The following is a 59,603-nucleotide window of genomic DNA, read 5'->3' on the forward strand; positions in this document are numbered from 1 at the left end:
TAACTCAGTTTCGCTCACATTTGAGAGAGAGGAAAGATCAAATGCTAATTCAAACTTTAGAATACTTAACAGTCAGGTCGATGAAATTTATTACGAAAAAAATGTCGGTCCTATAAGTTTTATATTAATGTACGGATTCGTTTTTTTTTCTTTTTTTTTATATAATTTATAATTAATTTTTTAATTAATTTAAATAATTGTATTATATTTATTGGATTAGCAAAAGCAGATATAAGAGTTAACGGCGTAAACGTGATTTATTTTCTATTCGTGGGCTATAATAATATCAGTTTTTAAACTTATCAAAGTTTGTTAAATATACTGTTTCAAGTGCTAAGCGCCCAAGATACGTTTAACAAAATATCCGGGGAAAGCGTAAATCCCACATGCTACTAAAAGCACGAATAGCGTAAACGTCATGCAGCACAGGATACGCCATTTATAATAACGACAAACGATGAAACAGCACGCTCTCCACGGATTGCGAAACCAAGAGAAAGAAGTGTCGGGTCGACTACAAGCACAATATAATTTATGTGTTTGACGGCAATCAGTAACTAAAGTATTAAAAAAAAAAAAAAAAAAATGGAAAAAGAAAGTAATATGATTGCTTCTATTAAAAGCAAGTTTGTTGATTTTTAAATTAAACCGAGAAATAAATCGATAAAATTAGAATAAGGAGGGATAAACCTTGGGGGTGGAAGATTCTGAGGCGGATCTCGTCCTTTACCTACTGGTTGATCGTCCGCATCTATTGCTTTTAAAATGGAAATTTCCAGTTCAATTTTACCCTGCAGTAACAGAGAATATTAGATGATAAAAAATTGTTGAATTATTTTACTCTTGTTTTCCGTAGAAAAATAATTTTTTGTTAAATCTATATTCGCTTTAGTTTATCCGACACAACTTTGTGAAAATTTTCTTTTTGCGATTTCACGCTATTTTACCGCTTGAATATATTTGTCGGCGTTAACGCTGCGTGTAAAAGGCCACCAAGCTCTAGTTCGGGTAACTTTGAATAAATTTATTGTAGGTAACTGCGGTTGGAGTAATTTCAGGGTACAGTTTTTGGAGTTCGTACTACCCCGCGGCATTTTCGACAAGTCTAGTGTCAACTCTCCTGCAACACGTTAATTAATTGGAGGATATGCTACGATACGTCATAAATTATGTTAATTAATCACGTAAACGTAGCACAACTCTTTCTTTTTTTTTCTAGACAACATGTACACTCTGTTCCGGGAAATGCAATTTTTTGCAATTAAAATTTAACTGAATAGCTAAGTAAATTTACACGAGCATAATATTCGAGTTAATTTAGAAACGATTATTAAACATATGACGTAATTTTTTAAATCATATTATGCATATAAAATTCTTTTTAATTTGATAATCAAATAATCGGATATTTAATATTTTTATAATAACCCAGGAAATCGTCGGAAGAAAAATGATCACTGTCCCAAACTTGTAAGTGTAGTTTGCAGGGGAGCCTCTCCTCGATCTCGTTTTTGGCAAATACTGACATTTTCCTACGGACTATCATGACATTCTCGCCTTTCGAATACGTGACGCGAAACACGAATCTCCAGTTGAAGTTACTCTCACCGGTCAGGGAATTGTAGTGAATGTCGGTCTTCTGGTAATTCTCGTATTGAATCCATCTACTCAATTATTTCAAGAAGAATAGTAAACTCGCAGCAGCGAATCAATTAATCGCCTTTACAAAATCAATTATTGAAACTAAAACTGATTACCTTGAAGTATTAATTAAAAATTGAAATATCGTTATATTAAATCAACAAAATTATCATTAAGAACCATAAAAAGCCATTAAAAACAGAAAAAACACGACAAAATTAAGAAAAAAAAAAAAAATTATTTACCGACCACGTGAAACAATGAGCGTCAAAAATCAATACATATAATTGACAACGTTTAAAAATTACGTTCAAATTGAAAGTATAAAATTTAAAGCGAGATATATTTGAGTTCGCAAAACGCGGTTAATGTCCCGGCGTAAATGTCGCTGAACAATAATTTACAATTTCTATTTTTCACCTTTAATTTCTGCCTCAGCCTGAATAAATCGCGGGATATCCGTGAATTTTTAAGTATCGTCGCCTCAATACGCTTATGAATCGTTAATCAAGGAAGCTCATTAATTGCGAGCACGACAAACTCTAATAATTCGACAGACTAATTGCTGCTTTTACCGCAAATATTTTTTTTATAGCTTTATTACGTGCGATTGTTAGATAAGCCCGTTGAAACATTAGTATTCATCTCACGCGTTCGCGATGGCATACCCTTTGACATAAATGTCAGAGCACTTTTCTCCAGTGAGGAATTGGCTCTCAGTCAACGGCACGTCCTCGGTATTCCAAATAATCACGCGAATTTCATATTCCTCCGGTATCGGGGAAGCAATGTTGATTGCCGGTTTCGGTGGCAAATGTTCGATTCGAAACATGTCAACCCACATTTCAAGCTTGCCCTGATAAAACAGTTGTTTACACATATTTATATATATATTTTTTTTTCTTTAAACAAAAAGATGATAATTATGCAACACGTATCCCGAATAACGACTTCAAAGAGATCTTAATATAAAAATATCGTGATTACATTAATTTTCAAGTTAAAAGTGAATCGCAGCGCTACCACTCCGAGTTCTGTATTTCATTGTGTATTTTATCGTAATCAGCTGATTAACTATTTAATCCCTTTTTGTAACAGAAACTTGATTAATTATTCCGATTAGAATAATTATTTAATGTAATATAAATGTACAGGATTCGTTCCGCAATCAACAAAATTACATAATAATTATAACGGTTATCATTATTAAATGTATTCAGCGTGATCTTATTTCGAAGGAATAAATATTGTTTAATTACGCATTGGGATCGGTGTTTCCGCAAAGTTGTCGCGTTGTCATTCGTAGATTCTGATCTGATAGACGACGGCCGGGGTGTGCACGTATGTGTGCCATTATCACTCGGCAAAACCGGGTTAATCCCTCCGAATAATTAGATCGTCGATTCCCCATTAATTACCCGTTCTCGATTAACAATTTGTAAACGCGTCGAGTCGACGAGTGCCGATCCGAAGCGCGACTCCCGCGCGATTTATCCGCGTGACGTGGAGATCGAAGAGGCGCGGGGCGTTGTAAATTATCGTCTCGCGTTACTCACGCGTGCGGTAATCGTTTCCGCAGCCCCCGTAGCACTCGAACATATCGCGTATCGGAAGTTTCGAAAGATCCCGTCGGTTTCAACGCAAATTCGCTACTATTTTCGCATTCGAGAGCGCCGAGCGGAACACGTGTCCGCGGGATTTGAATTACAGGAAGCCGTTTGTGCCCGCACGTCATTTATCAATAATACGTCCGTTTCGGAAAATTTGTACATTCGATGCCGCGCGTGTGCGATACGGAATCCCAATCAGATACGTATTTCCGAAGCGTTACATCGCGCTTTAATTAATTCTGGGACATTGTTACCGCGGGCGCGATGTCAAAATTCAGCCGATAATTTCTTTGCCCAATTTGTCGCCGGCATATGGAAAGCAGATAGATCGAATCGAGCTACGTAAACGCGATGTATTCAATTAATGTGCATAATTTGAATTAATTACATATTGTAATATTTGCCAACTGCGCGTAGCACGATTTCAGTTAACATATGTATACCGTTAATTTGATAAGGTCTTCCACTAGAAATCGGTCATATTCTGTTAATTAGTGTACTCGCTTGGTCGGACATAATTAACGTTTTCGGTGGAGTGGATTTTATACATTAATGTCACAACAAATAAGCGGGGAAAAAATAAGATACGAAAAAGAGAATCGGATTATATCAGGCAACGACCGATTAGCATATTTTCGTCTCATTAAGTTATTCAAAAATTTATCAAGTATAAAAGCGAAATTATCGCGAATTAATTTTAATTATTCGCAACTCAAGAAACTAACGGAATAAAAATTTTTATATCAAGATCTCGGGTTTAAGAAGTTTTCCAGAGTACGTGATATCATTAGAATTTCTTATTTCAACGACTGAGAAATATTGCAAAATATTTAAGCAGAGCTGTTTTATGATAATTTTTTATTTAATAAAAAAAGAAAAAGAAAAAGGAAATAGTGACCTGTTTGATAAACGCACGGTTTAATTTAATTTAAAACATAAAGCGAATTTTTCTTTCGCGGAACAACGATGTCTGTACCGCGGTCACGTTTTTTTTTAACGAACGAAGTTACTTTTCATAGTCAGACGATGAATTTCATGCAACCTGCTCGAGACCGGGCCTCTTAACGTTGAAAAGTGGCCGTCTCTCGACGTGCTCCGGTACTAGGGCACATCCACAGATAGGAAAATCTTGCCAGTGACGAAGTGCACTGAGAGCCATGCATTCTTTTTTGTCTGTCAGCGTACATTGATTATTTAACAAAAGTTTCTTTAAAAACTTTACTTCGTATTCGCGTAATTTTCATCTATTTTATTTACGCCGAAAATTAATTATTCACGTATTTATTAAATTCCGAGAAAAACAATTAAAAAATTAATTTGTATTTTAAAAGCATTTCCATGAATTGAGCCGCACATTAAGCGCCTTCTGATTATTAATTAAAAAATATACTTAATACGACTTAATACCTATTTTATAAATCTGCTTATTAAATCTTTGAATTTAGCGATAAAATAAATAATTCACGCGAAGCATGTGGCATGTTCCTATCGTCTTATCGAGATGAGCGACTAATTACGTTGCGTTAATAATTTTTGAGCGAAGTTTTTTATTAAAAAAAAAATATTTAAAAAATAGAAACTTAAGGAATATCATGCGTCACTCACTTTGTCAGTTGTCTCGCCATTACCCGATGTCTCTCCCACGCCGCTTCTTCCTCTCAGTTTCCAATGCTGGTCCTCTCGAACTCCGTCATCCTTCCTCTCAGTCTTCGTCGTCGCTCCCTCGCAGCGCAACACTCAAGAAACAGTGCCATTATGGTTACGCACATACGTAGTGCTCCGTACAAAAATTACACAACACTTTCGACGACTCTCAACACGTCGATCGTACACGAAATGCAGAGAAGACTCTGCTAGAAACGTTCGACGCATCGTCCGATCCGGCACTTCAGTCTACGCGGTCTCGATTGCGCTGGTCAGGGTCCGCTGGTCCCGATATTCACTTACACTAAGAGATGTAGCGGCTACGGCGGCTAGCGTACGTGATCTTCTTTTCTTGATTCCTTCCTTCGACCGTCGAGTACGTGAGAAGTAGTAGTGCAGCGCGTTCCCCCTCAGTCCTCCGCGACCGTAGCTCCCCCGCACATCTACGTACGCGCTTCGTGCGAGAATCATGGCCGGCGACGGATTACGTGACTCACTTCGGTCCCTCGTTCGTGGGCGAGCAATGGCGACACTTGTTAACTCTACACCGCGAACCTCCGCTGGGCGACCGACGCGAACCCGCGACGAAAAACTGTAACCGGGTGTTCTTTGATATTTCTCGCGGGCGATCTAGACGCGTCCCGCACACACACATGCCTCTGGCGTCGAATCCTTCTCTGCACTCTCTCCCGCGATTACTTCGCGACGCGGAGATGTTACTTGCCCATGAAATTAGCGATGATTCTGGTAATCGTCCATGTCGCGTAGAGACATCTTCATCATGGTGGCCGTGTCACTTTTCGATTGTTGCTCGGCTAACTTTGCCACCTCGCAAGGACGATTATTGCGTCGGAGATCTGTCCAGGTAGTAAAATACTCACTCGCGGAGGTGAATTTGCGAGCCTCAAGCTGCCGAAGTGGCCTCCGGTCGCGATTGCATAGATCGCGATCCGATATTCGTACAGTCTTTCCGCATTCGGAGCCATCATGGCGACACGATAGGCCGATGCGATGCAACGCGACGCTTCGCTCCCGCGCCGATGGGCGAGCAACGGCGGCGTCTTATTCACGGAACGTCGCATATGTCTTGAACGTCCGCGATGAAACCCGGCGCGACGCGAATCCGCAACGGAGAACCGCACGAGCCGTATGTCCATCGATGTCCTTCGATTTCACTCGCGAACGGTTCCATGCAATCTTAGTATACGGCGGTACGCCGTGAACTAAAGCACGCAAGGTTTTGGCGTCCAGTCTGACTTTCCCCCTCTCTTTCGCGCCTCCCTCGCGAATTTCACCAGAGATGTCATTACTTGTCTATAAAATTAATACAGTCCGTGTCGCGCAGAAACATCTTCGTTACAGTAGCCGAGTGACTCCGATTAGCGCTCGGTTACTTTCGCCCTTGCAACGAACAGATGAGGATGATCGTCGCGTCGGAGATCTGTCTAGGTAGTAAAATACTCACTCGCGGAGGTGAAATTGCGAGCCTCAAGCTGCCAAAGCGGCCTCCGTTCGCGATTGCATAGATCGCGATCCGATATTCGTAGTCTTTCCGCACTCGGGGCCATCACGGTCGGTGACGCGATTGACCGACGCGATCCTCCGCTCCCGCGCCGATGGACGAGCAACGGCGACGTCTTCTTCACGGAACACTGTATACGTCTTGAACGTCCGCGATGAAACCCGACGCGACGCGAATCCACAACGGAAAACCGCACGAGCCGTATGCCCATCGATGTCCTTCGATTTCACTCGCGAACGGTTCCATGTAATCTCAGTATACGGCGGTACGCCGTCAACTAAAGCACGCAAGGCCCCGGCGTCCAGTCTAACTTTCCCCCTCCCTTTCGCGCCTCCCTCGCGAATTCCACCAGAGATGTCATTACTTGTCCGTAAAATTTGCGATTTTTTAGTATAGTCCGTGTCGCGTAGAGACATCTTGGTTGCAGTAACCGATCAGCGCTCGATTAGTTTCGCTCTTGCAGCGAACGAGTAAGGACGGTCGTCGTTTCGGAGATCTGTTCAGCTAATTAATTACTCGTATAGTCGCCGTAATCGCGTCTTGCGACTCCGAAACTCCTCATCGCTCTCGCGCCGATGGACGAGCAATAACGAGACTTATTAGCGGAACATAGCGTACGCTCCGAGTGTCCGAGACGAGACGAAACGCGACGCGAACCCGCGCCATGTAAAACTACGAACCGTACGCAGTGGAAATCTGCACGAGCCGTATGGACGCCAGTGTCTTGTGACATTCTCAGAAGTAATCCTGACGCGTCTCGAACCAAAAACGCGAGTTCCGAGCGTCGAGATTATTCGCTCACACCCCCGCGGCTCTCCCGCCCCCGCAACTCCTCCGCGACACTAGAGATGTCGTTACTCGTCCGTGTAATCGGCGATTTTTTATTACGCGCAATCCTCGAGCCGCCATGGCGCTTCCGCTGCAAGTTCACACTAGACGCTAGCCTCGAAGAAGAAGCAAGCGCGCCGGGTGACGAGACGTTAGTTTTTCCTCAGTCGTTGCGAAGTGATTGTCGAAGTCGGCGGACGTCCACAATATTCGGATTCGACGTAGATGAGACGCGTACATCGAGGGCTTTGCTCCGGGCTTGGAGTTTTTCGCCGATTGAAGATATTATTCGGAACATTGAGGCCGTACGGTAATCGGGCGCGCGAGACTACAGAGAGCATCGAGTTCATCGTTTTCGCCGCGGAACTGTGTCGCCAGCCATGATGGCGTTGAGTATAGAAAGAGAAAGAGACTGTACGCCAATGTCGGACCCTAACCTGCGCAATCGAGACCGCGTAAAGACTGAAGTGCCGGATCGGACGATGCGTCGAACATTTCTAGCAGAGTCTTCTCTGCATTTCGTGTACGATCGACGTGTTTGAGAGTCGTCAAAAGTGCTGTGCAATTTTTGTACTTAGCAGGCTGTGTGCGTGTGACCGTAATGGAAGTGTTTCGCAAGTGTGAGAGAGTGCCTGTGAGAGAGCGACGACGAAGGCTGAGAGGAAGGATGACGGAGTTCGAGAGGAAGGATGACGGAGTTCGAGAGGAAGGATGACGGAGTTCGAGAGGACCAGCATTGGAAACTGAGAGGAGGAGGCGACCTGGGAGGCAACGGGCAATGGCTAAACAACTGTAAGGTAGGATTCAACTTTCTTGACAATCACAAAATGGCGCTGATTTTTTATTATTATTAATATTAAATTTTTCGTATGGAGGTACGCTTATATTTGACGCTCTTTCACCTTTCTTTGCTTGGTAATTTTATATAATTTATCAATACGAACCTTTCATTGATCTGATTACTACATTATTAATATTGAAAATGCCACGCGATTGTTGAATTTTAATTAATGGATATATGAGACTGCAATTAATTACTTTATTGCCAATAAACGTTATGTCTGTTAAATAAAGGAATAAAGAAAGGACAATTAAAAATTAGTCTCAGGGGAAAAGAAAATAATTCAACTCTATTAAAATCAGTATATTTAATAATTTAACAATTAGATCTATTATTTGTAGAATTTTATTTATTTAAAATCGATATGATTAAGAAAGAAAAAATTAAAATTTGCATTTGGCGTTATCCCAATATGAAAGGAAACCAGCTCAAAAATTTTCTACTTTTTTTTTTTCTATTTTTTTTTACGAGATGAATATTTCACTTGTCACGCTTTCGAAATGAGATTCACAAGTGGCGTTATAAACGTGAATCTGAATCTTCTGTTTGAATTGTAAATTACAAATGACTGGTGTTTGATTTGCGTCAGGATATGAGCTACCTCTTGTCGGAATATCACTTAGCAGTTACGGTAATAATCCTCCCTCTCCCTCCCCTTCCCCCCCCGAACGATGGAAAATGTTAGCGTACCGGTCTCATCTTCGCGTTCGATCGCGGCGTTAAAGGGAAATGACTGGCTGCCGATCTTGATCTCGCGTTCTCTGTATTCCGGCGACGGTAGATTGTTCCTTCTGCAGAGATGCTCCAGGATCTGCGTCGGTCTCTTGCGATCTCGCCAGGCGTTGTAACCGGTAGCGTTGTAGGCGCTCGCGATCCCACAGTGCGCTCGGTGCCGACTGTGGAATCGATTTTCGATGTCGATCCGCGTCACGCCGATCAAATCATCGGCCGTTGCGGCGTCGTAGTCCCACACCTGAATTTCCAGCATGTAATCCCGCGGCAAACTCGCTTCGATCTCGAACACGCTATCAGATACGTGGAAATAATCACTGCAATTAATACTTTTTTTTTTCAATGTTCATTTAAAATTAATTTGAACTTTACAAGAAATTAAAAAAAAAAAGAAGAAACATAAATTTGATAATTTATTTTTTTTATTAGATTTGATACATTAATAAACGTAGTTATTTTATACAATAGTAACACGACTCTTAGACATTTTTGAAAAGAAAAAAAAATTTTTTATTGATTATCTGAATAATCTTAATCCCTTTTATATCTACGTTACATTGTTACGTGAAGCAGCTGGAAAATCCGATCGTGCAATTCGCGAGCCCAACAAAGCCGGTACGCACGAATGCATAGATGGGTATCGATAAAATTTCTCTCGATAACGCCCAAAGGGCACCGGCTATACCGCGATATCGCCGCAGCGCCTCGGGAAGACGCAACGGCAGCTTTTCGTTGACCTTACCGGCCAAATGTAGGGTTCAATTGATTGGGGATATAATTCTTCCTGTCGCTGATAGATTTTTTTCCCAACTTCACGCAAAGATAGGGGTCGGACTTGCCGCTGAAGGGATCCTTAGGCTGCAAGTTAATGCCTGCGCGAAAAGCAAATTTACTGCCCGCTCGATGCCGCAAATAGGCTTTTTACTTTTTTAAAGAGACTAAAGATTATATCGAAAAATCTTGCCAGTGAAATAGATTTTTCTAATTATCATTAATTTTTTAAATATATTTTTTTAACCAGAAAAAGGGAGCTGTTTATATAAAAAAAATATCTCGCAGTATTCTATTAGACGTTTATTCCTGTATCACAACGTTGTGTTAAATTTTTTGTTTTAGTACGCGATCGATAAAATTGAATCCATGGCCATTTACTGTGATTAAAAATAAATATTATGATAGCGCGGCTTTGAATTTACTTCCTTGAAAAATCTGCTAGTTAATGTAAAAGCGGACGAGCAAAGTTGTTAGAAGAAGTCATGTTTTTTTTCTCTTTTTTTTTTTTTTTCGACGCACATGATATAACGTTGAGACTAACCCTTTATAACGTAGAGTCTAACGAGGAGCTTAACAGGCTCTTGAGGCGGATAATCGTTGCACAGGCCATTAGCCGCGTCTCTGCCGCTTCTCGTTTTGCACGGAAGATTATCAGGATGTGGCCATCGGTATATAGAAATATGCCCCTAAATCACAGTTTATGGCATTTGACACAAATTTACCACCCCGAGTCATTTAATGGACGCTATTGATTAGAATGTTACGTACGCTATCGACATTTATCGCGTTTGAGCAATTATAATTTTTATCGAATCCACCGCGGGCAACATTCTCTTTCCAGTAAAAAGCTTCTTCTTTTCGTTATTTATATACAAAATCAATCCCTACTTATACAACGATATTTTAAACAAAATCAACCTTGAACTTGCCGACGCAATTATCTCTGGCGCCCTCGGAATTTTCTCCTCTCTTTCCTCGCCACAATTCGAAAGTGCGGAGTCGGTCTTGAAACCCCTCGAATTGCGGCTGCATCTCTAGTTCCGTAGAATAGATCTAATTTCAGTGTCTGAGCATGCAAGTTCGGGCAAGTGCATTAAATAGTACCTTGAACGTTGCGACGGATTTACGGCTAGGCGTTATCGCGATCCCCAATTCTCTATTTCTTTCTTCCTGCAAGTTCAGAGTGGCCCAATAGTTTGCATTATTAGATGTTTCGACTGATTGACTCCGATCAAGATGCTTTACGTGATTTCGATCGGAATCGGTTCATTAATCACCAATGCAATTTGGTGACTGAGATATAAAGCTGATTTGAAGGAAATTTTCTGAAAACTTTCTTGAAGGTTTAAAAAGTAAGAAACAAATCTAAAAAAGAAAAAAATTTTTTAAACCGATGAAAGTGTAAATTTAATATTTATTTGTGATTAAAGTTATAATGCGATTTTAGACGGTATTAAAAAATTTTAGAAATAAAACAGCAAATGCAAATGTATTCACGTCGTTCAATTGTTTATTGCATAAACTAGTAAGCTAGTAAACGTTTTAACAGTTAAGTACCTAAGCAATTAAGCCATCAAGCTCGTGAGTCGTTAGGTACCTAAACAATTAAATTTCTGAGTATCTAAGCAGCTAAGTATTTAAGCAGTTTAGCTTCTATGCAGTTACATTGGCACGATTCAATACTAGTACAAAAAAAAACTCTCAGATTAGAAAGCAAAAGTTTTTCTTAAATATTTTTAACTTTAAATATTACCCGAGTAGAAATTTGTCTAGGTAATTTGATTTTGCGGCTAGTGACTAGATCGCGCATTTATGAAGTCATTTATGAAGCAGGAAGAAAATACTATTTTAAAAATAATCGTCCTGTATATTAATAACGATTTTACGAACCTGAAGAGAGGCAAAATATTTACTCCACCAATCGAGAGTTTCGTCGTCGCTGTCTTTGTAAATTTCCACCTTCTTTTTCTTAGTAAGAAACTTGAATTTCAATATCCTCTTCGTGATTACAAGCAGTCTCTTCAACTTGGAGTAGATGTCCGTTGCAGCCATTCTCTTATATGCAATGAGTCCTTTGCCCTTCTCTTTCGAAGGACTATAATCGATGGGCAAAGGTACTGCATTAAAAAAAAATATATATCTATATAAATGCCGTATTAAAAATCTTATCACCGCGTGCAAAATACCGTAAAGACTATTTTTAATAATCTGAGAGTTGTTAAAAGTTATAATTCCACTTTTTTATATTTTTCCAAATTTTTTTTTATTTTTTTTCAACTAGTCTCTAAAAAAGTATACGAGATCTAATACTTTAGAAAAGAAAATTAATTTCTTTCTTTTTTAATATACAAAAAATTTTGCAATACCATTAAAATAACAATATAAACGTGCACTAACACACTACGGCCGTCTGTCTTTTAGCCAGCTGGAATTTCTGTATGAATTTCGACTCGTATATCTGCGCATCGTAATCCCCCACGGTTATTAATTGCTCCAGAAACACGTGAATGTTAGGGATAATACAGATCCCGGCGTACTTGAAGCAGCCAAATCCGCGAGAATCGTAAGCCTTTATGGTGATGCTCGGATAGTAAACGTCGAGCTCCGGCATTTCCTTGATTAATGCGATGATTAATGCGTTTTATAGCGGTGCCGTTTTCTCGCCATTAATAACGTACACCGGGCGGATTTATTTTAATCGCGCTCTGATTTCTGACTAACGAGACAATCGACGTTAAATGCGGCCGTTAAACGGTTTGACGGTCCAAATTAAACGTTAATCAAATCTTTATCGGAAAGCAATTTTCGATTTCTTAAAAATGCTGTCGACGTTTCTTTAAACGAGGGCTCGTTTCTTAAATCGCCGGAGACGCGATGTTTAGACTGCGCGCATGTATTTGCGTTATGCGCGAACTTTGCCAATTAACCTTACTTCGGATGATTTCGAAATTACCAGCTCAATCATAATGTGCGGCTTCTCGAAGTTGCTGAATCTCCTGGCGTTCTTCATCACTTCCGACTTGACGTGCACTCCGGCGCACTCCACTATAATTCTCGGCCTACGTACCGGGATATATTTTATCTTTCTCATGTCGCGAACACCCCAAAAGATCATCTCCAGCCTGTAGCTCGTCATTCTCGGCCTGATATCCGGCGGGATGTCGTAAATTTTGTCCTCCACTAACAATGGAACGTCCGAAATCTCTTCGGTCTCTGTCTGCAGTAATATAATTTTTCAATTCTCGAGAAAAGTCGTAAAACTCGGTTCGATATCTAACAAGATACATACGTCGTGAGTGTTTGAAAATTTTTTGTCCGGTTTTTTTTTATTTTTTTTTTTTTTCTTTTTTTTACTGTAATTGATTGACTTGTGCAGGATACGAAATACAGGAATTTTATTTAGAAAATGTAATTGTGATAAATATTTTATTTAGTTATTTCTCGAAAAATTACAAAGTATAATGATAATATGTCTTGGGCAGTTGAAAAAGAAATTGTTAATTAGAAAAGTTTTGTTGGCTCACGGTTTATATTTATATTAAATTTTATTGAATTTTCGGAATTGCAAAAGAGATTAAATAAAATATTTGAAAAAAAAAAAAGAAAATTGCGAGGGATGACAAAGTTGAAACATTGTGTTGATATTTGTCACGAGAAAAGAAATCGATAACTCACTTCTATCAGCTCGAAAGCGGCGAGAACAGAGCCGGTGCAATCTTTTTGCGACTGAAATTTGTGCCACTCTAATTTCGGTGGAAAATCGGGCGGCGAATAAGTTTCCGTAGCGAGTTTTACTAATGGCACTACTATACACCTACCGCAAAATTCCTTTGTACCCTGCATTATTTTTCGTACGAAAGATATGTAATATTCAAGTTTAATTTTAAAAAGTGATGACAAAAAGACCTGTTTTCTTTGATCATTTTTCAGACTAAAACTTTCTTTTATGTCAAATAATACTATTAGATGAGTTTAATTCCAGTAAAATTTTAAGATCAGCACAGGCACGGTTTCAGAGATACAAGGGGATGAAAGTCATGGATTATGAGAAACCGTCACTTTCACCCCTTCATATCTCCGGGACCGTGCCTATGCTCATCTTGAAATTTTACTGGGATTAATGTTTCATCCAATCGTACTACTTGGCATGAAAAAAAGTTTGAAATTCGAAGTTCAAAAAAAATGGGCGAAATTTGTCATCGCTCTTTTTATTTAATTTTTTAATAAACTAATATTTTTACATTCGTATTTCTTTCAAGACGCACTACTTCATTTTACCCTTTCTTGTTTATTTTTCGAAAAAAAATACAGCTAGAAAACTCTCGACAATTTTACTTTTTTTTTTTTACTTACATATAAATTCTCTTGAAAAGCTTGCAAAGTCACTTCAGGTGGTCGAAATTTAATATACTCCTTAGTACCGTGCAGAATAATCGGAGGGAAAATTAACGTCTGATCCCAAAACGGGTCTAAGCTTTGTCTTATCGTCTGGAAAGATTATAAATTTATAAAGACGTATAAAAATTAAATCTAACGTGCAGCTTACATTTCTATTAAATAACATTTTGAACCATTTTAATTGATTTAATTTGGTCTATTAATCTTAACGCATAACGGGATTATAATATTAGAATGAATGATAAATGATATTACCGAGATTATTTTAAAACATATCGGTTTTAAAACATTATCTCGTTCTTACGAGATCAGTTTTAATTTCAACGGCGTTACAGCGTTATTGAGTAGCAAATATTCAGTCGTGGAAAATCATATATTTTAATAATTGTCAACCACGTGGCTCGAGCAGAACGTAATGCGCGTGCAACATTAATCACACTCGTATTACATCGGTCGTTACTCCCGCGCGTTTGAGATGATACGCCACAAGAATACACGCCGTGGAAGTTTCACGGTGTCGTGATCGTGTATGCGGCTTGATCGCGAGACGGAATGGTACCCGCGGCGAGCAACCTTTTCCCTTACAAATTTCATGCTTAAAAAATTCAAACGCCTTTGGGGAAAAGTAAAATTTTTGCGTTCCGTTAAAACGTTGAGGACCGCTCACCCGCGTGGTAGCCGCGTACCCCTGAAACACAACGCGTAGAAACGAATCCAGTAACTCGAATGCGTCCGTTCCGGGATTAAAGTGGCCTTGGAAGACGTGGGCTCGCAGCTGGAACGTCTGGAAACGTTACGTTTATCGCGACGTTATTTTCACTTTAAGATTTTTCGAGGCGCGTCGGCGCGATTCGCTTCGAAAATCGGCCGTCGCGCTTGAGTTATGCACCCCGTAATGCCCTCACGCCGGTCTTTTCGCGCCCGTATCTCTCTCACCCGAGACTGATTGTACTCGATGTACTTCGGGAAGGCGTAGACACTTCCGCCGTGATCGACCTCGTATCCCGGTGGAATCGCACCCCAACACGCAGCGGCGTACCTCACGTTGCCGAGCCACAAAAACGCCTCGATTTTGCAGGCGCTATATTCGACGGGCTCCCTCTCGTCGTCGGGGTTTCTGGGGAACAGATTGACTCGCCGGCCGCACTCGCCACCCATTTCGGTCGGCTCCTCCGAGTAGACGATCCGCTCGGCTGGCATTCGCGAGTAAGCGACCCGTTTCGAGCCGGCAATCATCCAAATGAAGATATCCGGTAGGCTGTGTTGAGGCTAATTAGACGATGCATTAAGCGATTAGGCGATTACGTGCGATCGAAATCGCATTTAAGAGTATCTTTAACTTCGCTTGTTATCGGCGCTTGATTTTTCAGTCACATTAAAATTCTCGCGGAACGATTCTAAAATATTATCTTTTAAAATATTGTAAGAATTTTTTTTAATAATTAAAATTCAGTTATTAACTTACGTCGTCGCACAGGTTTCTTAATTTTTTTAGATACTGATACGCGTGGGTCATCGCGATCTTCATGTAATTGTTATTAGGCAGCTCGCCGTTGATCTTGATCTTTTTAAGAATATCTTCAACATTCTTACGACACAAGCTCACGCGGTGGTGATCGAGCTTGGTGGTTCCTCTTTCGTTTTCAAACCTGCCGACATCCAACGCGTGTAAGTAACGCATACAGTGAGCTTTTAACGCACGAATCGTTTCATTAAAAGCCTCGAAGGCTGTCGGATTCTCCATAATTATCAGGTTTTTTAGTTTCTCTAATTTTTCCTCCTATAAAACATATATGTATCAATTTTAATTTACTTTACGATGGCTTTACGTTTTTAAAAGTATTTTATTTGCTGGTAGAATCAAAGCTAAAATTTTAGGATTTATTAATAATCGTAAAATGTAAGATTGCGCAATTTAAGCATACCAAAAAGTCGGATATAAAACGTAGATTATTGCTGTTGTACATTCGCCATTCCAAGTTTGGCCACCAAGATCTCACGTACAAACAGGGCTTTCTCGATCCCAGTGGCACGTAATTATACATGCCGTCCAAAGAGCCAGTCGTTCGGGGGGCCGATTGACTTTCGAACGTCAATCGCTTTTCTATCAGCTCGCTTTCTGTCAAAGAAGACGTAAATAAACGGAAATGGGAATATTTTCGTCGCGCGCTTCAATCCCGAGCGTGATCTCGCGCGCGAGGAGATTTCCGCAAAATGATTTCCGCCCCGCGTTGACATTAAAAAGTATACTTTTCACGAGACAAGTACAGAGTGGCTGTAGCTACAGCGACAAATTCGTAGAAACGATGTCGCAAGTTGAGGAAAAGTAACAAGTTGCGCGACATAAATTCAGTGGCACCCTAAAACAGTCGTCTCTTCCGGCAAACCGAAAAATTTGTCTCTCTTGTCGTGAACCACCCTGCAGAAGTCGTAATCAATGACTACACCGCCAGAGTTGCGAATGGCGAAAGAAAAATACTGAGTATTTGAAGCGAGCTGTGTCCAATTTTCATTTCCATTCTCCACGGTACAGGCGAATTCGATGTTGAAATACTTTTTTAAATAAACGTAACAAATTGAATGAAAATCAAAGTTCATAGAGCACCTGATAGGCCGTCATCATTGTTTTCCGCACATTGACTATGTGGAAATTGTTGATTTCCCGCGTTTCCCAGACTGAGTTCGAAACTGATTAATTTCGATCCGAATCGAGAACGATCGATCAAACACACGTCGTACAGTATTCCGACCAAAAGATATTCCTCGGTCGACCACAGATTTTTCTGAAAAAAAATTTTTCACAGAAATTTTCTATTAATAAATTTTAGAAATAAAAAAAAGCCGTCGGATTAATTCGCACGTTTAATGATTTAGAAATAGAAATTTGCAAAAATAAATTAAATTTCGATTAGAAGAATTAAATTTCAATTATAAATAACGTAAATAATCGCGAAAGCAAAGCGTAGCAACAAATCTAATCACTTCAATAATGGGAAATGCTGGAACGGTCTCGGCTCCGATTCCTGGATACGCTTCTGGGTCATCCATTTCAGTTTTCAGCGACAGAAGCACCCTTCCGCGGTACAAAGGCATTGCCGTCAAGCATTTGCCCGAGCAGCCGTTCTTTTCCACCGAGCCGGATCCGTAAAAGTGGATGAAAGACGGTCCGTAAGTCGGCAAGAATCCTGTTGGCAGGACAAATGCTATCTTTTGCAATTTCTCACGTCGCGTTCTTACTTTATTACTTTCTAACATTTACATTGGACTTTGCGCACGTTTGTAAGCTCGGTTTAAATGAAGTTGAAAAATATCGGACTTACTCGCGGTTTATAATTTGAAATATTTATTTTTACGCGAAAATCACGATATAAAAAAAATTAATATTTTAGGCAACGTAATCTGGCGATATTGAAATTTTTTTTCGAACTCACATCTGTGTTGAATTTTTATAGAATTTAAAACTAAACGTATAAGAACGGAAGATAAAGTTCTCGACGTGTGTAAGATACGCTAAGAAATTTATTCCAAGTTTATCTCCCTCGAAAGCAACTCCGAACGTTTGGACGTAGTCCGGGACCGTTCTTTATTCCTGGCAAGGAATTATTTGGCAATCTCACCGTATTCTCCGGAATTCGAAATCTTCGTTGTGTCCAGGATATGAACTGCCACGATGCAAGTCCGGCAACTGTCGATACGGTGTTTTATGGTGATTCTCACGCGGTGGCAGAGAACGGGAAACATTTCCTTGAAAACGATAGCCTCGTAGAATTTCGGGGAGTAGGTTTGCCATGCTTCACTCGTCGATCCCTGAAAGCACCGCAGTCTGTTATCGTTTCCGACCGCCCGCGCATGGTGCCGTATTCGTAATGTTAATAAATAATTCTCGCCGATAGCAACGAGGCCATTAGGCGCCTCGCGATATCACATGCTTACTCTCGTAAGAACTGAGAGCGCTACAAATTTTTTTTATCTCGCGGAATCCGCAGCCGAGAAATCGGCTCGTTCTTCCTACCTTCATTCCGGCGAATGATATTTGCACGTAGGGATTAACGTTCTCGAAATCGGTTTTCCTGCACAGGCTGCTCATGTCGGGCAAACCGTCGGCGCGGTGAACGACGAAGACATATCGAACGCGCTGTCTGAAGGGTAGTCTCTCACCGCCGATGGGAAGCAGTAGATTCCTATGTTCATTTAAGCATATTCCCACGGGACTTCGAATACAAACGACGGAAATACCGACAACGCCGTTCGGCGTAAATTACAGATATGTCGATAACGGGGATTTATCTCAGGTGGGATTACCCTTCGATGTCGTCCTCGTCAACAGTTTCCGGATGCACCCGCACTTTCTCATCCTTCGTGTTTACCGTGACGTTGCACATTACGTAACCCTTCGGGCCCGCGGCCAGATCCTTCGGGTCTGTCAGCACGGCCCACTTGTGATAGTACTGACGATCTGTGTGCGGAAGCAATAACATATTTCTGAAAATGTTTCTTGAAAAATCAAGCGTGTTTCTTTTTCATTTACAAGGTGCATTTTTCCTCCCCCCTCCCCCTCTCCCTCCCCCTTCCCTCGATATATCCGAGATACGTCTCCGGTTTTATTTGTGAACGGAATTGTTTATACTTTGCGAAGGTAATTAAGCTGTTTGCAGTTTCGAAAGGATTTATTTCTTCCTTTTAATCCACGTATCAGTAACAAAGCTCTAAGGTACGCCCGCCTTTTCTTTATCTCTCCCTTTCATTTTTCTTTTTCGTGACCTGGCTGCTCCCATACTGTGACAACTTCGAAGGAAGTGCTTCCGTGAAACTTTAGTCGTGGAAGAAAGTTCCGCAGGTACACCGCTATCGTGATTCCCGTGTTTAGCAGATTTTCCAAACTGCACGTGAAGTCGAATACGAAGTACTGCATTTCAAAGGGCAAAGGGTAAATGTAGAATTCCGCATGAATTAAATGTCTTCGTTATAAAACCGTCAGTTTGTTTCGAAGGCTAAATGTCAGGAAAATTTAGGAAGGCTGGAACAACGGAATCTTTAGCTCTGATAAACTCTAAAATTCTTTGAATTTGAAGCACGTATAATCTTCGCAGAGATCAATCGATCGAGCTTCCAAAATTAACGTACTCTGTTACTTTAAACTATAAATAATATATATATTTTTTTCTTTTTATTACAAATATAAATGTCCTAATTTTCGGCTGATAAAATAATCATAATCTACAAAACTTTGACTATGTTTTAAATTTAAAACGCATATGATTTTTATATTCTACATTGACAAAATGTCATTTACAATATTCAAAGAGTCCACGAGTTGTAGGAAGAGAAATCGAATCCTTCCATGTTTTAAATATTAAAAATTTAAATTGACGAGAATTTGAATATTTTATTATTATTCAAGAATGCATGAGTCTCTGCCATTTCTAGAAAGGAAGAGAAAACTTTTTCGAAATTTGTAGCTCGAAAATAAAGACCAAAAAAAAAAATATGTTATCGCGCAAAGACATACGGATGTTTATCAGTTCTGGCTGTTATAATTTTGAATCGAGGTTCAAACAGCTGTCAGTTTTACACAAATCAGCTTCGAAAACTTAGGTAACTTCACCTCGTTGTATATAGGATTATCAGTCCTTTCGCGCACTGCCGTCCTTTTCTTGCGGTTTCCAACTTTGACGACGACCAGCGGATTCGCATTTTGCGGCAAATGCTTTGCTTCGAGTATAGTTACGCAAACTTGGTAAATGGAGAACTTCGGCTTGAATTTCTTGAAAGGCATCGTGGGCTGTAAAATCGATCGCTGATATTGGCCGCACGCCAAGTGTGATTTGCATTTGTTTAACCCGCGGTTTGTTTGTTTCTCGACACTTCAAGTGCAACGGTTTTGAATTTATGCATTGCACGGCAGGCAGAAATACAAGGCGAATTAAATAGATTAGAACATTCCTAACGCGTTCGATATACGACTCGTTCTTAGACTTTCTTTACTTTCTTGCGTAATTATGAGCAGACTTTTTTTTCTCTTTGTAAAATATGTTTTAAATATTGCACAATACTTCTTTATATATTTTTATTATTTTGTTAAAATAAATTATATAAAGATTTTTACAAATATATGAGATTATTATATAATTTACATATTATTTCACGCGACATACCGTAACGTTATTTTCGGTTATTAAATTAACAATTCTTTATATCGTGCAGTTTATAATTATATTTTTTATATTATTATTTGTCGGACAAATTCATTTATCAGAAGGTTTATATCTTTATCTACATCATCAGACGGTATTCACAAGGAAATACTAACAGAAGATATACTTCTCGACTGTAGTAGATGGTAGTATAGCCAGTCTGTTCATTTTTACCTACTGCGGCTTTGCTGCGACTTGATACGAAGTTCTATCATTTACCACCACTTTTTACAAAAACAAAAATTAATATAAAAGAAATTGATAAATTTATCATTAAAAAAAATTTACGTATATTTTATTTTCGTTTAAATCCATAAAAATATTTTAAATTTTTAACCATTCATAATATTTTTAAAATTACACAAGATAATAATTTATAATACGACATATGTTAATTTTAAATATAGATATGTATAAAATTTAAAAGTACAATTTTTTAATATTTGGAATTAATAATTACGCTGCATTATATATTGTTTAAAATTTACATATTTTAAACAATATATAAATATACATATTTTTCTAAAGTTTATGTCGAGCTTTTAAAAAAAAAAAAAAAAAAGAAAAAAATTATTGACGCTTACATTTATATTATTTTTTTAAGTAACATTTTAACATTTTTATAATTGCTAAAGTTCATTGTATATTTATTTTTAATTTGCTATGCAACGAATAATTAAAAAATTCTAGAAATTGGATTTTTATCATATTTTTTAAAGTAGAGCATTCTGGAGCTATTTTTGTGAAACACGAATTTCTGATAATATTTAACTTGCCGAAGTGTTTCTTTGAATTGTGATCGAACTATATGTTTAGCACGTAATCTATCAGTCCATCTCGTAATGATTTTTCTATAAACGGAAACAGCGCATATTCGGATAATAGATTCCACCCCGACTTCGCATTTCCGTCGAAGGCCACCCTGTCAGACACAAGTGCGTGCTTCACACGTCAATTTTGTGTCAGTGCGTGTAAATACAGGCCTCACCTGACAAAGTACTTATCCCACGTTCTGACAGCAATCGAAATGCAGTCGCGATCTAAAATATTGACGCATAATTAAACGAGAAATATTACACGTGAATACGTGGACATATTTTTATAAAAAGTAAGCATTTTGTTACGTGGCGTGATAAAACTAATACATTATATTTCAAATTTTTTTTTTTTTCCGAAGATATATTTTTTAAAACTTTTTCTTTCTCTTTCTCTCTCTCTGAAAACAATGTATTTATGTTAAATTGAGTAAATTTATTTTACATTTCTTAAAAATATAATATTTAATTAATTTGCATAGAATTTATCGAGATTTTATTTTAAATGCAAGTTTAATCTAAAATTTAGAATTTCGTAATTAAAAATTTATTACAAGATTGAACTGCGTGCAGGCTCGAAATTAAATGTTAGTCGTGTGTGGAGGATAAAAATAATTCCGATATGTTGAAGATGTATGTTTCTTTCGCCATTTGTCCCTTTGATAAAAGGGACTCTTGTCTGCGGCCGAACTTACAGGAAACGCACGTATAAGTGATTTACAGCTTGCAGCAGCACGTGGCGAAATGTATGAGACGTGCTCGTAATAGTTTCTGAATATACACCCTTCATTACACGCCCCGTACTAGTTCATTCGAATCGCTGTTCCTCCCTCACGAATTACCAACTATGTGAAACGTATTGGTGACGCCGGTCGTCGATATCGTGGCGCGTTTCTCTTTATTATTATGGAAATAGCGTGAAAAAAGAGCTCTTGGCACGACAAAATGCGGACAATGAAAGTCGAGAATGCGGATTGTTAATGAGAGTGGATATCGTTCTACGACACTTTCCCATGCACTTTTTTTTAAATATCTTTCCTCTCTAAAAGTATCGTCCAAACTAATCGTTTTAAATTTTATATTTAAAATAATAAAAAATTTATAATTGATCTTCCGAATTTATTTTTTAGAAGAATGAAAATTAATACAAATAAGACACATGATATAACGTTAATTATGTGCGTATTACGTACAAAAAATAAATTTCAGGAGAAAGATTTTATCAAAATTTAATTTGTTAAATAATCTTTAATCAACTTGCTAATAATCTTTTTTTAAGGAATCTCGTAACAAATTAAACTAAGTATCTCCTTTTTCTTTTTTTAAATTTTCTAGCATAATTCTTAGAAAAACAGCAGCTGAAAGTTTCATAAGATCAATTATTTGAGATTTTGCTCGGCGAATTCATTATCACGTTACATCATTATCAACTTAAACTTGCCTCTAATGAAGGTCCAAATTACAATGGCGCAATGCACGCCGTAAATTTGTCGTCTCCCCTTCCGAAAATGTGGAAAACGGGCGAGATTACCGAATAATCGTCATAACGCGACGGAGGGAAAAAAAAGGGGGGAAAAAAAAAACATAATAAAACGAGAAAAAAGCTAACTCTCAGGGGTCGGGACAAGCGTGTTAGCCGCGGGGTTGTAAGTTAACCCCGCTAACTGGTCGCGAAGCACGAGCGTCCCCGACGGGGGGGCCGCGCCGTCGGGGGTGTTCGTTATGCTACGAGCCCTTTGAGAGGGTCACGTGCCCGCGCGGCGGACCCCTCAAGCCGATATCGTATTTGTACAACACGCACGGCCATTATTGTAATACGCCTGTTTGTGTGTTTTGCGCGGTCTTTGTGCGCTTCCACCCTTTGCATGATCCGTATCGTTTCTCTTTCTCCAGGGTTTTCGTTTTCGTATTTCTTTTTTTTTTCTCGCCTTTCCCGTACTTCATTTCTACCCTTTTCCGTCGATTTTCTTTTCTCGCCTGTTCCTCCCTTCTTTCCCTACGTTTTCTCATCGTTTAACGTCAGCGACCAGTTCGCAGGTTTTTGACAAAAGCGCGACTCTAATTGATTTTACATCTTTTTCTTGCGAAAATTCTTATTAATACCAATTTTTAACACAATTATTAACTGAGCTTCTTATTCCAAAATATTTTAATAGCTTTTTATTATGTAGATGTTTCAATTTTTTATCTCACGCTTTTATATTCGTTTACGTTGTTCTTTTTTTTTTTATCTTTTCTTCGTTTCCTCTTCTTCTTTCACTCCTTGCGATATCTGCTCGTTGAGCGTTCGCACACTTGTCGTACGGATTATTATTGCAAGCGAGTTATTATTGTTCTGTGAAACAATGAGTACTCGCAATCTGCAGGAGGGTGGACCCAGCCTCCCTCGCCTCGACGGGTCACGTGGGAAACGTCATAGCTTTTTTGTTAGATGCGACGCTGCTTTTTCTTTCAAATATCGTGGGATGCGAGAAAGTAGCTGCTGCGCGCCAATTCTGCTCCTAACCCTTTCGGTTCTTTTATTTGAGGACTCCGACAATGCGCCACTCTTGTTCTAATAACATTACGACGTATAAAGAAGATAGATCTGATATTCAAATTGCGTTAAATCTACGAATTCTTTTTAGCCTTTTTTAATCCTCTGAATAAAGCAGTGCGCGACTTCGAGCATTAAATAATATAGTTCTTTATGATTGACCGACAGTGATTTAAATCTCACCGTGGTGTTTGCGTAATAGGACGTCATTATATAAGACAGGTCGCGTATAAAAAAATATAAAAAAATAAAAAATTGCTGCATTCGCGAGATCGCGCGGATCTACTTTTGCAGCATCGATCTCGATCGATCCCGCTCGAGTATCCGAATATACCCCGCCGCGTTTAATTGAGCCGTTGTACGGACCACAATGGCACGTCAATCGTGCACGGGCCCGCGAATGCATCGGCGCGTCCTTCTCCGGGAGACTTCGCTCTTCATGGGTGGCTGGAGGCAGCCCGAGAAGTGGGCCGCATTGTATAAATAGCGGAACATTATCCTATCTACCGCGCGGTGGGTACCCGTGGCACACACTCGGTCTTTCGGGCTGGCGAACCCCCTCGTCCTCGCCTCGCTCTCCCTTCTTGAGGCCACGGCTGTGTCGTGCACGGCCGCTCGAACGTAGATGATGGGATGACGGACCGCGGGCGTGTCCGAGTAGCCGATACCGGGCGCGTGATCGGGAGACCTCCCGGGGGCCGACCACCCTCGAGGGGCCACGAGGGTCGACTTGTTAGCCAGACACAACGGGGCTCTCGAACTAACGGAGTGCTCTTCGCGGCCGACGACAGCTACAAGCCGACAATGTTTCTCCTGCGCCTCCGCGTACATCGGCCGCGCGCGACGAACGGCACCGTATTTGCATTGCGAGCTGTCGTTCTCGTTCTCGTCGCCCGGACTCTTTTCATACCGCTTCCTTAACGACGAGTTCTTTGACTGCTCCTTTTGAAACGTAACTTAAATTCGAAATTACGTTCTACTTTCCGCCTCGGATATTCTTTCGCCGCGGTAAATCCCTCCGCGGAAAAAAAAATTCGCGGCATGAATCGTCTCTTTTATTATTCCTGTTATTACTTTTATTATTTCGCTGTTTGCTGCCATTATTACCGTTACATAGTTCCGCATAATCTCTGTTTTTATCTCGATGTCTCTGATGCGATCGTGACTGCAGTCATTATTATAATGATGTACGCGGTGACCTATTGGATCATATCTGACATTTCAGCCTTATAGCCAGATGCAATTTTAACGTTTATGCGCATGGCGCACTGGACGCAGGGAAAGAAACGTCGAAATCTTCGTCGCGAACCTCGCCATCCGTCTCGCGTCCGTTCTTAGGTATGTTACACCGGCGCGATTAAACAAATTTTTCAGACGGTTCCTGGGACTCTTACATTTCTACGAAAAAATGTGATTATTGGTCCGAGGCCCCGAACCGAGAGCGAAACCATGTATGTTCGGGTCGCCTTAATGAAGGTACATTCTTCCCTCGGCCGCCGATCAAGATATCCCCCGTATAAATCGAATGCTTTTCACCGAGGCTCAATCAAGCCATACGGTAGCCTAAAAAATGCCACGGGTTTAGGATCCCGATTAGGATCATAAAGAATTAGCGGGTCGGGCCCGCGCAAACCGCGTGACTGATCGTATTGAAACGTAAGAAAACGAAGAAGGGAAACGGAGAGACGCCGCAGCTGAATTGAATTTAATTCCCGAAGTATAATATTCGAGTTTAAATTTATATAAGAAAATATTAACAATCTTGGGCCTCTAAACTTAAAAAAAAAAAAAAGAAAAAAAATTAAAATAATAAAAATAGCATAAAAAGGGAAAGGAAGGTTTTTAATAAATCACGTTATAATGCAATAACAATTTAAACAAATATATTTTATTAATATAAGAAACAACTGTTTCTCGTTTTTCTGTTTTTTACATGCTTTTAGAAAAAACACCGTTAGATATATAATTCTATTTTGAGAACGCAGGAGCACGATAGCTCCGTCGTCGAATTAAAAATCTCCCTCGGCGCGATGATAGAGTAAAGGCGGAGAAGAAGAAGCGATGTATACGGAGAGCAGATCGGTATAGCGAATGGAATGTCTTAGGACACCGCCCACGAGCATACTAACGAATCTCGGGGTCGTTATCCTCCTCTTAATTAATGGCCATTCTCATCTTCTTCCGCGCGTCCTTACTCTCGCTCTCGTGTCGACGATGATAGCGCCCCTGTCCTCCCCGGTGCCTCTCTTCAAGCTCGCTTGTTCTCTCTCGCGTGTTCTCTTTCTCTCTCTCTCTCTCTTCGTCATCCCTTCGACTTTATTCCGTTCTTCCGCTCTTTCTCTCTCCGCATCTTCAGCTCCCTTTTCAGCTACGCGCTTTTGCGAGAGACTCCGCCGAGTAGCGACCTAAGCGTAATCAGGCCAAGCACGCAAATTAAAGTCTCGTCAGCCGACCTACCTCGTTGCGTCCCACTGACCCCATTTCCTCTCTCGTACTCCTCCCCACGGCCGCCGAGCGAAAAGGACGCCGAAGGATTCGAGTCGGTCAGGGATCTGTCCAATTTAAAAGGAGGAGGAACGATCGTGCGACCAGAAAAAGATGCCAAGACCGATACCCGGAGACATTCATGGATTCTAAATTTTTCTAAACTGTCGGACCTTTGGATCCTCCGGTGTCGTCCGGCTTTCCTATTTTTCTTAAACGCGATCCGGGATTCTAGGGTGATTTTTTTTTTTTTTTACGATTAAGTACATACGATTACGCGCATATTTCAATTTTCGTTGATCGTTACAAAATCTTTCGAATGTATAAATCTTGAAATCTTTAAGTTATAATTTAAAGAATTTTAGATAATCGAATTCTTGCATTCTGCGAATCTGTCGAATACGTAAATTTTTAAGTACTATCGCCACTACTACTACTTCAGTTCTCAAATCTTTTTACTTTCGACTTTCGAATTTTCGAATGTTAAGAGCGTTTAGTCTCAGAGAAGGATGAAAGTAAACGGATACGAGCGAAGAAGAAAGATACTTCGCGGACAAGGACGGTACGCGATAGAGGGGACCCTCGCGGGAGCGAGAGGGAGGTAGTGACGGACGAAGAGAAGCCGGAGCTGGAGGAACGGAGAAAGAGAGAAAAAAGGGTCAAACTCGTTTTCGTTTTCGTCGCTAATTAGACTCGTTAACCGCCTCTTCTGGCGTAGCAGGCGTAGCCATAACCGGGCGACTTCTCTCTTCGGCTCCGCGGAGAGGAAGCGAACGGAACACGGCCACCACTGATGCTCGGAGGCTAGTTTGTTCTCGTCGCCCAGTCCTCCAGGGTGCGTTTGCCTTGATCGCCCCTCTCGGCTATCCGACATGCGTGCCGACATTCGCGCGAAATTGCACCTGCGACCCTCCGCCTTCGCTCAGCTCGTTCTCGCCATCTTCCTCTTTCTCTCTTCGGATATTCTTCGACGGCGCGTGCGAGGGAAAATGTCTTTAAGATGGTGGTAGTGGTTGTGACGATGGTCGTGTTGGTTGTTTGTGAAGAAACTATTTGAAACGATATCCGGACTTTGTCAAATCCTCGGCGTCGCCGTTCGTGACGAAGTCGTCTCGGGGAAGCGAAGCGAAGATTAAGGGTCGATGAAATAGCCCCCCGATTTCTTATTAGACGTCACTTCGATTCTTGTCGCTGTACAAAAGTTTATCGCCGAAATGCGCGGCGCTCTGAAAGAAACGTGAAGATAAAAAAATATACTCCGGCGTTTCGCGTTCGTTATGGAGGGTTTAATTCCATTTAAGTGATTCGTTTGACGAGTACAATTGCAGGGGACTTTACGAGGAGAGGTAAGAAAAAGTACGAGACAGGTGGATTAAGATTAGATTTGCTTACTTTCCTGTTTATCTTAATTACCCGGGAGATCATAAAATGGAAGCGTTTATTCGCAATAAACGTACGCGATTAAGAAAAATGTGTAAGATTTCAAAAATGCTTACGTTCAATTTTTTTACGATTACTTATTTATCGAGAAATTATGTACCTGTCTTTTACATTCGCGTTTTGAATTCCCGTGCGCTTTCTTGTTCTTCGTTTAACTCAACCAGATTCCTTCCGTGTCTCAGCTTCATCGCAGCCCGATGCGCACCGGTCCCACTCACTCAAGTTCGCGCCGTGGAAAATCGCGGCAAGCCGCGACACGTTCATTCATCATGCGGGGCCCCTTCGTCGTGTAACGCGCTGAAAAATGATAGTTATCTCGCGGTCGACTCTTCGTACACCGATGTTCATTTTACCATCGGCCTATCGGCAATCAGTTGACCGCACGGTGTCTCAATCTACCGTGTTCCGAAGCGAGATAGAGAGAGAAAGAGAGACATCCTGCCGCGGTGCCGATCACGTGTGACCCGTCACTTTTCCAGATTGGTAACGCCGATTCTCTCGGTTCCTTTCGTACCGTCTCGTCCTTTTTGAGTTAGGTAGCCGACCATTAGTCTCACATATTCTAGATGGCATCCCGATTTCCTCTCGCCCTCCGGCATAACCGTTCCCTCTCGCACGGAGGACCGCGGCGTGCTTCGTGAAACCAATCCGCGCCTGTCAGTATCGACAGCCCTTATCGGCGCGGTGATTAATTACTTTCGCGGAGCATACCTTGCTATTTGCTCACGACACTCGTCCCTTTTCCGGCGCGAACCAGTTGCGGACGGATCCCTGCACGACAACCGCAGACGAGGCGCGGAATATGTTCGGCAATTTTTTTTTTTTTTTTTTGTCCTTTATTTTCAGAGAGCCCACCTCTCGCTCAACTGACAAACGGAAAATTTTTTAAGCGCTTCCTGCTCGATCGCTTCCTGCTTTGCAATTTTTTTTTTCTTTTATTATATTTGGACGGTAGATTTTTTTATGTTAGGTATTGTAATATCAGAAACTCGATGTTTAGACATTTCACGACGTAGGAAATTTTTATTCCTGTTTTTTTATATTTATTCTCTTTAATATTGATATTAAATTTTACGAGGCTTATTATAAATTGATAAAATTTTCTCTGAAAGTGTATTTTTTTTTAAAGTCACTTCTCGACGAAGCGCTATCGCTTCGTGACGCAAAATACAATCGTGGTGTTGATGGACGCGCGTGTCCTTGGCTGTCTGTATATTGTCGGTCGCGATGCATGATACCGTATTTACTTACATAAAGCGGACATTGACGTTCGCCACGGGGTCTAATACTCGCGGTGGGCGGCCATATTGGATCGTGATATGGGCCTGCAATTAAGGCCGAGTAGGCCACCCGGGCTCGGAGGAGCGCGATAAGGTGAGCTTTGCCGTGGCCGCATCTCAGGGCTAAGCTTGACCTTCTTGGCCCCCCTTCGTTCCTCGTTGCGAGCTGGAGGTTAGGTCACGATTAAGTACCGATTGGGTGGGCCTAATAACCGGGGACTGTATGCAGAACTTTCACCGAGGGTACGTCGACCTGCGACGGATCGAAAAAAATCATTTTACGATCGTTTGCGTAACATTATCTGTTTTCTATAGTACAAGCCTCGGTTCTCCGATGCGGCTGTCCCAGAGTTGCCGGACAATGATAGCCGAGGCGAGCATATTTCAATAAAATTTTCAATGTTCATCTAGTTGTTTCTTTTGATAAATTATCTTTAGATTTTTTTTTCTTTTTTTTTTTTAATTTAATTGTAACACTTTGAATTTCTCTTAACTAAAAAATTAAATTTTAGAATTATTAAATTATCGAGCATAACTTTATTTATTTAATAATTAACACTTTGTAATTCCAATACAATTGCAATTTAAAGTTTTAATACTTTTAAAGTATCAACTCTGTAGCTTTGAAAATTTCATATAATTATTCTTATCGTCAGTTTCTATTTCTCCAAACTTGACCGATTACAATCAGGCGTCTCTTTTGTCGGAGAGATTTTTCGACTCCCGGTTTTTATTCCCGATGCGTTTAAATATTTTTCGGGAATCCTCACAGAAGAGTTCGACGGCGGGGCTCGTCCCTCGGTCGGCGCGATCGCGTTCTCCCCGATCAGATAAACGGCCGGAGGCCTCGGTATGCAAATCCTAAATGAACTAATGAAGATTAAGAATGGTCGCGGCGAAAGAGTTTGCCTCATTTCGAAAACATCGCTGCTCCTTAACGACCCCGCAGCGCCCGCGCATTCTTGCGAGACCCGGGATCTCCCATTGTCCGCGGAGATCTAATAGTGTCGAGCCTGCGAGACCTCCTAGGGCGAAACTTCGGCCATCCCCGAGGCCAGATCTGTCCTGCGGTCGTCATCGCGGAACGATACGGGACGCAACGGTAGCAACCTGAGATTATCATCTCCAACGGTAGCGATGAAGGATTCCTCTTAATAGCTCGACGAATTTTTTGGACGTCTTTCAGACGCTTCCTCGTGTCCCTTCCTGGAATCGGAAGGGCGTCTCGTAATATTTCAGCGCGGAATCGACGCAAACCTCTTAATAAGGTTGCGGTGACGGTTGCAAGAGTTAACGAGAGGGTACTTGAGCGTGAGACAGTAGGATATCCTGGGAAAGAAATCGATCGTAGTGAGACAAACGTCGGTATTCCTTTTCGGAGAACGGCTAAGGTTTATTTGACAGGACCACTGCCGACGTCACGTAATAGTATCGTTAAAATTTTGCGTAAGGTGTTCCGTTTGGCTTAGATGAGAAAATTTGAACTATATAAAATTCCGAAATGCCTGGCATATTTCTAGAGACTTGACTTAAAATTTTTGCCAGAAACTCGTAAAATATTCCACGTAAAAGATTATTTAAATGACCGCGGATATAGCTGCAGGGAGGGAAAAGAGCGAAACGGAAAGAATAAATAATGGACAATTATTAGAACCATCCCCGGTAAAATTTATTCGCGCGCATCGCGAAATAAATGCTCACGTCCGGGGGATGGGGGAGGAGGGGGCGAGACGCGGTTCTAAGCGGCGCTAAAACGTGAACGCGTCGGCGGAAGATCGGGGGAGCTCCGTGCGCCCTCAGGGCCCCGTTCGCCCACTCCCCCTTGTTCCTCTCTCGGCTCGCTCGCGCCAAATGAACCATACCTGAACTTATTTTCACTCCCATCCCATACGCCGGGACTCGTCCAAGCGCGAGGTGATAAATCACCGCGCCATAAACAACCAATATTTCTCGTCGAATGTTTACCGAGTACGCTTTAAATGCCTTGTTAAAACAAACCTACGCCCGTACGATGGTGGACTGCGCCCTTTTTGCCTTGCCCCCTCGCCACTTCGCCCTGCAACACCCGTGTGCCCGTCCCGGCGGGTATATATCACGACCAGGCACCGACGTAAACTCTCTCCCTGACCCCTCGCGGTACCTCGCCCTCGGATCGGCGAGGAAGGGCGAAGGTTAAAGAACGCAAGTGGTTACTACACGTAGAAGCGATACTTTATGCATGTACGCGGGTTAGAGAAGGATTAGAGAGAAGAAACTGCAAAGAGAATGTATACATTAAATTGTCAATGAGTTAATAGTTACGAATTAATTTTTTTGGCGCTTTTCTTATTAATTAAATAAAAAAAACTTCTCAACTTTCTGCACATTTTTGGTAAGGTATTTAAATATTTATATGCTGCACTTGAAAAAATGAATTTTTCTGTGAGCTTGATGGTACGTTGCTCTCTTTTACAATGCTGCGGAGATTTAAACGGATTCTGTTGCGTACGATTTAAAATAAAAAAAAAATAAATTTAAAAAATGAACAATAAACGAAGGATCAATACAGGAAGGAATAAAGGTGCTTTAATTTACCGTTTACGGTCGCCGCGTTTCTGAACTTACCTTCAGGAAAAGTCCCGAAGTTATGGGAAAGGCGCGGGGTCGGGGCGTGTCCCATATCTCATCATCCAATTGAGTTATAGCGCGTTAAGGAAGCCGAACTTCTCGGGGCCGCTCGCCTCGAAAGGGCCTAAACGCCAGTTCGGAACAAATCGCGCCCACGACGAAAGGAGCCGGTCGGAAGGCGAGATGAAATTAGTGATGAATAGCTTCTCCTCGATGACCTACCGCTCCCCCGCGTGTAAATGCTTCGTTAAACCACTCAAAAGAGGGACGGCGGGGAAGAAAGGGATAGAAGTGAAGAGGGAGAAGGAGAGGGCGAAAAAGCGGGAGAAAGAGAAAGATTGAGCTTCTTGACTCTTGCGGGAAATGAGCTGACCCGTCTCGGATTAAGGAATCACGAGTTCTTGATATATGCGCGTTGCACGTGTCAACGGGTTATCGAGCAATATGATCACTCGCATGAATATTAATGCGATAAAAAGTCGATGAAAAACTTCTGGGTAAAAAATCAGTTAGATTAAACTGTCGATTCAGTCGATTATAAAATCAGCGGTGATAAAAATGCAGACATATTAATTTTAGATTGTGATATGTATTTTTAAATGTTAGAAAAAAAGCAAATTATTGAATCTTGGGGTTACGAATAAACTTGTGAACTTTTTAATTATATTTTTTGGAGACGAAACTATAATATTTTAATTATCTAAACGTGAATCTTTAAAATAAAATAAAAAATGTAGCTCTCAAATAATTACAAAAATTTATTAGTAAAATTTAACTTTGTGAATTTTAAGTTTCCAATTCTTTCTCGGTTAATAATTTATTTTTTAATCTCGCAATTACCACTTCTTAATTCCATTTATAATTTAATACGTTTTAATTTAATCGGTAATCAATCTATTATATTTTATGCACGATATGTACTTAATCTTATCGTCATATATGATAATTTTATTTCAATTGCACTGACATAAATTCTCAGCTCGCTGACGGACACTGACATTTATTGGTGTCACAATCGGGCTCTGCTGTTTTACTTTCGTTATGCGCGTTAATAAACGGCGAGTAAAAAAAAAAATTGCGGGATATTTATCTACGTCCGTTTAGTAGTCGACCGAGTCACCGGAGGGTATATTTACGCCAGAAGAGCGTTGCTTGAAAAACACCCTGTAGACACAGCGGACATGGCCACTGCTGAGTTATCAACCGATCGGGAGTAAATCTTTCGACCACTGTCAGGCAGCGTTCGACAAGCACGATAGCGAATTAATTCCGAAATAAATGGTACCTCCTAGGAGGTTCCATTCACGAAATTTCTCCTTAGCGACACGGGCTTGCCGATCGAACGCATCTTTCAGGAATCGAAATCGATCGTGAGAGCCTTTGCATCCAAAAACGTGGCGTTCTATATTTTGTGCTGTATTAGGTATATTTTTTTTAATTTATCGTTAAAGAAATATTATATATAATGATATAATACAAGAACAATAATTTCTTAGTATTAAAAAAAATTTTTTTTAAGTTTTAAAAAATGTACATGTTAAAATAATAATTTAGAGATATAAAAATATAATAGAAATTTTTTTTAATTAACGAAAGCTTAAGATTTATTGAGAATTCAACAGTTTTGAAACAAATTTATCGTACTCTTTAAATTACCATTAAGAAAACAAAACGTTAGACGTTCTAAATTTCTTATGCAAACATAAGAGATACATTTCGTAAGTTTAAAAGAACCCTTTTCGGTCTATTATATTAGACAACGCGCCCATTCTTCGCGAAAAGCTCATGAATATTGCGCCAGGCAGTGGCGAACGGAGAAAAAAGCTTCAATTTGCATCGGCCGCCATTCTTCAGCTCCTTTGAATTCCGTCGCTATAGCGACTTTTGTCCAGATCGTGCCACAATGGCCACTATCTTTTCTCCCCCGACCGACCGGCTCGCCTGCTCTTCCTGGAGGAGAAACTCGGTGCAAACAAAGAATCTTCCCTACGCCCTCTCTCGGGAGAGAAAAGGGCCAAAAAGGCGAAAAAGGTCGATACACGAATAAGCGATGCGCCGGTTGGATAATCCAAGAAAAAAGACCGCGAAACGTGAACTCGGCACTGTGGCGAGCCGTCGCCCACCCCGTTCCTACCTATCGAAGATAGAAGCATGTATAGGGTGGATCCTCGAGAATCCACTTAGATTTCAAGATTTAGGTGATACTTTTAAAGTTAAATCAGGTATCTGTGTTAATACAATCGTATTATATTACAACAACGCTTGAAGGTCTTGCACGCACAAAAAAAAAAATACGAGGAATTAATCTTGACGTATAATTTGCTGCGAAATTTATTTAATTACGTTACATATATGATAGAAAAAAAAAAAAAATTATGACGCAATGACAAATTTATAATATCGACCTGCAATAAAGTACATTAGAGACAAGTTGCAGGAAAAGTGATCGAACACTTTAATTATCTGCGAATGCTATGGCGATTACTTAAACGGACGACTATATAATTAACTGCGCTAACTTCAATGAATTAATTGAACGCTACGCGGGCATCGTTAAAACCCGATAGCGCAAAACACGACGAACACGAAGGGCGCGCGTATCTACCGCATGTTTAATGCATTCGTATTTAACGATATGCAAAACGATACCGTGGCAAATATCAGATTTGGTTAGAGAAACTGCGAGTATCGTTGTCCAAGCGATACTTTCGCACGACTTTGGATTTTCTAAATGTAATTTGTAATTGCGATTAGCAAATATCCCGTAATTATTCCACATCACCCAACGCCGTTTAAACTCTTGAAAAGCATAGGTAACGTTTTACAGCCTTTTTGTTTTAATTCGATTAATTGCCACGCGCCTCTTCGATCGAGGGCTTCCACGGAAACCTTCGAGGGCTCACGCTATCTCGGAAGTGGACCCCGGAGGATCGCGAGGTCCAGCGAGTGATTCGTTAAAGGACCGAGAGTCTGCTTCCTTCCCGCACGCCCGGCGGCCACCCGACGTGGATTTACTCGTCGTGGACCACTCGGTCGCGTAACTTTCGCGAATATTTGGGACCCTGGGGGAACGAGAAAAAGGGTGGTCTTCGTCCCGTAGGGTGCGGGAAGGGCGGGAGAGGAGCGACGAGGCGAGCAAGGCGAGCGGCGTGACCACGGTGGCCAATGGGAGTACCGCGCGAGGAGACATCGGGATCGAATCAGTTTATGCGCGACAGGTTCCGGAGAGAGATAGGGACTGGGAAAGAGAGAACGGGACACGACGGAGGTAAGAGGGTACGCGCGGGCGAGACAGAGGGTAACCGGGGGAGAAGGGACGAGCGAGAGCGAGATGGCGAGGGGCCAACCAGATCGTACACTTTGCCAACTCTCCGACCTTCTGGTTCGCCGCCATGAAGAGGCATTATTTACAACGAAGTCCCTGGTAGACAATGCCGGGTAGTCGCGGCCATCTTCCGTTCCTTTTCCGTTCTCTATATGCGACAGCATCTGCTGCGGCCGTTCCCGCAGGAAGCCCTACTTCTCCCTTTTTTTTTTCTCCCTTTTTTTTTCTCCCTTTTTTTTTTTTTTTTATTACAAATAAATTAATATATAATGCCCTGAACAAAATTTAAAAATTAGAATCTTTTTTTACTGCAATCTACTTTCTCTGGTTTAGAATGTTAACGAGGGTGACCATTTGTGCGGAAATATCTTGTAGGTTCTTGTCTCTTTTCTCCCTCTTTCTCTTCTTCTGTCCTCTTCATCATTATTGTATGGAAAATCTCCGCTTCTCCCTATTCTATTCAGTTCTCCTTTCTTCGCTGCTGCGCGAAACTCAGCCTACGTTGCTATCGTTATCATAAACTCGCAGAGAGCACGTGGCCTTAGGTACATGTATCGGATATTAACGCGAAGAAAAAGAGACTCGGACTTGTCGTCGCGGGTTACGTTCTCCCGCAGATGTTGCAGCTCGAGAAAAAAAAAAAAAAAAAAAAAAAAGAAGGAAGATTGCAATAAGATACTGATAACACCTGGATTATAAATGATTGGGAGCTAAAGAGTTGCGCGTGTTAATTTTCGAACATTTAAATAAGCAATATATCTTCCACCTTAAGGAAGGGATTTATCTGATAACAAGAAAAATGTATCTCACTTCTCAAACGAGTCTGACATTAATTAGAAAGTAACGCGTAAAATTAATTAAAATGGTAGGTAAATTACTCGCGCACTCGTAAAGTTTAATAACTGTTGCCGTAAAGTAATTCCGTAATTTCCAATTAAATTCTTATTGATGAAAACCCGATCCCGTCATAACATTCGCAGACCGCGGCGGCGGAAGATGACGCATCTCTGCGTATCGATATTTAAATGTAGGCCGCAGTTTCGATCATCCCAATGAAACGGCGTTTCGAATACCTGCTCTTAAATCATAGTTTATATCCTGAGATAATGAGACGGAAAAGAGGGTCCGTTTCTTAAGGATGCAAAGAAATCAAATAAAACCGCCCGACCTTTCGAAGAGATACGTTTAACGTCGGTGAATACTTCTCGCGCGAAACCACCGTCGATCTGCCGAACGTCAACGCGACAAATTTGGACGGCTCGGCTCTCGAATTGTTGCGGCCGAATTTCACCAAGCGAATACGAAGCGGATTTTGCCTCGCGCTGATCACTCCGTGAAAGCAAAAAGGGCCGAATGTAACGGACGATCGCCGGGTCAACGCGCCCGGCTTTTTCCCGGTTTTACGAGCAAAAGGAGGAACGGCGAGCGCGCGTTGTGCCGCCTTGACGGCGGCGCAACGAGGGAATCGCTTGACGGGCTCGGTCGCGCCGAAACAAGAAAAGTTTCCGCGCGTCGCATTTTCTTGCGTACCGACATACATTGGTAACGCGTGCCTCTGTCACCCTCTCGGCGGCCATCTGCCGTGTACAGTAGCTTCCGCCGTGCGATCGTATTCGCAGAGATAGCGGCGGCATCGCGACGATCGCGTACGTCGGAGAGGAGGCGAGACGATCCGCGAAATACTCGAAGGTAGTCGGGGAAAGGAAGAAGAAATAAAAAGAGAAATATATACGTTTCGCTAATATCTTGAAACTTTTCGTCATTTATAAACATTCGGTATTAATCGCGAAATCCTGTAATTCTTTCGCGACGTGTTCAAGATCGGAGCTTTAAATTTTTCGACCTGAATACCCGAATCCGCGCGTAAAAACACGCCCGAAATCGGCCTGTTTTCGCCCTCCCCCGTCCGGACAATTCTTCTCGCTTGTACCATCAATTACCAAACACCCTGTATGTATCGAACCGACGATGAACGCTCGCTGGTCTTACCGCTTTCACAACCGCCGCGATAAAAACTCTAGTCTCGTTCCTCGTTGTCCCGTCTCCCGTACCCTTTCCCTCTTTCGCCCTTCCTCCTCTCCCTTCGTTTTCTCCTCCGTCTCTCTCCCGAGGGCTCCCTCGCGGCGTCATGGAGCAGGCGCGTCCGACGTTTGACAGAACAAAAGACTATCGACCGGACTCGTTCTCTCGGAACCTTCCTTTTCCCTTAAAAATAGACTCCCGCGAGCCTCCCCTTGCGTTTTCCCCTTCCTTAATCCTTTCTCCTCTTCGCGCGTCCACCCAAGCATTCGCCCGACGATCTCGTTCCTGCGGAAGGAAGGGTTGAGGGATGCCTCTCTTGACCGGCTCTCTCTCCTGCGTGCACATCCAATGAGCCATCGCGTACAAATTACCGAAAATTGGTCCACTTTTTGAGATGATTCGGGATACCACCCGACGTTAGTATAACCGCCACGGCCTCTCCCTATTGTCCTTCGTCCTCGAGACGCGTTTTTTATCAGCGAGGTGGCGCGCGGCAACACGAGCCCCCGGTTCCTCCGGGTGCGAGATTGTTTTTGTCGGCACGGTGATTTTCGAAATTCAACACTAGTTTCCGAAGTCCTAGAAAATTGGGGCGGCTCGTGCGACTAATTTGCCGAGGATCGCCGAGCAATTTTCGAATGTTAGATCTGTGTGACCGGACTTCGCCGATTATCCAACAGCTCGTAACGATTCTAAAGACACCGAGAGATTCCGATTTTTTTTTTTTTTTTTTTTTTTTTTTTTTATACTCGTGCATTTTTTCCCGTTCCTAATTTTAGAACATTAATATTTGAGCTGTATTATACATATTTGTATACAACAATTTTTTTTTAATGAAGACGTCGATATCTTTTTATGGAGTTTTTTTTTTATTTGTTTAATTTTATATTGAGATCGTTTCTTTGCGAAATAGCAATCCGCCTGAACGTGTTTCTCGTTACAAAGAGCCTTCACCTTGTGACGTTCAAACGGTTTCGCGTGTTACTTAACGACGCTCGGCTAATTAACGTAAAATTCAATCGGTCATGGAAGGTGGTCGTTCTTTCTTCGTTTGTCCGATTCTCGGCGACGTGCAAGTGATTGCGAACTCTGCGACAACCTGTTACTCGCAATCGTCACGCTGCTATTTCCTGGAAGCACCAAAGCTTGAATAATGGTCTCGAATGACGCTGACAACTCATGCAAACCTGTAAATAATCAATTAATAACGTGCTTTCATATATTTAAAAAAAAATTATAATTTATATTCCGATATTTGTCAGACAGAATTTTAAAAATTGCAGGGTAATCATATCTTTATTAATCACTTTGTATCCTGGCACTTTTCTGCGCGCCTCACCCAAGCTTCGGCAGGAAGTCGAACGCGCCGTTAAAATAAAACGCGTCCCGTGGTATCGGGCGTGCAAATATTTCTGCCGTCAACGAGAGGCAACGAGATATTCGTTTCGAACAAAGCGAAGATGGGTCGGGGGAGAATCGGCGGAGAGCGCCCCGATCGCTTATATTTCACGATCGCCGGTCGAAAAAGGAGAAGCGTGATCCGCCGCGCGCACCTGCCGTGTTGCGGCACCGTAAGAAGGCTTCTCTCTCCCTTGCCGAAGAAAATACGGAGCGGGAACGCGCGCTGGATGCAGCCGAAACTTCTTATTCGCCCGAGTCTCTGCGAGTCTCCGAGGAGAGAGCCCGGCCGAGCCGTTGCGGCATGTAAATGCGCGACGCGGACTCGGAGAAGGTGATATTTCGAGGTCCGCCGACGTTCGGGCCCCGGGGACCGACGGCCATTGTATCCGCGTACGCTCGCGCTCGCGCGCCCCTGCTCATTAAATATTAACGAGAGTCTCAATTTCTTCATTTCGTTGATGAGTCGCCGCGCGCCATCCGAGAGAACCCGCATATAGATTGAAAATTAACTTATATGAGCGCCGACAAAATATATACGGCATGCGGTGCACTTATACGACTCAAGAGGCCTACAATTTACACGAGGGCTCGCTATGTTGGTATAACCCCTAAGTAGAACCCACGTTCCCCCTCGGCGTCCCTCTTCCTCGTCTTCGACTTCGTCTTCTTTCTCTTCTGCTTCTTCTTCTTCGTTGTCGTCGTTGTCTTCTTCTTCTTCTTCTTCTTCTTCTTCTTCTTGTTCTTCTTCTCCTCCTCCTTCTCTTTCTTCTTCTTCCTTGAAGTCGTCGCGTCTTCCTTTCGGCTTATCCGCTTCTGACTCGAACGTGAAATCCTTAAATACCTAATTTGATGCTAATTACAACTTGCACTTGCGCCTCGCGAGAAACCGGCAAACGTATTCGCGTGTGGTGAGAGGGTTTAATTGCGTGCTCGGGATGCCGGTGCATGATGGATGATAAAACGTGTCGTCGGTGAGGTATCAGGTCAAACCTTTTTAACTTCCAACTTGGTAGTATTTGTACCTACTTCAGGAGTCTCTGATTTTTACGGCAAACCTCCTTGAAATCTTACAAAATACTCAATGATAAAAAAATACACTTTGACGATACGCTCTTACATGACTGAAAGCTGACCCCGATTCGCAGGTTCTGACTTCTGTAATTTTCAGCATAAAATCTATAATTCGCAAAAAGTTTATATTATAATAATTAAAAAATTTATTATAGGTGCAGAGTTTACGTGTAATACTAATAAGAACTTACCTTTTTTTGTTACAGTTTATATCTCGAACGGAGAAGGTGCAGCAAATTAGACAAGAGAGCAGGTTTCGTCTGAGTCAAGATGTAAGTAACTATTTATTATGCGATAATAGTTGCACTCGAATGTAGCACATTAATTCGTCTATAGAATTGGAAATAATTGCTTCGCTCTTTAACATGTACGCTTAATGATCGCTATGCTACACATACCTAACGTGCGATCTATCGATTTTCCCTGCCGAGCATTACGTGACAAGATACGTCGTAAAAGATACCCATAAAGTACTCGAGTTCGTTTTATTTAAAGGCCGAAGTAAAGAAGGAAATAAACGTAGCGCTCTACAAATATATTTCGAAACGTTATCAGCTTTTGTAAAATTATATGGACACCGCAAATCAATTTCTTATTAAATTAATGTTCAGATGTTGACTATATAATTAAACTGCCACGCTAATGCTCTCAAGCTTTCGTAAAAATTAAAAAAAAAATTTTTTTTAATAAAAAAAAACTTGTCACCTAGTCTCTCAAGTATAGCTTTGAATTAAATGTTTAAAATACAGATGAGAAAATAATTAGGTAAATAACCGATAATCGAATAAAAAAAAAAAAAAATAATTTAATTAATTTACACGGATTTCACAGAAAAAAATTCGTCGATGATTAATTTAAATAACTCTTCCATATTTCAAATTTCACAAAGTACAGTTTTTTTTTCTTTTTTTTTCTTTTTTTTATAAACCCTATTGTACGTAATAACGTATAAACCCGAAAGTTCAACTTAATTAAAACTTCGTGGTAATCTAATCTTTACGCAGTCACATGGGTGGGATTACGTCAAACTTGCGTCAATGCACGTGTTACGTGTGTGCCTCCGTACTGCTCGAATTCAAAGATGACGATTTGGAGAGGGAAACGTGAATACAAGAACGCATAATATGAAAGGCTTGATCAAGGCAAAATCTCTCGTCCTCGGAATGGCACGCGATATTCGGACCGCGGTTTGCAAAAATATATTATGCCCTTTGAATTCCAGCAGCTCGTTAAAAAATGTCTCTTCCTTAGCTAAGTCTTTTGGCACGAGCAGAGGAACGCCGTTTTTTATTTTTTTATTTTTTTTTTCTTCTTCTTTCTTCTTTTTGTTTGTTAAGAAAAACTTTCGTACGTTTACGACGCTAATATAAAATTCGTAGACGCTCGCCTAAATTTTTATCAAGCTCCGCATAATTCTGTTTACTGGATTCAATTCCTTCTTGCGATATTTTTAACAATAAATTCGCAAGATTATATTTTCTTTATTATTTAATATTTATTATACTGCCGATTCTCGGAGATTCTCATTATTTGATTACAGATTTAATGAGCATTTAACGAATTAACTTTGATCAATTAGTGATAGCGCGTAGTCGATAAAAGTTAGTCGCGCGCAAAGTCTCGTATAAAATCAATGAGGACAAATTAAATAATTTCCCTACGTGATTGCACATGTAATGTACGTGTTCGTCCGCATGGGCGAGTCTTCGTTTAATTTAGTGGCCCTTACGACATCGTATAGGGTGTTCTGAGTCGCATAAAAGGTTTAACTACAAAGCTCCGCTGCATTTTATAAAGCATACAATTTCAACAGTGTTTAAAACATTCGTCAAGTAAATTTATCAAAACTTGCAAAGATTTTTCAATCTTCTCTCTCTTACGAAAAAAAATAATTCTATAATATCTTGCAATTATTTAACATTAAAAGATTCAGGCATTTTTATTAAATTCTTGAATTTTTTATATCTTTTTTATTTTTTAATTTTTTTACTTTATTGAGACACTCTTTTTAAGTATTTCAAACGCATTTTTGCTACGGTATTTGGTATAAGTTTCTGGAACACCCCATATGTCGAAGAGTGACCGAAATTTCGCCGTCAATTATCGATGTAATCGCTAATGAAACACCCTTTTTGCATATGTACCTAGATTACGTTATTACTATTCTCGTCAACTAGTAATCTTTGGTAATTCGGATGTGCATGGAACTATGATTATTATCACTGATTATTTAACCATAATCGTCCTTAAAGTTACTCGCTAGATTCTAACTGACTAGACTGGCTTCGGGAACGTCTTCCGACGACTCACATCCTTTGTCGAATTCGATAATTCGTTCTTATTAGGTGGAAGGCCAGGCATTCAATCTCAATCTCGACCGATCTCGCGCCAAAGTCTGTTTTTCCGCGCCAGATCGAGCTACACCGGTTTCCATTTATTCATTTAAATGAACGTTCTCGTTACTAGCACAAGGATCACACTCTAAACTTCGGAAAGTAGAACCAGGCTGCCACGATATGTTAGCGGTGTCGAAGTTCGTCAGAAAGATCTCTCGCTGAAACCGCGACAAACGTATGTCATCGACTCGCCGAGTCTTTCCCCGATTCGCAAGGAAGCGCGATAATCTTTCATCCAAGATGGCTGGAGAGGCTACTGTAAGCGTCTTCTTCCATCTCAAGCCGTCGTCAGTATAGGTCGGAGAAGGAGACCTGAGAGGAGACGCCTGAGTGCAGATGATGAAGGGCGTGTAATTCCTCCATCGAGGTCGAGGGCATGCTGTTGCTGTCGCCAAGGATGCTGGCGGCGGGACCGACATTCGGAGAATTTCCGGTGCTCGAAGACACCGCCGTCCCGGAACAGCCGACATTGCTACCGGCATTACCGCCGTCCTGCCGCATTAGGTTCCGTCGCCATTTCGCGCGCGCGTTTTGGAACCACACCTGAGCAGACGCGAGATCAAAAGATCACACATAATTTCAATTTCTTTTTTTTTTCTTTTTTTTAAGCAACTCTAATTGCAATTAAAATTAAGCATTTATTTAAAAATTGGAAATAGGAAAAATTAAACAACGTATAAAGAATTAGATTTGTCGCAAGATTAGAGAGGCAGAAGTAGGTAATCATTGATTGACATTAATTAGCTATCGAAACGGAAAACTTCGTACCTGCAGCACTCGTTTCGACAGGCCGGTCTTTTGCGCAAGCTGCTTGAGGTCCTTCGCGTCCGGATTCTGATTTATCGCGAAGTAGTTTTTCATCGTGCGCAATTGGTGATGCTTGAAGCTAGTACGCATACGCTTCGTCCGCTGATTCTGATGCACGGGTCCTGGGGAGCCGACGGATGCGTCGTACGCAGCCAGCGACTCCATCGACGAAGACAGCTCCGTAGGATGCAACAGTTCTGCAACGGCGACGTCCGCTAGAAAGTTTCTCTTTTCTTTCGCATTTTAGTTTCGCGTCCAACATCGCAGACGTACGATTGAGAAGAAAAATGACGCTTGAAGGCTTATTAACAATCTCCCTTTTAATTGATAAATTATTAAAGATCGCGAGCTCCAGAATGAAAAGAAAATAAAATAAAATAAAAACGTGAAGCTTATAAAATTAGGACAAAGATCGAATGAGAAAATTGTAAAAGATCGCGAAGCTCTGAAGCAAAAAAAGAATCTTAACATTTTTATATACGTTGAATATATTTACTTCAATTAGTAAGATATTTTCTTCTCGTTCAAGAATTATGAAAACTCAGGTAATCTTTCTGCCGACCTAATATCTTAATTTAGCGTTTCTTAATTATTTATAATTTCTTTTTCATTCGTGTATTATTCGTCTGCCGATCGAACGGCGGTAATTCTTATTGCTGGGCGGATTTTCGCTCCGAGAGAACTCGACCCCTTTCGGCCGACCCCTGCTGTTTCCTTTCCGATACTCGCGAACGTAACTGTGCTTTTCGAGTCGTCTCCAGGAAAAAAGGACGAAATCCGTGTCGTTCACCTCGACGAAGAAAACGAATTCCGCGGGCGTCGTGGTACCATTCGCGAAAACGGTTTTTCTCCCGTTTCCTCTCCTCTTTCTCGGTTCTTTCTCCTTCTCTTCCTCTCGTTGGCAAACCGGCGGATCGCCATACGTTGGGAATGGAAGTTCGGAACAATAAACAGTAATGGCGCATACGTGCTCGGGGATTTACTTCTGGGATCCCCCCGCCCCCTTGGCCCTCCCTTCGCCCCGCGTGTCCGCTTCGTCGACTGGAACCCGTTCTTCTCCCGATTGAATTCAATGGTTACCCTCGTCGTCTTATTTATTGGATGCGTTCCTTCGCTTCGCCGGCGCGCAACAACTGCAACTGCACACACAACTGCAGGCTCGTCCTCTTTCCGGCGGCTCTCTCTTCTCCTCTCCCCCTTTCCGCGCTTCTTTATTTTCGTCCGTCATAATTCAGTTAAATTCGTGCGGAGTGGCATGACAGCTAATTGATCAATTAAGACTCTGCCTTCACATAGCTAAAGATCTCGTTCGAAAAACGCCGCAAGCCTCTTCCGTGTTCTTAGAAGGACCTAATTTTAATTCGACTCGTTTTTTCCGCAAGAAGAATAATATCGCTCTAAAAAGTTCTATTGTTGGTACTAAGAATTTAAGTATACACGTTTTATTTCTCTCTTTTTTTTTTATTTTTTTTTTTTTAATTTTTAAATCGCCGGATAGACGTGCTTTCGGTTCCGGCGTGACTTTATACGCGAATCGAAGCGAAATTAGGACTTTCCCAGCGCGCTTCTCGACTCCGGCGGGGCCTTTCTGTCTCCGCAGAAAGAGGAACGGCTCCGGGTACCGGCGGACAGTGACAGATAGGTATCGGCACCGGGAGATGCATCGATTGGCCGATCTGCCCGGAAAAGAATGCTGCTGTGGCCAATGCGTGGCCACTGCCAGCAGAATGGCCGGTCGGAGCGCTATAATGCCGCCTGCACGGGTTTCTTGCCGCGTCGCCGACATCGGCATCTTTCTCTCGTTCCCTCGCCGGCTCACCGGTCCTCTCGGTGATTTTGGCTTCTAACTCGCCTTGACAAATTGTAATCTCATTCTTAAACCGCCAAATCTCCCTCTCCTCCTCCTCCTGTAATCCTTCCGCCAAGTCGCTCTAGAAGGAAGAACTTCCCATGGCTCGCATGTGTCCTTCTCTCCCAAAAAATGTCAATGTCTTCTTAATTTCAAGATAAACAGAGCACTTTTGTCATATACCATCTTCGGGAATTAATAATTGCAGTACGTTATACGTTCGACAATTAGCGTATGTTCTTGATGTTTAGATCGAGCTAAATCTATCAAATTATTCACCAAAGAGTGTATATATTTTTTTTTTATCTTTAGTACATAATTCTTATATAAATTAGAGTTTAAAGAAACAGGGAGCTGCGAATAATCAGAAGGCCCGCGGCGATTTTAATTTTCCGCGATTTCGTACGTCATTCGCTTCGGTGTCAGGCATTACCTGTGACATGTCTGGCAGCTCAAAAATAGGCGGATTAACGTTTTCTTGTGTCTGTACTATTACCGGGAGAGTGCCTCTGTGATCCGCCGTCGGTCGCTCGGCGTCTACGCCGTGGAATCGTTCCCGTCGTCGGCGTGTCCCTTTCGCAAAAACTGTCCCAATTATATATAAAGACAATAAAACACCGCGAGAGGGATTTCTCTCTCCCAGGCCGGCCTGTTCCCACCCGTGGCCGCGCACGCAGGACTTCATGGACGATTTTATGGCTGTTGGTCGTAAATTCCGGCCGGTAGTCCGGGGAGAGTGATCCTTGCTCTCGTCGATTATAAAATAACTGGGAATCACGCGCGGCACCGGTCGGTTGCCATCTTGACTCGCGCCCGGAGCAGAAACGCTCGTAAAGTCTGGCGGAAATCGTATCGAAACGCGACGTAAATCCGGCCCGGCAAATGACACAAGTAGAATTTTATTTTATTTTATTTTTTTATTTTTTTAATTTTTTTTTTCTCTCTTATTTTTCACGAGTGCGAAGTACCACGAGCTTCCGGTTTTCGTTTCATTGATGTCGTAACGATGACGATTAACTTCGCGATTTACGTGTTTAATCTCGCGATATTACGGCTGGGATTTGCGGAACGTCAGCTATAATTTTCGCTCGTCAACGATTTTGATCGTCGCCGTAACTCCGCAATATCATCTGTTAATTCTCGAGGGCATGGAATTATTAAAGATAAAGATTATAATCGAATTCGAGCGCCACGAGATCGCGACGGGCCTTTCTTATCGAGAACGCGCGCGTTAAATCATCGGGCAATTAGACATCTGCGTGGCGTGCGCGCGATTTTCGTCAAAGAATCCCCGCTCGCCGATGTCGAATGCTCCAGTTAACGAGGCGAGTAATCGCGCGTACGAAATGAAATAACATCTGCGATTCTCGCGGGCCCGGGCAAATGTTTGCACGAAGGAACGCCCCATTATACTCGCTGCTCGGTAAATAATGCAACTCCGTCGATTAACTCGTTTGCCGTGGCGTAGAATAAAGAAAAGACACAAGAGTAAAGAGAGCGAATGCAAGATGGACGTAGAAAGAAAGAAAAAAAAGAAAGAAAGAGAGAGATAAAAGAGGCGAGAGAGCATCTGGTAAATTTAACAAACAAATGCCAAGCTGGAGAGTCTGAAAAGGGTGGAAACTCTAAGGGGCAGAAAGGGCTGAACGAGAACTGAGAGAAGATCGTTGACGAGATCGATACAAGATTGCGGAACATACATTGGCTTGACTCACCGAGCGCTCCGGCGGCCAGCCTCATCGTGACGGGAAGCTCGGAGCCGGTGACCTCCGACAGCTTCCGCTTCCGCGGCCGACCCTTCTGCACCGCGCCGGAAGTCGCGATCGGGCTCTGCTCGTAGTAGGCCGGAAGCGGCGACACCCCCGGCGAGCCGATGTCCTCGATGCTGCCGGCAGCACCCCCGTAGTCGCCGGCGCAGCACAGCAACTCGTAGTGTGGTCTTGGGAGCGACGTGCTCGTCAGTCGTCAACCTCTCTGTCAAGTAGTCGATAGACGACCTGACCTCCGCGTTATGCGTCGAGTTCGATGTACGAGTTCGACTCGGCGATACCGCGCCGGTTGCCGCGCGAAGGTTGATTCGCAAGCGGCTTTTCGAGCGGCGGAGGATCGTTATTAGTCGAGAGATAAGATTGTTAACTCGGCGAATTGTTGCGCGTTGTTCGAATCGGAGGCGCCTGGTTTTCATTCCCCGGTGAAATATCTCGTTAACTAGGAAATCTATTCAATTCCGATTATTGTACAACTCTACAGTGCGTACAATCGCAAGCGGTTTCATTTCGCAAACGTACGGAGAAAGCCCGCAAGCCTCTTCTGAAATCTTGACATTTATATAAGTCTCATCTTCACGTCTCGCGGGATCCGTCGTCGCGACCGTTTTCCCGGAACCCGAGACCGAATCCCTCCGTTCTAATGACCGTCATTAGCACTCAACAACCGTCATTAGCGCGGTGGGGTGAGAGGTAAGGGGGAGAACGAATCGGTGCGACAAAGCGCTTCGTGCTCCTGTCAACCTCGTCATCGAACTCGTTGATAACAAGGAGAGACGGCCTTTGAAGGATAGTAATGATCAGACACTCCTGTTTCTCACCTACAATACACCAGTCCGTCCCGCTGGCCGAAATGGTCGCCTTTGTTCAGCGGGGTGCCACACGAGGCGCAAGTAAAGCACGCTACATGATATACCAAGTCGCGCGCTCGCATCACCAGCTCCGAGGCGGAAATGCCGGCGCGGCATCGAGAACACCGGGATACCGCGAATAATCTGCAATTAAAAAGTTACGAAGTTACTCCACGCTACGGATTTTTCAACACCACGTTTGAGCGACGTCGCTGAGTTTTATAAATATCTCTAGCCGACAGAAAAAAACTTTCACAAAAGACATCGACTTTTCGAACGTAATTTAAACCCTTTAAATATTTTATTACGTACAAACATCTGAGGAAATATCTATTTATTATTTTTCTGTGTCCATATTTATATTTTATATTAAATTAAAAAAAAAAAAAAAGAGAAAAAGTAAAAGATAGAAATCCGACGGTGTATTATATGCTGCGTAAATTCTGCGCTTCTGGACGTTCGTAAATGCGAACTCCCGTTTGAGGTGAGTTCCGTAAGGGATCGAAGCGCAGACCGTTCGCGTTCGCGTAGACGGAAACAAAGGGCTCGCGTTGTTGCATATTGCATGGAGGACGGCTGTTGAATTCCTCCCTTGCTCGCTCTAACGAACTCGCCTCTCAGCCTTTCATTCCACCCTCGGCCGAGAACGTCGGACGTCAGCGCGTAAGCGTGCTATTTCACATAATAAAGAATATTTATTTCTCTTTTTGCGCTTGATTTGCATTTCAATTTTTCGCTTGCTGGCATGTTAGATCCTTTCGAGGCGAACCTTTAAAACGCCAAGTTTTCGAAATTTAAACCATTAACATTTTCTAATATAATAATAACTTAATTATTTTTTTTTTCTTTTTAATGTTTTCTTTAATTCTTTGAAACTACTTTCTTTCTATTTCTTCTTATGACTCCTCGCATTCTTTATCGGCGAGCATATAGCCGCGCCGAGTGTGGAATTCAAGGCCCAATTCCTGAATAACGACTAGAGGGTGTATTTGGAAACGGCTATTAGCTAACATTTTGTGTGGTCTAAAAGAGGAGGCGCTTTGATAAAAGACTACAAGATAGAACGGCTTCTCTTATGTAAATTCACCGCTGGTCTAATAAATATCGAGACGAGAGACCACATATTAATGAATCTCGCATCAATTCCACTCGAGCAATTCGTCTTCGAGCATCCTAGCATGAAGTCAAACTTTCTTTTTCAAGAAAGCTGCTAAAATAAAAAAAATTTCGGTGCGCAGCGAGGGAGTGAATTTTGCTTGCAAGCTCTCGCTTTTCTTTCTTCGGGAGGGCTATTGTACCTTCGTACCTTCGTGGTCTAACTAACCTGTAGTAATCCTCCTTGCAGTAAATGTTACCGTCTCTTGCGAAGCAGGTGAGCTCGGCGGCCAGGGGGACCCGACAGTGACAGCAGCGCAGGCAGCCGCAGTGCCATGCGCGATCGGCCGCCCTTAGATACCAGCGCTCGGCGATCTCCCTTCCGCAGCCACCGCAGCCGAGAACACCCTCGGTGATACCACCGCCGCCGACACCCCCGCCGCCTCCGCCGCCGGTGCCTTCGTTCGCGCCGACCTGCCGACCATTCGCCCCGCCGCCCCCGTCGCCCGGCGGGGGTGTGGTGCTACCGCAACCGACTTCCTTCAGCATCTCGAACCGCTACGACGCATGCCGCGGCATTCTGCAAACGTTTATTGCTAGTCCTCGTCACGCACCGCCGACTTTACTCGAACGAGGCGCGTATTCTCTGATTAACGACGGGAACGATCACGCGTTTGCGTTACATTGTTCGCAGACGCCGCGATGCGGCTTCGCGATGGAAAATCGCCGACCTTGACACGGGACTATGCACGGTACTCGCAACCCTCCGCGCGTCGATTCCCTTTGATTAACCGCAGTCTTTCTCGGGATGCTGTTATAAAATAGGAGAATAGCTTCGCGCCGTTATAAACTTCCGTTCTATAAATGGAAGGGTGACGAAGGCGGAGATTAATGAATGAAAACAATTCGTGGTCGGCGATAATGAAATCCGTTAACGGACGACTCTCGCTTTCGAAACGCGCAACGAATTTCGCACAATAAACCGTCGGTGGATCGTCACGGCGCTCTTTAAATCTTCACGCATACGGAAATCTATTTCTACGTGACTTTTAAAAACCGATTGAAGAATTCTTGATTTTCTTTTTTTTTTTTTCAGTGAATCAGATTTAGACTTCAACAAAGTGAATTTAAATCGAAGTATACATTCACGCGTTTGCATCAATACATTATTTCGTCACTTCTATTCAACGTCGAGTACCGGAAGTGTCTCAAGCATTGCCCGCGCGTAACGCATTGTCGATCGTAACGATACGACTTTTCGATGTTAATTAATTCATCGTTGAAAACGGCATTGTTTGAGGTGAAAAGCGAAGTGCTCGCCATCCCCGTGGATTTGCATTGCGGCGGCATTATGTCTGCAATAGCACGTGGATTCGATATTATCGCATGCTATATTTCCATAAAATCGATTCGCTTGATCCCCCGATAACAGAATTTCTATAGCGAGAAACACGCGTGTAGTTACATCAGTATTTTGTACCAAAGTGTCTTCTACAGATTGCAGCGGCTGCATGAAGAATCGCGTTTACTTGAATTTAATAACGCTTAAAATTCTCATACAAGCCTATTAATTAAAATAATAAAGTATAATAAATTACGTTTTAATAATTAAATATTTAAATACACAAATTGTGACACCACATTTAATAAAGACTTTAGTTCTTAAAATAAAGAAGCTCTAGATTTTAATTTTAAACAAAATAAAATATTTTATTTAATTAAAAGGGAGGATAAAATTTCTGAATAAATTTTAATGATTGTTAAACATGTCTCCGTCGTTCTGCTCACCTGCGATCGATTAAACTGCTGGAACGCGACGGCGAATACTACTGTCGGCCGTTCCTCACTTCTCTCCTCTCGCCAGCGACGTTGCCCCCGCGGCCAAAATTATTTCCGCTCGGTTATTTTCATCTAAGTCGCGGTCATCTTGGATCTAGCGACTTTTCCAGGGTTCGGTTCGGTCGCGGCGCGGCTCCAGCCCCGGATATTCCGGCGCTCCGACGATCCCGGCTGCCTCGTACCGACCAGGCGGTCGTTGCGGTCATCAATCATGCTCTGGACAAGCGAAAAGCCACAGAGAAAGATAATTTCTCCGCGTGACATCGGTTCTACGATAATAGAATCTCCGCGACGGTAGAAGCGCAAAATTGTATCTGTTCTAAAGCGTCGCTCGTAAATTATTTGAAATAAGAGACTTAACGCGCTTACACCGATCTTTAGAGACGATCAGAGAAAAGTGTCGTCTCTGAGTTTGACCATTCGATCATTTAAATCTTATCAGCAGATCGATTTAATGCTAATTCGTGGTAAAAAACTTTTTACTCAGACTCTCAACTTCGGTCTCATTTATTTTCAAGTTGAACATTATTAGATATTTATTTTTAGAATATTAATTTTTAATAAAATGTATATATTAAACTGTGACTCAAACCGAGCTCTAAGTCTAAAAATAATGAAAAGGAAAGCAATACTTTCGAGTGACGAAAGTTTGAATGAGATAAGCTTTGATTATCGTCAGACAGAAGAGTGACCACAGCGGATCACGGATCGCACCAGAGTAAACTGGTTAATCTCTTCTTAGAAGAAGCTACCGCTTGAATCACATTTGTGGTTAGCAAACACAAAACTCAACTTCCGTCGCATTTTTAATTATGCCACCTAATTTTTTTTTTTTTTTACATATTTTACCACCCACCAATTCATTTTTTTCTCAAAGCACAGCATTCTCATTAGACTTGTTTCTCCTCTCTCAGCTTTCAACGTACAAATCATTAGAGCACGACACAGTCCTTATCACAATCTTAGATTCGCTTTATCGGTCTAGAACACTTCTCCTACACTTTCCCAACCGTCAGGCGAATTCGCCAACGAGACTAAATTCGCGAACGACGAACCGGCCGACTTTCTATCACCGAGGTACTCCGAAATTCGCAAGCGCGAGGAGATACTTCCGAGGGAAGGGCTATTCGAGACGGGACTTTACGGTAGCGTAGAGATCTACGGAAGACGCGTGCGGCGAGACAGAAATTCGACGAGAGGGAGTAACATTTCCGCGGGCGCGCGGAACTCGCGCGCGGAAAACCTGCGTGCGGGAAACTGGCGCGCCGGAAACTCGCGATGCGCGAGAACTCGCGTCGGCGGTGCGCGAGAAGGAAGCCCGAAGGACGCGGTGGACTCGCGCGGGATGGAAGCTGCTCCCCGTCGGCATAATATTACGATCCTGGGACGGCCACCCGGGGCCAGAGGCGGACGTCGCCATGGCAGGGAAGCGGGGGTTGGTCCCTCCGCGCGATCTCGCCGGGGTGGTGACAGGGTGGGGTTTTCGAAGCCGGCTCGAGGGGTAGCGACGTCGGGACGCCGGGCGTCTGCGCGTCGCGCCGGCGCCTCCGCAGCACTCGCCCTTTGTCTCCTTCCGTCTCGATCCCGCAACCTTCTCCTTTCCGCTTCTTTGTCTTCCTCAAAAAGATCTCCCCGTTTCTTTATCACTGGTGTCGGCTGGCACTTGCCACTGATATCATCTATGATAATGGCACGGGTATTGATGATAATGATTTGCACAGTTATATTCTCCGCGTTTTCTTTAACAAAAAAAAAATCTCCAGTTTGAACGAAACGTATAATCGAGTAAAATACTTTGCGAGATTCTTATTCTCTTCTCTTTTTTACGTAATTTACTTTATCTATATTATCTCATTTTTTTTCTTTCTTTTTTTTTTAGGTCTGCGTTTAATTTAATTCTGCCACAGGTATTATTTTAATCGTTCAAGTTTCGAAATTTTTGTTACCTTTATTTTATAAGTAAGTAATGTATTAACAATGAAAGGGATTATTTTATTAAAAAGAAAATGCATTTAAATTCTGTCACAAAAATTTTTTTTTTATTCATGAATTAATTACAATAAAGTTTGTTCGAAGAAATTTATCGCTCGCGTAAGTCTTAACCCTCTTAATGTTAATACGTGGTCCTTTTCTTCCGGTGACATCGATTTCATGTTTCCGGAAACGTTCCGAGCGGTGCTAGAGCGGCATTCATTATTCATGATTAGCCGCGACGTCTCGCCCGCAAAGCGCTCGCCCGCGCGCGCTCACATTTCACTCTCAATTAATTTGCAATCGGGGTATCCCGATGGGAAGAGTCCGCTCTCGGGAAGAGAAATGACGTGACACGCGAGTGGTTAGTCACGCGTCAGTCACGCATTCAGGTACAAATTATTACTTAAACGACGCCAGCTGGCGAAAAACGTGTTCCCGCGGTGATTTTAATATCGCCACCAGTTTGTCACTCCGTCTTTCCGAGCGCTGTCGATTGGACTCGTTCCTAACGAGAATTCTTCCTCCTTCCGTGCGAAATCATCTGGGACGTAATTACGCAATTGCTTCGCGCACCCGATAAACGTTAAGATCTTAAAGACTTCTGAAAAAAGAAAAGTGTTAAATTTTTTTAAGAAGCTCTTTTAACACATGTTATTTTTTTTTTTTTTTTTAACACGTAGCTTCACGGAGCACTTTTTTAATCTGCGAAAAATAAAATCCGAAACTAAAATATTTCAAAATCAAAGCGTTTAAAAGCATTCAAATTAATTAATTACCTTCGAAGCTGCCTGTTTCTAGTTTCAATTTCGCATGCAAATTACATTGCGTCTCGCAACTGTACGCTTCCGTTTCAACCGCGCGTGCGCATCTGACTAGACGCACATAGCGAAGTGCCCTTTAATTGTCAGCTGAGGAAGGCGAGTGACAGTCGGACACATTGTCTGTTCTTTTGAATTCGTCTGGTTTACGTGCGGTCAGCTATATTTGCCGGCGCGAAACCAGCGGCGGCGAAAACCCATCGTGTCTAGGCGCGGCGACAGAGTTGTTTCTCGCTCCCAAGAAACGACTGTCCCATTAGGCTCATTAACCGCGGGTGGCACGATCAAGGCGTCGCTACAAATCGAAGCCCTCCGCTAAACGGGCGAGCTTGCGTTAATCCTCGCGTGCCGCCGGCCCTCGAGATCTCAAGGCGCGTGCGACGTTTCAAAATTTGTCAAGTTATATTTTTTTTTACCTGCGAAAATAATTATTTGCAACATTTTAATAAATTAAAGCGGCATACCGCGATTCAGATATCGCTCGAAATTTCCGGTTGAAGGCTCTCCAAGTAAATACCTTTTCCGCCGACGGTGAGAGGTCGACTCCGACGAACGTCTCCTGCTGGAGGCTTGCGATTCAATCAAATCCACCCTAATTCAATCACATACAGTCGCCGCCTCTCTTCCCTCCTTCCCCGCGAACCCTTCAAGTCCACGGTTGAGTCGAAAGGAGCGCGTTGCGCGATGCACCGAGAAAGAAAGTTGTCATTGTAGCGAGGGAGGAGAATACTGTCATATCGATCAGCGACTTTCTGGATGGACAGACGGCTGGAAGCGATACTAACGACGAAGAAGAAGAAGCGGTCGGTAGTAATAGAAGAAGAAGAAACGGCAGCCGAGTGCTGGCTTATCTTTCGCTCGTCCTCCCTTCGCCTCGCCTCCTGTCTCTCGCAGACTCTCCGTCTCTGTCTCGCTCACGCGGCACGGGGAGGGTGGACGAAAGTACAGTAACCTCGACAGCTTCTCCGCGAGGCGCGGCCCTCCGACGCCCGCTCGATAGGAACCAGCTCGAGAGCAGCCAATAGCGATCATCGCGAAACGACGAGGCCGCCGTACCATTGGCTGCCACGACCGGTTTGCGTCGACATCAAGGGGAAGGGGCGACCAGGAAAGCCGGATGGAGATGGAAATAATGCTCCAGCCAGCATCACCGGGGGACCCTACCGAGAATGGGAGTCATCTGGTGAACGTCGACGGAGGCTGCGGCTCTGTGCGCGGCACACGAGCCGCCAGACACTCAGGACCCGTCCTGCGATCTTTCCCTTTTGATCTGGCTCTCTCCGAAGACAACAAAGGGGGGCGAGCGGGAGAAGAAAGGAGGAACATGTCGGATTATGAATGAATCAAATACACGTGTAAGATTGAGAGTCCGCGACTTCTCTCTTCCCTGAATGGAGAACGAAGATTACCTCGAAAAGTCGACAAGAAAAAAAAAAAAAAAGACTTCTACCGAAGAGCGGCTTCGTCAACTCCGTCGCAAAACCATCTTCGTTACCGCGGCAGATTATAAACGTAAAACGCCGAACAATGACGCTCGCGGCGACCTACTTAGCTCCGGCTGATCTTACCGTTCCCCTATCACCCACCAGACGCTATCGCGATAGTCGAACTGATGCGCGATAATTAATCTAGGTAGACAACTCGCGCGCGCGGCGACGCGCAATCACGCGCGATATATCTCCGTCGTTTATCCGCTCGACCGTGACCATCGGCGACGTTATTTCCGAGCGTTTCGAGGCCGCTTAGGAGAGATCGGCCTTGTCACCGTGGACCAACCCCGGACATCATCGATCATCGACGGAAGATGATACCGCGCGACGGAGGAGCCTTAGCGCGACCGCAAAATGGAGGCTGTCGGGCATCGTTAGCGGGCCCCGCGGCGGGAACGGCCGGGTTCCCCGTTACAGTCTCCGTTCGGCGAACAAAAGTGGGTCTTTCCCTCGTGCCGCGCGCGCGGCACGAAAGTAATTCAAGACACCTGGCGAGAATGGTTTTAACGGATCCTGAGATCGCTCCTCACGGCGGTGCGTCTACGAGCGCCGCGCGGTCCCGCAACGAGACGAACGGGGGCCGGCGGCTCCCCCTCTCTCCCCTCGATTGCATTATGTTAAGTGCGGCGCGGCCGGAGGTTATCTCTCAGCGTAAGAGTAAATAAGTGCAAAGATATAACGGTTAATTTCCGCGTTAACCGCGTTTTATCGCGACGTTCTATCCGCGACGAGGCGGCAGGATGCTTCCACCGTGAATTCGCGTCAGCGTGTGCGTGCACGTTTCGCACGCACGTGTAGGGAAGATGCGGCGCGACGGAGGAGCGACGGGGAAACGAAGAAGACGCCGTAAACGTGCGTGTGCGTGTCAGAGAGAGTTAAACGGAACACGCGCGTGCACCGTCCACGAAAAGTTCCACGCATCCTTCCCGAGGAGTTATTTAATCGAAGCGAACGTAACTTGGATTCTTCCCGGTTTCTTCTCACCTTTCCGGACGTTCTCCGTTGCGTGCTCGTTCTCGGCGAAAGATAAGTATCGTTGATGAAATATTTAGGAAGTACAGAAAAATCCCGGACTATATTAAAAATAAAAAAAAAATAAAAACAAAAACGTCTCGTCCCGGCGTTTGATAAGAAACGGCAAGGTGCATCATCCTCCGAATAATTCTCTGCCGACGTTATTTAAATATTTCCCGTATACTGCGCGCGATCTATTCCCGGTTTTTGTCCAAGTGGCCCGTTGTTCCGCAAGAGCCTCGTTTTCTCGGAAGGTGAAAGAGCGGAGGAAAGAGGAAAGGAAAGGACGGACGGAAGGAAGGAAGGAGGAGAGCACGAATGCGTGCGCATGAAGTGTATTTATGCGCGGCACCGTCACGTGGGTAAGGATCGTAGATTGCGGAGCCGGCGTGCGTGTCTGTGAATGAGGCTGACGTGGATAAATGGCGCGTTTCCCCGCGGGAGACGCGCGCCCAGGCGATCTTCCGGGCACGGTGCAACAGCCGATCGGGCCCTCCGTGCCGCGAGAGATCTTCAGGAAGCATCGCGAGGACGCGGGGCGAGAAAGGGCGAGGGAACGGGAGGAGAAGAAGAAGAGAGAAGAACGACGACCGACGACGACGACGACGGCGGCGGCGACGCTCCTCCACAGCCGGCTCGGCCGCAAAAACCAGCGCCGCTTGTCGTCCGGATAATTGACGATCGCGAGAACATGCGCGCCCGTAAAAAAGGCCCGCCTTCTTCGGCCGCCTCGCTCTTACGCGGAATCTTGTCAAGAAGACGGCGACGCGCGAATGTCAGACGGGCTGTTCCGGTAGTCGCCGCGGCCTTCCGGAACACGCATCGCGCGCGCGAGATCCCTCGGATAGCTTCGATTGTACTTCGACCCTACGTTTCATCGCGTCCGCGTGTATGTACTTGGCACATCTCTCCTCGCGAGCATTACGGAAGGGCTTAATATTTTCTTCGGTTGTTACCTTACATTTATACGTAATACTACGTTGATCCATTAGCTGCGAGTTTTACTTAGACCTTATTGTGCGAATGCGCCTACAAAAGGTATATTTTAAAATAATCGCAAGAGCGGCCGTATTATGCAAACCGATAATAAGTGAATTAAGCAGAGTGAGGTAGCTGATGTGAGTGGAATCGCGTTAACTTGTCTCTCATTGTTCGCATAACTCCCGCATAAACCCGGGCGAAGGGAAAAGAGGGCCAGGGAGCGAGCGTGGGGGCTGAGGTTGGCGGAGGCGAGGGAAGCGAGGTAGGTCAGACTCTGCGGGCAGGCTAGAGGAGGAGGGTTATCTGATTGGGAGCGCGCGAATATCTTCTCGGCTTCCGGCGCCCAACCCGTGATTACCGCGTCGATTGTCTGCAAATGGAAGCTGAAAAACGCATCTCACACTCGGTAAAGGCAAGCGAGGCGCACGTCAACGTCGACGAGGGATGCTCGAGGCCCGCGGATCCCACGGTCGATGCACGGGCCTCCGATGCATGCTCTTCATTTTGTCGTTATTAACGTCCCGACTTCTCTCGTGCGGGAGAAAGAGAGAAGCGACGATCGGAACGAAAGCGGGAAAGAGAATGGGCTTCATTTTATCACTTCAACGTAGCCTCGCCTATCGACGGCGCGATTCGAAGACGGTGGCGAATAGAAAGAAAAAGTTGCGTCGCGAAAACGCGGCAGAAATTGTCGCGACGATTAGACGCGCCGAGATCGACGCTCGTCACGGCTGCTACTTCGCCGGTATAATAAAGTAATTATCGGCCGACCGCGAGCGTATTTCAAATTCGATCTACACCGCTGATTAATCCCTATCGGCCGTATCTCACGGAAACACGACGGCCGAGAGGAAGGGAAGGGTCTGTAATCGGTAACGGAGAAATCGCGGATTGCTCTCGCCGAGCAACGGCGCTCGCCATCTTTGATCAGACGGGCGTTCTGTATTTCTACACACGAATAATTATACAGTGCATGTAAGATTCATGAGATCCGCAGATACGAGCGTTCGGCTAGTACTCGCCGGGCAATAAAAACGACACGAACGAACGGAGGAGGAGGAGGAGGAGAAAGAGGAAGGAAAGACGAAACAAGGAGGGAGGGAGGAGAGAAGCGGGAAAGAAGAAGGAAGAAGGAAGAAGGAAAGACATCCGCCGACTAGAATGATTCCTTTCCCGAATCGCACGCCCCTCATCGCACTACTGTTTAAGTGAGCGAACAGGGCCGGCCGTATTATCCGTTTATTATGAAACGAGACGCCTCGCGTAGCACCGTCTCACCTGCCTGAACCCCTAAGTCTCGGCCGAACAATCCACGTTGCAGTGGCCCGATAACCGTAAGCGGGCCCGGGTAATTGATTCGGTTCTACTATCGCGCGGGCGAGCGAATCAGCGCGTATTACGGAAGCCGTCCGTTCCCGCAGATGCTGCCCGGAAGATTACGGATAATTATCGGTCTCGAGTGATGGACCGTCGAGCGCCGGAAACTGTCGTTGCCGCGTACTCCTACATTTAACGAAAGGGTAATTAATCGAGGCCAAGCACACGTTACGCGAATTAGGCCGTCAAATTAATAAACTATAAGCGAGCGTCGCCGAGATTCCGTCTCGCCGCCGTGTAAAAATAACGTTTCTATCGCGGCGCGATTTCTCACCGGGAGTAGAAGCAAATTGCTGCTCGCGCCATTCGTCAGGGAATATAATAACAGAATCGACGAAGGTGGCCGATGGCGAGGCGGCGATCATGCGTTAACAGCCCGGGCCGGTATGAATGGGTTAACCGGAACGGTCACTCTAACACTCGTGGCCGTTAACCTCCGGGGTCCCCCCAGTAATTTACGTATTTGTTCTTGGAGCCTGTAAATCTCGCCGGGGCCTTCCGCGACGAGGAAGGAGCGGAGGGCGCCGAGATGGACCTCGCCAGCCAATATGGATAGGAATGCGTGACGTTACCATAATATTAATAGTTTATTTACCGAGGCCCATACGTCACTGGGTCCTGGGCCGGACCCAGGGTGTATTAGTTAACGTCCGTTGCTCTCTCGCTCCGGGCGACTATCACTAAATATTCTTCTTCGCGAGGACGCTGACAGGCGGCTTAGACGCTCGCGGACGCGCGCGAGTGTGTGCGTGCCGGCCGTCGAGGGGTGTTCGACGGTTAATATTGATGGCGGGATGCAGAAAATGAGTTAAACGATACGAGGTGCATCGCTAAAGTAAATAACTCGCTCGCTCAAGTCTATTTTGTTATTTACGTCGTCGAGGAGGTAATCGGGGCTGAGTTTTCGCGCCGGGCCGGCCGAGACTCTTCTCGCATTTAGACTCGTTTGCGCGGACAGTATTTTTTTTTTTTTTAATTTATTACACGACGATACGTGCACAATTTGAACAACGACTTTGCCATTTTCTCAGTCAATCATTTCTGCTTCCCCGATATTTTTAAACCGAATCATCGGTCGATGCACACGCAATATTCCCCGGCAAACGGAACAGCTTAAATTTTTTATTTTTTTTAATTCTCAGAAGCTCGATCGAAGCCAATTGTCCCTATCGATTCTCGTTCCTCCCCCTGGTCCTTATTGCCGTATTCAATCTTCGCGTTCGCGCAAAAACCTACAAGGCCCTCGTAACAACCTAATATTCAAAACGGCGCGTCGCGACATTAATAGACGCGTCTCCATAAATCACGGCGCGCTCTCGGCGAAAAAAGATCGCGAAAAAGGGCGAGTAAATCCATCCCCGGTCGCGGACGGGCTCTCGAACGCGCTGACGAGGAGCCGGGCGGCGAGGAAGGGCGGGAGGGCAGAAGAAGAACGGCGGTGGACCGCGGGGCGGGCAGCGGGCAGGGGAGTAAATTGAAATAATTCTTAGCCGAGGAGAATAGCCGTCGGGCAGTCCGAAGTGGAATCGGACGGAGCTGGCAGGGAGGTGCTTTAAACGCGCGCGCGGAGAGGCGAGCAATGGACGGGCCGGGCGGAATAGGCCCCGTGACGATGTAGCCGTAAATCGAGGCGAGTTGATGGCGCATTGATTGCCTCGCATCTCATCACGTTGCCTCGGAAAGCACTGCCGGCACACCGGCGCTATTCCTAGTCATTCCAGTGCCATGTTTACTCGGCACTTTTGCGCGCCGCTTCTCCGCGATCTTGGCTCCCGCGCACCCTTCGTTCCCTTTCCCTTCCGTTTTACGAGACTCCTCGCGTATCTTCTTCTTTCTTTTTTTTTTTTTTTTTTTTTGGCTTTTGATTTTTAATTTTTGTTCGCACGAAAGAAAGGACGAGGGAATGTCGTTATGGAAATCCACGCGGATTGAAAGGCCGTCGCGAAAAATTTTGCGCGGGGAAGATTCATGCCGGCGATCGTAAAAATGTGACATAGTTGAGTTACGAATGCGATGCGTGGAAGATTTAGCGGTAAAAAAGAAAAATAGTTCAGGATATTACGAAATAAATTAGAAATAAATTCTTTGCTGTCGAAGAAAATAATATAACTCGAAATATTTAGTTTTTTTTTTTTTTTTAATTAATTTAATCATCGACTCGCTTTTAATCCAGTTGCTTGA

General features: G+C 43.3%; 2 protein-coding genes across 2 annotated transcripts; both read right to left on the minus strand.

The window, feature by feature from the left end:
* Positions 1-321: 321 nt before the first annotated feature.
* Positions 322-20,415, minus strand: LOC139111674 (otoferlin). Its single transcript, XM_070672148.1, has 24 exons — positions 19,596-20,415; positions 18,736-18,896; positions 18,293-18,505; positions 18,003-18,171; positions 16,596-16,773; positions 15,916-16,109; positions 15,456-15,770; positions 14,927-15,259; positions 13,946-14,080; positions 13,268-13,429; positions 12,525-12,809; positions 11,990-12,206; positions 11,483-11,709; positions 10,697-10,762; positions 10,511-10,645; positions 10,134-10,278; positions 9,561-9,735; positions 8,717-9,111; positions 4,294-4,481; positions 2,310-2,497; positions 1,429-1,667; positions 948-1,120; positions 731-791; positions 322-557 (listed from the first exon to the last, which is right to left on the minus strand). The coding sequence occupies exons 1-24, from the start codon at positions 19,764-19,766 to the stop codon at positions 334-336; spliced, it is 4,749 nt and encodes a 1,582-aa protein (XP_070528249.1). The 5' UTR covers positions 19,767-20,415; the 3' UTR covers positions 322-333.
* A 19,197-nt stretch (positions 20,416-39,612) lies between these two features.
* Positions 39,613-49,325, minus strand: LOC139111409 (LIM/homeobox protein Lhx9). The gene is made up of 5 exons (XM_070671668.1): positions 48,159-49,325; positions 46,805-46,978; positions 45,933-46,156; positions 42,330-42,565; positions 39,613-42,104 (listed from the first exon to the last, which is right to left on the minus strand). Exons 1-5 carry the CDS (start codon positions 48,476-48,478, stop codon positions 41,850-41,852), a joined length of 1,209 nt encoding a protein of 402 aa, XP_070527769.1. The 5' UTR covers positions 48,479-49,325; the 3' UTR covers positions 39,613-41,849.
* Positions 49,326-59,603: the final 10,278 nt, after the last annotated feature.

The sequence above is a fragment of the Cardiocondyla obscurior genome, linkage group LG24 (assembly GCF_019399895.1).
Source record: "Cardiocondyla obscurior isolate alpha-2009 linkage group LG24, Cobs3.1, whole genome shotgun sequence".
In the NCBI taxonomy this organism is placed as follows: Eukaryota; Metazoa; Arthropoda; class Insecta; order Hymenoptera; family Formicidae; genus Cardiocondyla; species Cardiocondyla obscurior.

What these genes read in the sequence shown, in the direction of transcription:
- LOC139111409 (XM_070671668.1), bottom strand. Translation starts at nt 48,478, where the DNA reads ATGCTGAAGGAAGTCGGTTGCGGTAGCACCACACCCCCGCCGGGCGAC. An exon ending in TGCAAGGAGGATTACTACAG is followed by an intron (nt 46,979 to 48,158) that starts GTTAGTTAGACC and finishes TTTTAATTGCAG; the next exon opens with ATTATTCGCGGTATCCCGGT. An exon ending in GACGGACTGGTGTATTGTAG is followed by an intron (nt 46,157 to 46,804) that starts GTGAGAAACAGG and finishes GTCGCTCCCAAG; the next exon opens with ACCACACTACGAGTTGCTGT.
- LOC139111674 (XM_070672148.1), bottom strand. Translation starts at nt 19,766, where the DNA reads ATGCCTTTCAAGAAATTCAAGCCGAAGTTCTCCATTTACCAAGTTTGC. An exon ending in ATAATCCTATATACAACGAG is followed by an intron (nt 18,897 to 19,595) that starts GTGAAGTTACCT and finishes TTTGAAATGCAG; the next exon opens with TACTTCGTATTCGACTTCAC. An exon ending in TTCTTCCGACGATTTCCTGG is followed by an intron (nt 1,121 to 1,428) that starts GTTATTATAAAA and finishes AACGTGTTGCAG; the next exon opens with GAGAGTTGACACTAGACTTG.